Source organism: Pseudorasbora parva, chromosome 1 (genome assembly GCF_024679245.1).
Source record: "Pseudorasbora parva isolate DD20220531a chromosome 1, ASM2467924v1, whole genome shotgun sequence".
Lineage (NCBI taxonomy): Eukaryota > Metazoa > Chordata > Actinopteri > Cypriniformes > Gobionidae > Pseudorasbora > Pseudorasbora parva.
The window spans coordinates 41,256,115-41,307,794 of record NC_090172.1 but is presented as its reverse complement, the minus strand read 5'-3'; the positions used below and the strand labels follow the sequence as shown (position 1 = coordinate 41,307,794).

At 40.5% G+C, this 51,680-nt stretch overlaps 2 protein-coding genes across 3 annotated transcripts; both read left to right on the top strand.

The window, feature by feature from the left end:
- The first annotated feature begins 2,269 nt into the window (after nucleotides 1–2,269).
- Nucleotides 2,270–27,413, top strand: LOC137072820 (intelectin-like). Its single transcript, XM_067440779.1, has 8 exons — nucleotides 2,270–2,449; nucleotides 15,037–15,106; nucleotides 22,907–23,041; nucleotides 23,117–23,364; nucleotides 25,543–25,701; nucleotides 25,793–25,913; nucleotides 26,127–26,230; nucleotides 26,439–27,413. Exons 1-8 carry the CDS (start codon nucleotides 2,285–2,287, stop codon nucleotides 26,589–26,591), a joined length of 1,155 nt encoding a protein of 384 aa, XP_067296880.1. The 5' UTR covers nucleotides 2,270–2,284; the 3' UTR covers nucleotides 26,592–27,413.
- Nucleotides 27,414–29,487: 2,074 nt separating this feature from the next.
- On the top strand, nucleotides 29,488–49,520 carry LOC137072831 (intelectin-like). 2 transcript variants are annotated; one of them, XM_067440793.1, is made up of 8 exons: nucleotides 29,488–29,804; nucleotides 30,772–30,841; nucleotides 39,092–39,193; nucleotides 39,269–39,516; nucleotides 42,694–42,852; nucleotides 43,865–43,985; nucleotides 48,331–48,434; nucleotides 48,651–49,520. In XM_067440793.1, the coding sequence occupies exons 2-8, from the start codon at nucleotides 30,781–30,783 to the stop codon at nucleotides 48,801–48,803; spliced, it is 948 nt and encodes a 315-aa protein (XP_067296894.1). In that variant the 5' UTR covers nucleotides 29,488–29,804; nucleotides 30,772–30,780; the 3' UTR covers nucleotides 48,804–49,520. The 2 variants fall into 2 exon arrangements, with proteins under 2 accessions (XP_067296894.1, XP_067296886.1); XM_067440785.1 differs by having other exon boundaries at nucleotides 29,493–29,804; nucleotides 39,059–39,193.
- Nucleotides 49,521–51,680: the final 2,160 nt, after the last annotated feature.

Below are 51,680 nucleotides of genomic sequence, written 5' to 3'. Positions count from 1 at the left end.
TGAACACTATAGCGGAAGCTAGAGCCCCCTCGACGAGGCGGCTCTATACTCTGAAGTGGTCAGTGTTTTCTAACTGGTGTGCCGTCCGAAATATCGACGCACGCTCATGCGAAATAACAGAAGTGCTCGCTTTTCTCCAAGAGCTACTGGACGCGGGTCGTTCCCCCTCCACGCTCAAAGTTTATGTCGCCGCCATAGCAGCTAACCACGCTCAGGTCGCGGGACATTCACTAGGGAAAAGTGAGCTCATTGTACGTTTTCTTAAAGGGGCCAGGAGATTGAACCCCCCTCGCCCCCCTTCGGTCCCTATTTGGGACCTCGCGGTGGTTCTAGACGCTATGAAGGGTCCCCCCTTCGAGCCTCTCCAGACCGCGACCATAAAGCTTTTATCATTCAAAACTGCGTTTCTGCTGGCTCTGGCCTCGGTTAAACGTGTGAGTGACTTACACGCACTCTCAGTGAGTCCGTCCTGTCTCGAGTTCGGGCCCAACAACTCCAAAGTTGTTCTTAAACCGAGACATGGTTTTATACCCAAAGTGCTTTCTACCCCTTTTAGAGCACAGGTTATTACTCTGCTTCCTTTACCCGTATCTCAGGGTGAACAGGACGCGAATCTGCTCTGCCCGGTCAGAGCTCTGAGACTGTATCTGGAGCGCTCCTCCCCCTTCAGGCAGTCGGACCAGCTGTTTGTCTGCTTCGGCGGCCGCACTAAAGGTTGTGCTGTCACGAAGCAAAGACTCTCACACTGGATAGTGGACGCTATCTCGCTGGCATATGAGTCTAAAAACCTGACTTGCCCTATAGGCGTTAAAGCCCACTCCACTAGAGGCATGGCCTCATCTTGGGCTTGGTCGTGTGGCATTTCTTTGGAAGATATCTGTGCGGCGGCAGGCTGGGCCTCTCCGTCCACTTTTATCAGATTCTATAAATTGGAGGTTCCAGCTCTACAAGCAGGGCTTCTCTCCATTTAGGCTCTATCTTGACCCTGGTAAACAGATTGCCTTTAGTTTTGGCCTGTACACATCAGTCCTTAAGCACTTTCATTTATCATAAGATCCGACTATGTCCGATCAGCCGTTCAAATGAACCGACTCTTCCGGTTCTTCATCCCCCCTTATAGCCGCCTCTTCGGTGTCTCGGGGGTTATTTACATGTGCTTGGGTATACTGGGTCAGTCAGCACACACGGCGCTTTACATTGTGTTCCCATACGTAATACGAGGAACCTCTCTCGAAAGGGAACGTACTCGGTTACTTTCGTAACCTCGGTTCCCTGAGAGAGAGGAACGAGTATTACGTTCCGTGCCGTGTTTATGCTTCTCAGGTATCGCTTCAGTCGATCTAAAAACCTGACACCTATGGCGAAATCAGGGCTTTATATAGCCTCCTGTATGCAAATATAAGCACCTTTTTTCGGCGGGCTTCTGGAACGCCCCCCATTGGCTCGTTCCTCTCAGCCGCCTCACCATAGGTTCATGCAGTTGCCGTGGCCCGGCCAATCAGAGCGCTCCTCGCGCTGAGCTATGGCCGTTCAGCGGCACTGCGCTTTACATGGATACCTTTATTAAAGTTTTGCTTCATATTCTCGAGAAAAGGAGTTTTTCCCATACGTAATACTCGTTCCTCTCTCTCAGGGAACCGAGGTTACGAAAGTAACCGAGTACGTTTTAAATTGCAATAATATTTAACAATGTTACTGTTTTTGTTTGTATTTTTAATTAATTAAATACAGGCTTGGTGACTGGAAGTTTTAAAACATAAAAAATTGTTACTGACCCCAAACTTTTGAATGGTTATATATATATATATATATATATATATATATATATATATATATATATATATATATATATATATATATATATATAGGCCTATATATATATATAAAAAAATGTAATATAGGCCTGTGTATGTGTATCACTTTAGTTGTGGGTCTAATTCTCACTATTGACTTTTGCATCAAACTTTTAATTACTGTTCAGGTATAGGTTAAGATGTAGAATATGGTCACTCATAATAAGGCATTATGTGCTATATGAGTTCGTGACAGCTGCCGATGCCATCGGAAGTGGCGCCACAATAAACGGCTAATATAGTGATATACAAGCAAATAATTAACTGTGTTTTGCGCTCGTGCGAATTACTATTGCCATTTAACAGCTGACAAACAGCGACAATCTCCGAGAAAGACGGTGGCAACCGTTATATATTCTGGCAATACAGGCATCTGCCAGAAGAAGTCCGTGACCGCTGCCACAAACTCTGGCATCTGCCAGAAGAAGTCCATGGCAGCTGCCGATGCCACCGGAAGTGGCGCCACAAACTCTGGCATCTGCCAGAAGAAGTCCATGGCAGCTGCCGATGCCACCGGAAGTGGCGCTGCGACTGGGGATTGTGCGCGACACACACGCATTCGCTCCGTCTCCTCATTTCTCTTCCTGTTTTTACAGGTATTACTTTCTTTACAACAAAACTATATGCCCATGAGTCATTTAATTACTATGTGTATGCTGATGTTACAAAGGTATTGTGTATAAATGTCCTGATGTGTGAATATATTTAATGTGCGTAGAGCATCCGCCATTTTGTGAAATGCTCGCATGTGCTCGTGATATCTATTTAATTTACAGGCTCCAGTTACCAGGTTTATTAGTTCATTATTTCTTTAACCCTATTATATGTGTGTTTGGTTAGTCAGAGTTCATGTGTGGCACAAATGTCAATGCACTTCTTCAGTTAAATGTTTTAAACAGACATTTCTTTGCAAACGAATGTAATACAAATAGTTCCTGCTTAATGCAGAAGGGAAAACTAATGTTACAGTAGCATGGTAGCAGATGTGATTATCAAAATCAGTAACTCAGATGTTAAATGTGTATGGTTTATATACAGTTACTTACATTTTCAGTCATGTGATGATTGTTTATGCATAAAATGCCTCTTAAATTGTTTGAGTAGATTTAAAGAAGTAAAGTGAAAAGCTCAAAAGTATGTTTGTGGAAAAAAGAGGTAAAAAAAGGTAAATGTGAAATGTGCATTGTTTTGACAGAGGGAAAAATAATGACAGATGTACATTAAGGAAAAAAAGAAAATATTTTATTGATACAGTTTTATTGGTTTACAATGTAAAAAAACATTGAATAAACAATTGCTGGGGATTGTGCGCGACACACGCATTCGCTCCGTCTCCTCATTTCTCTTCCTGTTTTACAGGAATTTTCTAATCTGCAAACACGGCCCTCTGCACGGGGCCTGTAACACCATCACACTTCCCCTTACATTCAGCTTACCTAATTCCTTACCTGATCATCATCTGAGATGTAGTAGCAGCCGTAGTCGTTTAGTTCACGCTCATCTTTGGTTCTGTTCTCAGCATCTACAAGAAACAAAGACTATTACTATTCAGTTAAGTTCATCAGATCCATCTTCAAGATACTCACCTGTTCATTCACCAACTCTGCCACCTGCTTAAATAAACTTGAATTCTGTTACCTCTGTTGACTCTTGTCCACTGACAATATCCTTTATATTGATCTGTAATCTGAGAATAAATTACATTTGTTGAGTGGGAATTTTAGGTAATTTTAGGTGTTTGTGACTGATAAAAAAAAGTCATTTAATAATAATAGATTTTATTTATAATGCACTTTTCATTCCAAAGAATCTCAATTTGTTCGCTTCTAGTTTTTAAATCCCTTTCTATACTGTAAAACTCTTTGTTCATGTGTTTCTTTTTTGCTCATAATATTCAAAAGTGGAAACAAATATACTTTGAAATATTTAAAGAGTTCACATTTGATCATACGTAAAACCCTTTACAAAGCAGTGAGTCAATAAAAACTCAACATCCTACGATTATCAGCATAAAAGTAAAGAGGACGCTTCAAAGAAAAAACATGTCCTTTTTTTTGGACATCAGGCCATATGGATTGGCTGCAAAGAACAGGCAGATAAAAAGCAGCAAAGGAAGCACTTCATTTGGAAATTACAGAATGTAATGTATCAGCATCTGCTGTTCAACCCATATTGAATCTGTACATGTACAATAAATGGCAAATTATTAAGAAACTTTGTGAAACTGTGGTGAATACAGTACTAAATAAAATAATTAATTATTGAAAATAGAAATGACCAGGTTTTACGAGATGTCGAATTTTGTCATTTGTCATTCATATTTATTGAAAGGGAAGAGAAACTGGTTTTTGATTTGTGTAATAATTTCCTGTGTAAAACAGTTTAATAGAATGTCCATTTTTAAATGATAGTAGACTTTAAAAAAAAAAAAAAAAAAAAACAATTTAAAATGAAAAAAGCTAAACAACAACAAACTCAACAAGCCAAAAAAAAAAGTATTACTACTATTTCAAAATTAAATGTATTTAAATATTTAAAAAGAAGGAAAGTAGGTTTAACCCTTTCATGTAGGGCTGCACGATTTGGGGAAAATATATAATTGCGATTATTCTGGGTAATATTGCGATTGCGATTTAAAATGTGATTATTGTTGTTATTATTTTTTACAAATGAAAAGCGTGTGAATATAACATTTTATGTTTTTATATTAATGTGACTAATAATAATAATTATGATTATTATTACTGCTAAAAATATTTGTAAAAATAAGAAATATTACCATTACAATAAAAATGTCATAATTACAAATAAAAAAGAGTATGTCAGAATAAATATAACAATATAATACTAATTATTATTATTTTGTAATATTTTAAAGAACTTATTTTACACACAAAAAAAACTGCTGGGTTACCTATTAATATGGAGACAGCCTATGACTAAAAAACATTAGAAAGGTCTAAGCCTAAGGAGTTATTGTAATATATATATATATATATATATATTTTTTTTTATTTTTTATTATTGATTAGCCAAACGTTTTTAATTCATACTGAAAGCCAGAGGGCGCCCTCGAGCGGAAAACGCCACATTTGCGTCAGAGAAGTAATTGACGTTAGTTTTCAGGAAATCCCTGATGTGAAGCTAACGCTGTGTAAACAGAAGATAGAGATGCTTTGATTAAACATGACGACAATAAACACGACTGCAGCAAAATATGGAGTATTTGAGTTCTTCAAGCCGTCAAGGGTATTTTCATAATAATAAAGTGTATTATAATGCAGTGCTGATTGGCATAGAATACTATAAAAGAACGCATCGTCTGCCTTAGGGTGCTTTCACACCTACCTTGTTTGGTCCGGATTTTCGGACTTTTCAGTTTGGTACGAACCAAAATTACAGGTGTGAAACCTCCCTCGGACCATGGTCCGGACCAAACAGACGAAATTTGGTCCGACGTCAAGAGGTAGTCTCGGTCCGGACCAAACTGAACAAAGGTTCGGTTCGTTTCTTGTGTGAAAGCATTTTCTGTATAGTTCGGACTTTCAGACCATTTACAGCAAGTTCTGGTGTAGGATTAGTGAAAAAACACAGATTAAACTCACAGCACACGTGAGCAGCAGTGATCGCGCAGCATTTTAACCAGAACCGCTTGTGTACTCATGTCAGCTCGCGTGAACAGCGTGCTCTGCTTGACTATATGAGTTTCAGTTTAGTTATGAGACCGCTCCAGTTCATGTGCAACACAAATGATCACTCCGTCACGGGATGTCTGCTATATTATTTATTTAAGCTTATTTATTAAATTCAGGCAAATGATGAAACATTTATTAAAATTAAGATACAAAATAAAGCTTTCTACAAAACAAATCTAATGAAGTGGTCAACATTATTTCTGACTCGATGTCTTTGCACATCTGTGCACGTTTCATAATCAATATAGCCTAGATGAAATTTAAAAATAACATTATAATATTTAAACATAACTAGGCTATAAAATAAAATACATTGTTTGGTTAAAAAGCCTATCTTCTAGGAGCTCCTCCTTTCCTGTCGGCGCCGATAAAATGTTTGCACGAGGACGTTCATTTGGTGAATTTGCCTCGAGTATAGTTGGTGCTGCAGATAGTAATGCCATAACATTAACATTATTGGCAACGATGCTCCAGCAGAGCCTGGCGCTCCCTCTGGCAGCGGCAGGTCGCAGCGCCACTTCCGGTGGCATCGGCAGCTGCCATGGACTTCTTCTGGCAGATGCCAGAGTTTGTGGCGCCACTTCCGGTGGCATCGGCAGCTGTCACGGACTTCTTCTGGCAGATGCCAGAGTTTGTGGCAGCGGTCACGGACTTCTTCTGGCAGATGCCTGTATTGCCAGAATATATAATGATTGCCACGGTCTTTCTCGGAGATTGTCGCTGTTTGTCAGCTGTTAAATGGCAATAGTAATTCGCACGAGCGCAAAACACAGTTAATTATTTGCTTGTATATCACTATATTAGCCGTTTATTGTGGCGCCACTTCCGGTGGCATCGGCAGCTGTCACGAACTCATATAGCACATAATGCCTTGTTATGAGTGACCATATTCTACATCTTAACCTATACCTGAACAGTAATTAAAAGTTTGATGCAAAAGTCAATAGTGAGAATTAGACCCACAATTAAAGTGATACACATACACAGGCCTATATTAAAAAAATTATATATATATATACCCGTTCAAAAGTTTGGGGTCATTAAGAATGTTTAATGTTTTAAAAGAAGTATCTTCCAGTCACCAAGCCTGCATTTATTTAATTAAAAATACAAACAAAAACAGTAACATTGTGAAATATATTTCCAATTTAAAACAGCTTTTTTCTATGTCAATATACAGTAAATTGTAATTTTTTCCCGTGATCAAAGCTCAATTTTTTAGCATCATTACTTCAGTCTTCAGTGTCACATGATCCTTCAGAAATCAAATAAGTCTAATCAAGTTGGTGTTTTTATGTATTTTTACATTTATTCCAGATTAATAACAAAAGGCAGAAAAATTACAAACAATATGTACTGTTCTTTCCAGCGGGTGTCACTGTTGGACAAAGTTAATTTATGAATACTATTGTGACTTAAATGTTTCAATAAAAGTGTCTATTGCTGTTTTAACTCTAGAGGCATAATTCTAGAGTTAAAACATCAATGCGCCAACAGCGACACCCGCTGGAAACGTTAAAAAGAACAGTACATATTGTTTGTATTTTTTCTGCCTTTTGTTATTTATCTGGAACAAAATTAAAAATGCATAAAAACACTAACTTGATTAGACTTATTTGATTTCTGAAGGATCATGTGACACTGAAGACTGCACTTTACTGTATATTGACATAGAAAACTGCTGTTTTAAATTGGAATAATATTTCACAATGTTACTGTTTTTGTTTGTATTTTTAATTAAATAAATGCAGGCTTGGTGACTGGAAGATACTTCTTTTAAAACATAAAAAATTGTTACCTTATATATATATATCATTTTTTTAATATAGGCCTGTGTATGTGTATCACTTTAGTTGTGGGTCTAATTCTCACTATTGACTTTTGCATCAAACTTTTAATTACTGTTCAGGTATAGGTTAAGATGTAGAATATGGTCACTCATAACAAGGCATTATGTGCTATATGAGTTCGTGACAGCTGCCGATGCCACCGGAAGTGGCACCACAATAAACGGCTAATATAGTGATATACAAGCAAATAATTAACTGTGTTTTGCGCTCGTGCGAATTAATTGCCATTTAACAGCTGACAAACAGCGACAATCTCCGAGAAAGACCGTGGCAATCATTATATATTCTGGCAATACAGGCATCTGCCAGAAGAAGTCCGTGACCGCTGCCGATGCCACCGGAAGGGGCGCTGCGACCTGCCGCTGCCAGCATTTGCGCTTGCACTTGCTCCGATGCGTCTGTTCATTCATTCTTGTCAAAGTTTTTTTTTTTTTTTTTTTTATTTTTTTTTTTATTATGCTTGAACAACAGAACAACATACACTTTGAAGCCAGGGGAGCGAATGACACATACATAAAATAAAAGGAACGCACCAAAAATAATAATAATGAATAATAATAATAATAAATTATAATTAAAAAACACAAATATATTAAAAATAAAACATAACAATAAAAAAAAAAATTATAAAAAAAACAACAAAAAAAACAACAACAACAACAAAAAAACATTCACAGTGATACAAGACCTTTGTGTTATTCAAAGATTTTAAAGACAGTACACATATAAAAAAAATAAAACATTCACAGTGATACAAGACCTTTGAATTATTCAAAGATTTTAAAGACAGTACACATATGAACAGTCTTAATAGCTTTTTCATTTGCACTAGATTGAATAGTAGAGAAATAATTTTCAAATTCTTTAAAGGCTACTGAGAAATTGGGTTTCTTGCTAGAAAACTTACACTTATGAATGTGAAATTTTACTAATAGAATTACCAGATTAATTACAAAAGCTTGCTTATTCACACTGTTATCATACTTTAGATATCCAAAAATTACATTTTCAAAATGTAAATTAAAATTAAAGAGAACCTTTTGCTTAATAAACATTGACACGTCCCGCCATAACCTTTTCGTATGACTACAATGCCAAAAAATGTGGGAAACCGTTTCCACGTGCAAAGAGCAAAAAGAGCAACTAACATCAATGTCTTCCTTAAACTTTCTAAGAAAATGTTTGACAGGGTAGAATTTGTGTATTATCTTAAAAGAAATTTCTTTCACCTTGTTTGTGACAAAAAACTTATGAGGTAATAACCAAACACTTTCCCAATCAAGGTTATTAACAAATTTAGCCCAATAAGCAGTAGAACAAGAATTGGTGACAACCTCTTTTAGAAATAGCGAACGAATAGATTTGTTGTTGTTTTTCAACTGTAAAAAACAAATTTTACCACAAGTTGTATCAGTTGGGTTAATTATGGGCATATCTTCCAAAGGCAGTACCTCTCTACATAAAGAAATTATACCAGAATTAATAGCAGAAAATACAAGAGCAAATTCCCTGGGCATCACAGGAAAATTAAAGTGCTCAAGAAATTCGTCATATGTCATAAGGTATCCCTGAGAGTTAAACAAATGGCAAACTAAAACAATACCCTTATCAAACCAGCTTCTTAAAAAAAAACTTTTGTGCTTATATAAAATACAACGGTTATTCCAAATAAAATAACGATGTGGAGAGAAGTTGTGTTTGTAAATCAGTTTCCAAGCCAATAAAGCTTGAGCATGAAAGGCAGACAATTTCACTGGTAATTTGTTAATTGTATAGTCACACATTAGTAAGAAAGAAAGACCCCCAAGTTGGTCAAAAATAAAATTAGGAATAAAATTCCACAAAGAAGGTTTCTTCAAACAAAATTTTAACCAATTAATTTTGAGGGTATTATTTAAAGTGCCAAAATCAAGAAAATCAAGGCCACCACTTTTAAGCGAATTTATAACTACAGATTTACGAATGTAGTGCACACGATTCTTCCATAGAAAATTAAATAAAATTCGATCAATAGCTTTGACAGTATTATTGTCTACATGTATAGATGAAGCAGCATAGGTTAGTCTAGAAATTCCTTCAGCTTTTGAAAGAAGAACTCTACCTCTAAGGGACAAGTCCCTTAATAGCCAAAGATTAAATTTGTTTTTAATCTTTTCAAAAGCAGGATTAAAATTTAGAGAAACTCTGTCTTGTTCACTTTTTGAGATAACAACACCTAAATAATTAACAGCTTCTTTAACAGGAATGCCATCCACAGATACAAGAGAGGAGCTTTTCAAATCTAAAATTTCACATTTTTTAATATTAAGGTATAGACCTGAAGCATTTGAAAACAACTGAATAATTTTAATTGCCTGATTAACCTGACTCGAATTTTTTAAAAACAAGGCTGTGTCATCCGCTAGTTGACTAATTAAAATATTTCTACCTGCAATATGAATTCCTTCTATCTTACTATCCTTAATAAAATGACAGAAAACTTGAGCTACTATAAGAAAAAGATATACAGAGACTGGACAGCCTTGTCGTATTCCTTTTTCTAGAAAAAATCTCTGTGTTGTACCATGTCCTAATTTCACTGAGCTATTTCCCCCTGCATACAGAGTTTTCATAGCATTACATAAATATGGCCCAAAACCAAAACGCTCTAGACAAAAAAAGATGAAAGGATGCTCAATAGTGTCAAATGCCTTGAAAAAGTCCAAAAAAAGTATTAAACTATCATCCTGAATAAGGTTAGAATAGTCAATGAGGTCAAAAACAAGTCTAATATTATTAAATATATGGCGGCCTTTCATAAAACCTGATTGATTCTCATCAATAATGGAGTTCAGAATCGACTTGAAACGCTTTGAGAATATAAGGGCAAACAATTTATAGTCGTTATTAAGAAGGCTGATTGGTCTCCAATTGTCTAAGAGAAGAGTGTCCTTTTTAGGTTTAGGAATTAAACAAATGACACCTTGCTTCATACTAGCTGTAAGCTCAGAGCAGTTTAAACTCTCTGTATACACTTCGAGAAGGAAAGGGGACAGAAGCTCAGAGTAAAACTTATAGAATTCAGATGTTATTCCGTCATTACCAGGTGACTTGTTATTTTTTAAATGAGAAATTGCTTCCTTAATCTCATCAACAGTAATTGGTGAGTCACAAAAGCTTTTTTCATCCTGATTAATAGAATTAACATGACCAAGGTGCTTACAAAAAGTATCTAAATCTTCTAGACTAAAATTAGATTTATACAAATTTGAATAAAAGTTAAAACAAAAACTGGAAATTTCTTTAGGGTTTTCTGAGACAGTCCCACCAATATTTAATTGACAAATAGAATTGTATTTAGCCCTATTCTTCTCAAGTTTAAAAAAATAAGATGACATCTGTTCCCCATATTCTAGCCATCTTTGCCTTGACCTAATGAAAGCACCCTGAGCTTTTAATTTATACAAATCATCTAGCTTAAATTGCAAGGCAACTAAATGTGCTTTCTGACTATCTGTCAAGTTTTCAGGTAAGATTTTGGTAATAGAGGAGATTTCACTAACTACTTTTATTTCTTCAAGACGTTTTGATTTAGCCAGAACAGAACTGAATTTTCTTAAATATTTCCCTATTTCAAATTTTAATAATTCCCAATTGATGCCAAATGAATTTTCTCGTTTAGCTTTATTCCAATAAAAAACAATAAGTCTTTCCAGCTCGGACTTAACATCATTATGCTTAAGTAATGAGCTGTTCATCTTCCAATAAGAAGTGCCCCTGTTACTAGCTTCAGGAGTTAGCAAAATTTTAATGTAAACAGCCTTATGGTCTGTTAACGGTGTTGCCGAGATATCAACAAAAATATTATCCTTGTCAAGATTCCTAGAGATTAACCAAAAATCTATTTGTGAAAGTCTAGACGAATTTTTATTGCTCCATGTGTACACTCTATCATTTATATTTTTAGCCCTCCATATATCTATAAGCTCAAACCTATTCATAAATGCTTTCAAAGCCAAGTTTGAATTTGATTGTCTACCAGGTGGCCACCTATCAAAGGATTCATTTAGGACAACATTAAAGTCCCCACCGATCAATACAAGGGCATTTGGAAATTTTGATTGCCAATAAACAAGCTTATCTTCCACAAGAAATAGTAACTGATCATTTTCAGGTCTAGAATTATACCCATAATAATTAACAACAATAAGATGCACATTATAACACTTTAGAATTAATAAAATAAAGTGACCATGCTCATCACAGTATGTGTGCAAAACATCACCTACAAAGTTATTTTTTAAACAAGAAACCCCTGCCGAATGCTCCGAACCATGAGCAAACCATATTTCGCTACCCCACTGCGATTTCCAAAAATTCCTATCATCATCTTTAGAATGAGACTCTTGAAAAAATACAAAGTCAGAACCAAACTGTCTGGTAAACAAAAACAAAGCCTTGCGTTTAACAGCATCTCTTAGACCCCTGGCATTCAAGGACACAACAGAAAAAGACATTTAAAAGAACTCAAAAACACTATTAACCTGCTTTAATTATAATTAAAATAATAGAATGTTGAAAAAAGGTCGCACAATCGGAAAGTGCTGAAAAGGGTTAGACATACCAGCAGCACCTTTTACCTCAAAATGTGCAAAAAGAGCAAATACAAAACACCCAGTCTCTGAAAGCATGTCAACATCGGTGTCTGAAAAATATATCAGACACAATCAAACAGTCAAAGGAAAATGTGGCTACATCAGATATGAAGATGGGAACATCTTATGTAGAGAGAATTTCCCCCTGCCCTTGAATGAAAGCTCTTCCTCCGACGTAGTATGCCGTCTTCCCCTCTGCGCGCGCCTTTTGAATCTCTGGCCACAGCTTCCTTCTCCTTTCACGATCGCCAGCCGAAAAGTCCTCCATGAAACGTAGACCATTGTCCTTCAAATAAGAAGAATTCTTCGCGGCTTTCCAGACAGCGTCTCTGTAAGAGCGAACGGAAAACTGCATGATGGTCACCCTGGGTCTTTCCGCGCCACCTTGTTGAATCTTCCCGAGACGATGGACCACGTCAATAACTTCTGGAAGTTTATCCTTTGCACTAGGAAGAACATTTTGGCAGATTCTGACCACTTCAAGGCGAATGTTTTCGTTCACACTTTCTGGAATCCCGCCAATCCTCAGATTACGCCTCCTCGGATAAGTCTCCATGTCATCCATCCTTCGCTGCATCTGTGCAACGGGCAGTTCAACATCATCCATACGACGTTCAAGACTTGTTACCTTCTCAGCGACGGCCTTCAGTTCAGCGGACATGTCAGAGATCTTTTTTTCGATTCCATCTGAGCGGCAGTTAATCAGCTGTGTTATACCCAACAGCTGCGACGAGATGTCAGCGCGGACCTCATCACTTGCTCTTTTCTTTGTGCTCGGGGTGATAGGCAATGCAGGAAACTCTTCTTCAGCTAAACTGAACATATCTTCCTCGCTCACACCAGAAACAACATAATCATGACCACCGCTGGCTAGCAAGCATGTGTTAACATCTGTAGTCTTATCAGCAACCGAAGAGTAATTAGAAAGACCACGCTTACGTCCCATGGTAGCGCAATACAGAGGAACACTTAAAGTCAGAAACGTAACAAAGCTCCAAATAGAGTATTTAAACAACTAAAAAAAACCTTTTTGCACGGTCTAAGTACAGTTGGTGCAAGAGCTCGAACAAACACGTCTGATCAGGTAGCCATCTTGGACTCCCCCCTCTTGTCAAAGTTAGCCGCTGAATTGACAACACACTGACGTCAGACGCACGTCCGCTAACAAACCAATCAATGTTAAGATGCAGCCCACATAGATGATGACGACAGGACGCCAGTGCGTCATGTAAAGTTCTTTGGTGCGCTAACATAACTGCAATGTGAAAGCAAACCAAATAGAACCAAATGTCCAAACACAAACTTTGGTTCGGACCTTGGTGCGGACTTTCAGGTGTGAAAACGCCCTTACACTGATGAGAAGCCACATCAGCTCACACACACTCGACTGACGATATGAACTGAGGTAAAACATGTTATTAAACGTCTTTTGTTGAACAGGTTTATGAACGCTTCACTAGTTTGTGAAGATGTTTGACTCGTGTTGCTTTTTCAAACGCACGTTATAAGCGACTTTCAGACGGAGCAGCGTTTATCACAGAGCCGCTCTTCGCTAACACTGGGCATTTATTTATTTAATTAAAATCGCAGCCTTTGAGCTTTCATAATCGCACACAAGCCAAATCGCGATTGCGGTTCGATTTCGATTAATCGTGCAGCCCTACTTTCATGCACAAATTATGATAATGGATAACTTCAGTAAGGATTTTGTCTTATGTGTTTTTTTATGAAAAACAAGATTTGAAATGTAATTTTCTTGTCATATATTTTTCAAAGAGATTTTCAGATGTCCACTTGAGTGGACAGCATGCTTTTATGGTTTAAACTGAAGATATAATCTATTAAACATAACACAATAATAACACAGCAATATATGCAAGTCAATCAATAAGATTATATGAAATCATGTGAAGACTATAAAAATATATGCAAACAAATATATAAATGTGAAACTTGCAAACATTCTCTGACTCGCCCAGAAGTTTTAAGTCAAGTCTCGGCAGTGAGCTGTGGCAGTCTCGGCAGTGATCGCTAAATCAGAGAAGATAAACAGACAACAAACGTAAGAATTTTTGAACTAGGCCAAAATTACATTTAAGAAAATGCATGAAGTTAGCCGCGCAGATAATACTTGAATGTTTAATCTAGTTATGGATTTTAAATAAACTTAAAAGTGAATGTAAAAAAGCTGCGCGTGCACAGGCAGTATGACTGCTCCACCCAAATAGTTCTGCTAATCTAATCTGTTACAGTTTCTCGAATCATCGCGGACCTTAACATTTGAAAACCAGGGCTTTTATAGAAAAAAGATTCGTGAAAAAAGTATAAGCAATTGATAAAGTAGGAAACAGCAGATACTTGTACATAATAAACCGCATGAATGTAGGCCTACCACAGCATTGGTAAAGTTGTTCAAAAGAATTTGAATTATCCTTGTTTTTATTTTAATTCTTACACATGGTATTCGTATTTCTTATGCATATGTTATCACTATTTTAATTGATTTCTATAAAGCACTTTGAATTGCCAAAATGAACTTGCCTTGCTTTGCCTTGTTGAAAGCAGTTATTTTGAGTTAGATGCCAAATGTTCTCCTCCTATTCAAATTTGACATTGAAGGGGTGCATACAACATATTTGTCCACCGGCAAATTCAAATACGATTTTCAAGAAAAAGAAAAAGAAAATATCTGGGGAAAATAAATGCAGAACGTGCATTTATTGCAGCACGACTATAAGCATGAAACCATTAACAAAAATGTGGGCACAAATGTGTTAACTCATGATTATCTGTGCATTATAGTTAAGCATGAATTAATGCATATTAGTGCATTGTAAAGTATTAGCCTACCGAATCTAAAAAATAAAATAAAAAAACATACAAAGTGAATAAGAAAAATTATAAGCAGGGAAGAGAACATCAGTGATGTTGCTTGGACACAAACTGCTCAAAAAATGTTTTGCTTAATGTGTAATTGTGATATTTTTTCTCCTTTTGTATGCAGAGTACAATAATGTTTTGGGGGATCCTTCTCAGCCTCTCAGTCCATTTATGGTTGTCTGAGGTTACACCAAGTAAGTGTAATAATTAGTTTGGATTAAAATTTATTTTCTTAAAGTCTCCCTGTGGTCAATAAATAAATAAATAAATAAATAAATATTAATACAAGCCTCTATATTGCTCTATATTGTATTATAATTCAAAGTATGACATGCATTATCTCGGAAATATAGCAGTCAGTCGTTATCTGCCTGAATATGTTATGATGTGAGTATTTTATGTCCTTATAGAGCAACATCTATTTCAGACTCTTAAAGGGTTATTTCACCCAAAAATGAAAATTAGATGTTTATCTGCTTACTCCAGTGCATCCAACATGTAGGTCTGTTTGTTTCTTCAGTAGAACACAAATTATGATTTTTAACTCAACCGTTGCTGTGTGCCAGTCATAAAATCATATGAATGGGTAAGGTTCTATGAGAGCAAAACATACCAAAAAAAAAAAAAAACATGCTTAGGCAACGTGCACAAAAACCCTGCTGCTCCTGATGACACATTGATTTCTTAAGACACAAACCGATCGGTTTCTATGAGAAACCAAACAGTATTTATGTAATTTTTTTTTGCCTCATATCCCGACGAGTCTCTAAGTTTTCCCATCAGCTATTATATATATATATATATATATATATATATATATATATATATATATATATATATATATATATAGGTCATTCTCAAAAAAAATAGCATATTGTGATAAAGTTCATTATTTTCCATAATGTAATGATAAAAAATAAACGTTAAACATATATTTTAGATTCATTGCACTCCAACTGAAATATTTCAGGTCTTTTATTGTTTTAATACTGATGATTTTGGCATACAGATCATGAAAACCCAAAATTCCTATCTCAAAAAATTTGCATATCATGAAAAGGTTCTCTAAACGAGCTATTAACCTAATCATCTGAATCAACTAATTCACTCTAAACACCTGCAAAAGATTCCTGAGGCTTTTAAAAACTCCCAGCCTGGTTCATTACTCAAAACCGCAATCATGGGTAAGACTGCCGACCCGACTGCTGTCCAGAAGGCCATCATTGACACCCTCAAGTGAGAGGGTAAGACACAGAAATAAATTTCTGAACGAATAGGCTGTTCCCAGAGTGCTGTATCAAGACACCTCAGTGGGAAGTCAGTGGGGAGGAAAATGTGTGGCAAAAAACGCTGCACAACGAGAAGAGGTGACCGGACCCTGAGGAAGATTGTGGAGAAAGACTGATTCCAGACCTTGGGGGACCTGTGGAAGCAGTGGACTGAGTCTGGAGTAGAAACACCCAGAGCCACCGTGCACAGGCGTGTGCAGGAAATGGGCTACAGGTGCCACATTCCCCAGGTCAAGCCACTTTTGGGCTACAGAGAAGCAGCACTGGACTGTTGCTCAGTGGTCCAAAGTAATTTTTCCGAATGAAAGCAAATTTTGCATGTCATTCGGAAATCAAGGCACCAGAGTCTGGAGGAAGACTGGGGAGAAGGAAATGCCAAAATGCCTGAAGTCCAGTGTCAAGAACCCACAGTCAGTGATGGTCTGGGGTGCCATGTCAGCTGCTGGTGTTGGTCCACTGTGTTTTATCAAGGGCAGGGTCAATGCAGCTAGCTATCAGGAGATTTTGGAGCACTTCATGCTTCCATCTGCTGAAAAGCTTTATGGAGATGAAGATTTGGTTTTTCAGCACGACCTGGCACCTGCTCACAGTGCCAAAACCACTGGTAAAGGGTTTACTGACCATGGTATTACTGTGCTCAATTGGCCTGCCAACTCTCCTGACCTGAACCCCATAGAGAATCTGTGGGATATTGTGAAGAGAAAGTTGAGAGACGCAAGACCAAACACTCTGGATGAGCTTAAGGCCGCTATCGAAGCATCCTGGGCCTCCATAACACCTCAGCAGTGCCACAGGCTGATCGCCTCCATGCCACGCCACATTGAAGAAGTCATTTCTGCAAAAGGATTCCCGACCCAGTATTGAGTGCATAACTGATCATAATTATTTGAAGAAGCTTGACTTTTTTTGTATTAAAAACACTTTTCTTTTATTGGTCGGATGAAATATGCTAATTTTTTTAGATTTTGATTTTTTTAGGAATTTTTGGTTTTCATGAGCTGTATGCCAAAATCATCAGTATTAAAACAATAAAAGACCTGAAATATTCAGTTGGTGTGCAATGAATCTAAAATGTATGAAAGTTTAATTTTTATCATTTAATTATGGAAAATAATGACCTTTATCACAATATGCTAATTTTTTGAGAAGGACCTGTATATGATCGCATCAGTTTGACCTCACCAGACGGAAGTTACAGCCATTGGGAAAACTTGATGAGACTCGTCGGCATATGAGGTGAAAAAATTACATAAATACTGTTCGGTTTCTCATAGAAACCGATCGGTTAGTGTCTTAAGAAATCAATGTGTCATCAGGAGCAGCAGGGTTTTTGTGCACGGTGCCTTAGCATGTTTTTTTTTTGTTTTTTTGGTATGTTTTGCTCTCATAGAACCTTACCCATTCATATGATTTTATGGCTGACACACAGCAACGGTTGAAGTTAAAAAATCTTAATTTGTGTTCTACTGAAGAAACAAACAGACCTACATGTTGGATGCACTGGGGGTAAGCAGATAAACATCTAATTTTCATTTTTGGTTAAACTAACCCTTTAAAGACAGCACACATTTATGATGTTTAACTTACAGTTTCCTTTCATTCAGTCATGTTTGACGTTCGACGGACGTCACCGACGAATTAGGATCACTTCAGAGCCCCTTCAGCTTCGAGATATAGAGAACAGGCCAATAAACATTGGCGTGCGAGTTTTGCATATCGCACTCCGCCCCGCAGCTTGGGTATAAAACGGAAGTGATCGCAACCCACGTTGCCATTCACTTCGGAACCAAACGCCATTAATGAAGACCTAGACTCCATTCTTAGCGAGAGAGAGAGAGAGAGAGAGAGAGAGAGAGAGAGAGAGAGAGAGAGACTGCATGCTCACTGCTTCTGGTTAAAAGCGCAAACTTCTGTTATCAAAGCAAAAATAATTGGTTCATAAGGGCGTTTCACAAAAGTGGGTGCAAACACAGGCTGCACTATTCCCTGACTGTTGCCGTGGTCTTCCCTTTGCTTCAGCCCTTCCTGAAAGGCCGTTTCCTCACAAAACGAGCAACACAGGTGACGCTGCGTCTTTTTCAAGATGTCATTCCACTCGTGCGTTTTTGGATGCGGTCATTCCCTGTCGCCTGCTGATGGTAACAATCACTGTATCACGTGCCTAAGCTTGCAGCACGCTGAGGCAGTTTTTGTGGATAGTTCATGTTCCCACTGCGGGAAATTATTATCTCGGCGCTTAGGTCGAGACTCGCCTACCTTTGGGAGGGCGGAATCCCCCTAGCCATACCTCGATCAAGTGCTATTCCTGCCCAGCAGAATAGACCTACTTCGATGAATGGTCAGGGTGACCTGATGATCACGTTTAGGGCACACTTGCAGAGCGTTCCTCCGCCAGCCCCTAATCCCTTACAAGCGCCGCAGCCAGTTGAGTTTACAGAGGGACTCGCTGGACACCCATGGTCAGATAGTCCCTCTGGAAGCTCATCCGGCTGCCTTTGGAGCTTTGGCAGATGAGCAGATGTCGATCACTGCATCAAAGAGGGAGATCCAATCCTCAAAGGATGTAGATTTGGCTGTACTGCCTCCCTCTGGTAGAGTGGCAATGATCGAATCAGTCCCTGAGTTGACGGCTATGCTTTCCCAGGCTGCCGAAAAGGTCGGGCTTGAGCGGAAACCCTCCACCACGTCTTGAACCTTATAGGTTTGATGATTGGTTTTTTGAGGCAGGTTGCGCTGGCCCAGAGCTACGGACGGCTCCAGACGGCTTCGTACCTTGCCCTCAGGGCAATGAAAGTCACAAGCCATTCTATTGGCCAGGCGATGTCCACTCTTGTGGTCCAGGAGTGACATCACTGGCTCAACCTGGCTCCCCCGTTTCACCGGCCGGGTTGTTCGGCAACATGGTCGAGAGCTTTGCCCAGTTCTTGGCTGCCCAGAAGTAGATTGAGACCATTAGGCACATCCTGCCCCGATGACCAGCTGCTGCCTTCACACCGCCGCCAGCAGCAGTACCTCAGCCTGCTTGTCACCGAGGACGTCCGTCCGTTGCCACCCCGGCTCAAGCAGCAGCCTCCACCTGGGCATAGGCTTGGAGCCGGCTGTGGAAAGGAAGTCCAGCCTGCTCGGGCCACTGCCAAGCCAGGTGGCAAGCGTCGTGGTAAGAGACCCTGAGACAGGCCACCCAGAGGTGGAGGAGTATGCTCTTCAGGACATGGCCGCAGCAACACTCATTCTCCTGGAAGAGGATCGGGGGAGAATTTTGTGTTTCCATTCTGTTTCTGTCTCCAAATTTTCACAGAAAGAGCAGATTCCAAAATCTCTGGGTGCATAAAGAGCGTGCTTAGCGGTGTTCATCGTTCATATGCCTAGTCACTCTCAGACGCATCTCCAATCACCAGGAGGGGGACTGGGACGCTCACAAGCTTTGCATTCAATGGACGTTCCTCTGAGCAAGGACCTCCTGACCCAGAGACGGGGCACCCTCTGGCACCAGCATTCGGACCTCTGGAAACACCATGTCTGTTCCCTGGATGGGACACTGAGGTTCTAGGTGGCTTACCACAGGCTGATTATCTGGTTCCTGAGTGGGGGTGCGGAGACTGAATCTGCCTTGTTCTCCCTCTATATCCTTTTGGGACCTGTTTCTTGTGCTGACCGCACTGCAGAGATCTCCCTGTGAGCCTTTGCAGCTGAGCCGAGTTAAAAATTCTGTCTCTGAAGAAAGTACTCCTTATTGCATTGGCCTCCATCAAGAAGGTTGGGGACCTGCAGACATTTTCGGTCAATGAATCATGCCTGGAATTCAGGACAGGTAACCCCAGCCTGGATACATGCCCAAGGTTCCCACCACTCCCTTCTGGGACCAGGTGGTGAACCTGCAAGTGCTGCCTTCAGAGGAGGCAGACCCAGCCCTAGCTTTTCTCTGTCCCATTCATACCCTGCGGATCTACGTGGACAGAACGCAAAGCTTCAGGACCTCAGAGCAGCTCTTTATCTGTTATGGAGGCCAGCAGAAGGTAAAAGGCTGTCTCCAAGCAGAGGATGGCCCACTGCATAGTGGATACCATCATCTTGGCGTATGAATTGAAAGATCTGCCCTACCCGTTCGGGGTTAGAGCCCACTCCACTAGGGGTGTGGACTCTTCCTGGGTGTTGGCTCGTGGCACCTAACTGACAGATATTTGTAGAGCTGCTGGTTGGGCGACACCCAACACGTTCGCTATATTCTATAGCCTACGTGTAGAGCCGGATTTTCCTGTGTGCTCACTTTCCATAGTCAGTAACACCGAAGTGCCAGTTCTAAGTGTCGGCTTTCTGCGCCACTCCCTTACCCATGGAACGGATATGTGCGCTTATATGCTCCAGTCAAGTTACCTAGAATGGCGAACCCTAGAAGTCCTCTGCAACCCATGGCAGTTGGACATGGCGGTGCAGAGTCCGTGCAAAGTCAAGTCACATGACTTGACTCGAGTCAGACTCGCACATCTTAGGACTTGAGACTTGCTTGACAATTATTAATAAAAGACTCGACTTGATATTCATGAATTGAGACTTGACTCGGACTTGAGTTAAATGACTCAAAATAACTTGTTTTGGTAAATAAATATCTTTTTTTTATGCAGCGCAACCTAACCTCATGAAGCAGCAGGCAAGTAGAGAACGCTAACGGAGACAGTCGTGAATGAACATGGAGGGCGCTGCCTGTGCAAAGTTTCCATTGTAATCATCAGTTACTAACGGATCACACCGCACGCCCGTGCTTGCCTCGTATTCGTGTTGCCAGATCGGGTGGGTTCTGGGTCACGCTGTATCCATCATTTGATCCGAGTTCAAAATTGCAAAAAATAAAATAAATAAATAAATAAATAAATTTTATGCTGCTTGTTGTCATCTGTTGATGACCCGCACAGCAATGATCAACTTCTCTTACATTTTGCTTGGGAACTAATGTCGTCGGAACCAAAGTTTACAGGCCTGCGTTCTCTGGAGTTCGCTCAAGCAGAGCATTTCTACATTCTGACTGGTTGCCGTACTTTATTACCATAAAGTTGAGCTGCTTTCAACTCTCCTTGACGCCCAAGACGCGCCGCGTCGCCCGGCTCCCATTGAAAATGAATGACTTCCGGCCACCTTGCCGCTCTCGCCGCCAGCGGTCTGAACGCACAGTGAAGAAGGGAAGATGTGTTCTGAGTTTTGCTGACCGGATACGTCAAAATTTTAATCTGTCAACGAGCTCTGCTTCACCTTCGTTGCTCTGGTTGGTTGTAGCGATATCCAATTGCGTGCACGCCATTCAGAGAGAGTTTGAAAGACAACCGTTTATCCCGCCCCTCGGACTGAGCCCTGTCAATGGTGAGTTTCCAGACCAAACATTTTGATGTGGGTCTGGCTTGTCAGGCTAAGCCAACACTGCACACTTGTATTGTATTTACATGATTTGTACATTGTACATGTATTGAACATATATATATATATATATATTATAAAACATGATTTAAATGAGTAATATTAGCTACATTTTGTCTATTTTTTAGTTTAGTTTTCCAGCAAACTTCATTTAGGTTCAAAAAGACCCAGGTAGCTTACATAAACATTTAAGCCAATTGAGCAAAAATATAAATAAAATTCAAATAAAACCATGAGTTAGACACTGGTCAAAAACTGGTATAACACTTGACATTCTGTCCTCCCTTTTGAAATGATGGCTACGCCCCTGCCTAGAACGATTATAATATTCATAACTCCTGGCACATATTAAAACATTACGGTCACTATAAGACTTTGAGAATAAAACAGAGGTAAAAAAAAAAAAAAAAAAACTTTAGTCTTAGATCCTTTTAATGATTACTTACTAATGAGGTAATTACTTACATCTGATAATAATTTTGAGCTAATTTAAGCAAAGAGAGACGTCCACGTCCTCACGGACTATGGTTTTTCCTCCATAATAAATTGTGTTTTTCTTATTTGAAGTCAAAAAGTGCTTTGTCACTGCTACTTTTTTATATGTGCTAGATTATGGTGATCTTTTTTATATGAATGCTTCATCTTCATGTCTTCAAATGGTGGATTTGGTTTATCATGCTGCTCTGAGGTTCACTAACTAGAGCCATGACACATCAATGTAATTTGTACACACGTGTGCAATGGCCTTATCTGGCCACCAGAAGACAGGGACATTGGTACACTTTTATTTACAAGGCTCTGTTAGGATTATTGCCTCTGTACATCTGTGCTTTACTCACAGAGAAGTGTTGACTCTTACTCCCTGCGATCAGACGATCAGCGGTTGTTCTCTGTTCTTTTTGCCCGCACAGAGCTGGGGAAGAAAGCCTTTGTCCACTCGGCTCCTTTTGCTTAGAATATGTTGCAGAAAGCCTGGAAATTGACTGTGTTTATGTCTTTAAATGCTTTTAAAACCAAGCTTAAAACAGTAGAGACTGCCTCAATTGTTTGTGATTGTTTCTCATAAGCTGTTATTTTAATGTTGCATGTACGTTGTAACTGTTTTTAATTGTATAACTTTGCTGCCTCTTGGCCAGGACTCCCTTGAAAAAGAGGTTCTTAACCTCAATGGGTCTCTCTTGGTTAAATAAAGGTAACAATAATTGAAGGGATAAAATTATTGACTACAGGGAGACTTTAATACTTAGAAGAGCATTTTTTTTTATATATGCCCATTTATGTCTTTGTTTCACATTTTAGCAAATCAACAAGAAGCACTGTCTATTAATACCGGTGATACCAGCACCAACCCTGAGATTGCAAAACTTCTGGGTAGAATGAAATATGTTGCTCGAAGTTGCAAAGAAATTCGTGACAAGTATCAGGTTCATGATGGTATGCTTTTTTATGTCAATTTTCCATTTTAAACAACAACTGCATTTAGCTGACTCAATTCTTCTGTTCACGCAGATGGCCTTTACTATCTGATCTCATCAAGAGGGGTCCTTTACCAGACGTTCTGTGATATGACCACTGCGGGTGGTGGCTGGACGCTTGTGGCTAGTGTTCATGAAAACAACATGTATGGAAAGTGTACTGTTGGTGATCGCTGGTCTAGTGAGCAGGGCAGCAATGAAAACCGGCTTGATGGGGAAGGCACATGGGCGAACATAGTCACGTTTGGTACTGCAGACGCTGCTACAAGTGATGATTATAAGGTACTTTTGTATTACATTAATGTTTGCCTTTTGAGGGAAGATGACACTTTAGGGAAAGCCTCCAGTGCAGAGCCGGCGCTCCGCACACGCACATCACGCACTGCGCGTAGGGCACCAAGTGCTTGGGGGGGCACCAAAAAATCTGGGTGGTGAAAAAATCATCACAATAGGCTAGCCTACTAGTATAAATAACACATAAAATATTTCTAAAAGCATGTTAATATACAAATGCAATACAAAAGTAATATAGGCTGTTATGAAGGACTGTCATGTGTACATAATAATGTACTATGATTGTTTAAAATCATAGTTTACCGCGAACTGAAAGTATTAGTAGCATAGATCCTTATCTATCGCAATCGTGCATAGACAATTCTAATGGAGAACGAGTATTCCTCTGTACTATAATTATTATAAGACATGTTTACATATATTTACCATGAGTGCTATATTCTTTGTTGTACATTCGCGAGCTAAATGTGTATGCCGTAAATGCACCGTTGTGTTGTTTACATAAAGGCAGCCGGAATGGCGCTAATGACGTTACGGCCGGGAGTTCGAGCCCCGCTCAGAACAGGATTCAGAACAGGTGCTTAGGGCACCCAAATGGCTAGCACCGGCCCTGCTCCAGCGGGATAGAGCCTAAAGCAGGGAGTAGCCCAATCTTGAATGGTGTAACAATGACACAACATGGGCTGGTGTACATGGAAGCTACAAAGGAGAGCTGGCACACAACAGTGTTAGCCTCTGCTCTTCAGCAAGCATTCTGTGTTGCTCTTGTCTGTCTTATTTGGTGTTGTTTGTCTCAGTGAAAAACATTTCCTTTATAAAAAGAAAAGAAATAGAAAAGTAAGTATAAAACGGTGAGTGAGAGGTAATATAGGCAGTGTGTGTCTCACTGTCTTAGATATATCTCAGATGGGGACACACACTTGCTCTGTGTTGTGCCTGGGAGCAGAGTATGCAGGGGCCATGCTCAAGGGTGCTGTCTGTGCAAACTTTGAGTTGCTGCCACTGAGAATGCTCTGCTCTTGACCCTGTGGTTCGGGACCCATGTCTGCTGAAGCAGCACAACATTTACAATCATGGGGATCGCAAATGGAACTAGCTTATGGGTTTGAGATGGCCTCTGTCCTTTGTCAGTTCATAGCATGTGACAGAAGAACCAAATTAAATAGTTTTTTTTCAGTGTCTTCCTGTTGGGTTTTGCCTTTCCCCATAGACCTTTTCTCAGCTCAGCTTCTCTGCCTGGAGCAGAGAGACCGTCCACTAGAAACACACACTCTAGAATTTTTACATCTCGCGTGCCAGGCTCTGTTTTTTTTATCACGTCAGCCTGAGCAAGCGGTCAAAGGCACAAGTTCCAGCAGACAGTCCTAAGGAGGATTTCACCACATTCGTCACATGGAGTGAGAGGCCGATTGACAATCAGCCTCCTGCCCAGCCTCCCTCTCGGCCTCCTCATTCAGCCAGTTCCTCAGCCCCACCATCGTGGTTGACCTTCAGTCACTCTGCATCTCCCACATGCCTAGTGTCTTCAGAGTCAGACCACCAGCTCCGTCTCACACTGAGGATTCCCTGTCTCCACTCCGTGCCCTCTACTCCACCTCGGACTTGGCTCCTCCCTCCCTCGGCTCTACCAGAAACCATCAGCTCTACAGCTTCTCTGGGCTCTCTCATTCCTCCGGCTTCGACTTGGTCAGTTTTCGACCTGCCTGCACATTCGGCTTCGTCTGGCTCCACCTTCCAATCAGCTCTGCCTTTGTCCGACATGGCCGCTTGTCACTGCGGTTCCACCTTGGTCTCCAGGACCTTCAGCATTGCGTGGGCTCATCAGCTCTATCTAGATCTCCATCAGTGGCCGCATCTCCATCGCATCTTTTTTATTTTGCTCCACACCCTCCTCCAGAGCCCCTGCCCTCCCTCGTCAGATGTTCTAGTTATACGGGACTGAAGAGCTGGCTCGAAATGAGCTGGATAATTAAACTAGTGTCTTCCGTAGAGCTGCTTTATAACTGAATCAGATTTGTTTCATAGTTGATGAACTTAAATTAAAGTTGTTTCATAAATTCAGTTTTTCTACATTATCATTATTTTCCTTTTTATTAAAGCTTATTTGAAACTTACTGCATTTTGTAAAGCACTTTGTAAATAAATATGACTTGACTTTTTCTACAGAATCCTGGATACTTTGACATAACTGCACAGGATGTGTCTGTGTGGCACGTTCCTAATAATATGGAGTTGGAACATTGGACTACTGCCTCCATCCTGAGATACCACACTGAAAACCACTTCCTAACTCTACATGGAGGAAACCTTTTCCAATTATTTAAGGTCAGATAAACTTTAATGCCAGTTTTTAATTGTAAACATTCCCAAAAATATAGGCGACAAATCGTTTAAACTTTAATCTTAATTTTCCAAGAAATTCCCTGTGAGGTTTGGAATCGGGACATGCAACATTGACAATGGACCTGCTATTCAAATAGTGTATGATACCGGAAGTGCGGATTCTACTAAAAATCTGTATGGACCAGTCGTAAGAGGTACAGCATTACCTCTTTAACCGATCATTTTAAATTATTTTTAAAAGAAAGTAGATACATTGACTGACTGCGTATTATTCTGTGATGGTGTTATTTACAAAGCATCATCCATGTTGTGATCCAATCACTTCAATGAATGAAAGCCATGTCATTTTGTGCATGGACCTTTCATGACAGATCATTATCAGTTATTATATTCTGTGCTTTCTTTAGCACAATTTGAGCCTGGATTCATCACATTCAGAGTCTTCAATACTGAAAAGGCAGCCATGGCTATTTGTTCAGGTGTTAAACCAACCGGTTGTGACACTGAACATGTGAGTTAAATACATATTATTATATAACAATGTTTATGAACAGCATTTGTGACGTGCTGTTGATCACCACGGGCAATTATTCATGCTTCATTGTATAAATTCAAAGTAACGTGCTTAGAACAGAAATGAATCAACTTCACCAATGTTATATGAAGAAATACACAGATATGTTGTGTGTATGTTAATAATGTTCTCCATATTTTTGCAGTTCTGTATTGGTGGCGGTGGACACTTTCCTGAGAACACTCCTAAACAGTGTGGGGACTTCACAGCTTTCGACTGGAATGGCTATGGCACTAATGCAGGCGCCAGTGCTTCCAGAGAAATAACCGAAGCAGCTGTACTTCTATTTTATCGCTGACACTCTGAAACTAAAATCACCTGCTTCTTTTTCTTTTCTTTTAAGATATATAACATGAATTAACATCTGTTTATTACATGCACAGTTATGTATTTAAAGATATATCTCTCTCAGATGCAACACCATCGTTAACACCAGACCCGTCAACTCCACCCACTAATTCAGCCGCACCAGAATTGATACAAAAATCTATCAGATGAAGGTATCTCAGAAAACAGGAAGTGAACCAAACATTAGATTCGGACATTGCTTGCCTTCAAATGTGTCCTCCGAAGGCAGCATTTTCCAGGTTTCGGACGCAGCCAACATGTTGTAACTTTAGTTGTTGGGGCACATGACTATTGACTAACTTATTAAGTAATGTGTAATTGTGGTTATGGGTTTTGAATTAATTTTGAATTAGTTAATAGTCATGTGTCCCAAGTAAGTCATCACATAATGATACCTTTGTAAATCATTAGCTAATGATTAATTAAAGCAGACAACTGGAAGTTGAAATGCATGGCTTTAACCCCTTGTGGTAATCAACACACTAATTAAAATTATTAGTTAATATAATATGTTATTATGGAATTAATACACTGACACATTTAACTAATAACTATTTAATGATTACTTAATCTATTAATCATGTATAATCTTCATTAGTTGCTGAAGCAGTAATCATTAATAAATGGGTTAGTTGACCATTAGTAATTCATTAACTCATGATTATCTGTGCATTAGTTAAGCATGAATAATGCATAGTGCACCATTGAATTGTGTTACTGATCCATCTTCAAGATACTCACCAGTTTAAATAAACTAGTTTGAATTCTATTACCTCTGTTGACTCTTGTCCTTTATATTATTCTGTAGTCTTAGGATAAATTTGTTGAGTGTGAATTTTATGTGTTTGTGACTGGAAAAAAAAGTGTAATTTAATGAGCTACAGCTAGTTTTTAAATCACTCTTCATACTGTAAAACTCTGTGTTCAAGTATTTCTTTATATATATATATATATATATATATATATATATATATATATATATATATATATATATATATATATATATATATATATTCAAAAGTGGAAACAAAAAAATAAATCCATTTGATTTCCATAATTTGAAAGATTTACAAAAGTTCACATTTGATCATACATAAAACACTACAAGCAGTGAGTCAATGAATACTGGACATCCTACAATTATCAGCATAAAAGTAAAGAGGACGCTTTAAAGAAAAACACAACATGTCCTTTTTTTTGGACATCAGGCCATATGGATTGGCTACAAAGAACAGGCAGATAAAAAGCAGCAAAGGAAGCACTTCATTTGGAAATTACATGTAATGTAATGAAATGTACATGTAATGTAATGTGTCAGCATCTGATGTTCAACCCATATTGAATCTGTGCATGTACAATAAATGGCTAAACTTTGAATACAATACTAAATAAAATAATTAATTATTGAAAATAGAAATGACCAGGTTTTACGAGATGTCGAATTTTGTCAAACTCATTCATATTTATCGAAAGGGAAGAGAAACCAATTTTTGATTTGTGTAATAATTTCCTGTGTAAAACATACACTGTAAAAAGTATATGTTCAATAAGTTATGACAACATATGTTTTTACATTGTTTTAACTCATCAAACTAAGTTAAGCAATGTTAAAAAAAAATTATAAGTTACACAAGCTGTATCTCATTTTTAAAGTCAGTTTAGCATAATCTAAGTTGAAATAACTCAAAACATCCAAGTCGATTGTACTTAAAAATTTCAGGATGTGACTTTTGTTTACAGTGAAGTTTGATAGAATGTTAAATGATAGCTTTTCTTTCTTTCTTTTTTCTTTTTTTTTACAAAAATATTTACAATTTCAAATGAAAATCTAAACAACAACAACAACAACAAACTCAAGGAGCAAAAGAAAATATATATTATACTATTTCAAAATAAAATGTATTCAAACATTAAAAAATTAGGAAAGTAACCCTTTCATGCACAAATTTTGATAATTAATAACTTCAGTCAGGATTTTTTCTTATGTGTTTTCACATGAAAAACAAGATTTGAAATGTATTTTTTTTTTTCATATATTTTTCAAAGAGATTTGCAGATGTCCACTTGAGTGGATAGCATGATTTTATGGTTTAAACTGAAGATATACTCTATTAAAAATTACACAATAATAACAGTTATGCAAGTCAATCAATAAAATTATATGAAATCATGTGACAACAACTATAAAAAATAAATGCAAAAAATATAAATGTGAAATACTGCAAATACAATTGGACTTCATAAAAGCTGAACTTCACGTATCTTTGATATCAGAACATGAGGACATGTCAAAGATCTCTACAACCTGTCAAGGTACAACTAGAAACCCAACCCAGATGCTCCCTCCAGAGTACTGGAGTATGTTAATTTACTTTTATTAGCTGATAATTCATGTTCAAGATGGACACATTTGTACCATAGCTCTCCTCTGAGAAAGACTAGCGAGGTGTTTTCATTCTCATCTCAAATGAGCAATGTGCATTAAGTAAAAAAAGCAATCATTACTTATTGATGTAAAAAGTAAAATAACGCATTACAAGAATGTGCATTATGTAATCAGATCACTTCTTTGATGTTATGAGTAAAGTAATGCATTACAAGTCACATACATTCCGTAATCAGAATACTTTTTGATCTAACAAATGCATTACAATTTTCATTGTGTAGTCAGATTACTTTTTTATATTAATGTAAATGACATTCTAATAAACACAAATAGCCTACATGTGTTTACAGTCAAAAAGTTACTTCAGATGAAGTATTTTTAAATGCAACAGTCACAGTAATAGAATGAATTGTAGCTGAAATACAGCTGTTGATGCATGATGTCCACTGTAGGGGAGTGTACAGACGATTAATCAGAATTTTATGCCAATCAAAGAACAATACTTGGAAAATTTAAGTCTCCTGGGATGGAAGGAATGGACGGATATTCCAGAGCAACTTGGCATTTCTGACTGGCCATTGGCCATCTTGGTTTGGAGGAAAAAAATCGACATTGATGTGCAACTATACAATAAAACTCCATGCATATGCAAGAAAATCCCCTCTAGTAACCTCTATAAAGGGTTAACGGACACGCGCATTCTCTGACTCGCCCAGAAGTTTTAAGTCAAGTCTCGGCAGTGATCGCTAAATCAGAGAAGATAAACAGACAACAAACGTAAGAATTTTTGGAACTATGCCTAAATTACATTTAAGAAAATGCATGAAGTGAGCAAAGCAGATAATACTTGAATGTTTAATCTAGTTTTTAAATAAACTTAAAAGTGAAAGTAAAAAAGCTGCGCGTGCACAGGCAGTATGACTGCTCCACCCAAATAGTTCTGCTAATCTAATCTGTTACAGTTTCTCGAATCATCGCGGACCTTAACATTTGAAAACCAGGGCTTTTATAGAAAAAAGATTCGTTAAAAAAACAGTATAAGCAATTGATAAAGTAGGAAACAGCAGATACTTTTACATAATAAACCGCATGAATGTAGGCCTACCACAGCATTGGTAAAGTTGTTCAAAAGAATTTAAATTATCCTTGTTTATATTTTAATTCTTACACATGGTATTCTTATTTCTTATGCATACTGTATGTTATCACTATTTTAATTATTCTCTATGTAAAGCACTTTGAATTGCCATTGTGTAGGCTATGTGCTTTATAAATAAACTTGCCTTGTTGAAAGCAGTTATTTTGAGTTAGATGCCAAATGTTCTCCTGGGAAATTTCTGGGAAATTCTGGGAAAAATAAATGCAGAACATGTGCATCCTATTGCAGCACGACTAAAAGCATGAAACCATACAATATATTGGCACAAATGTGTTAACTCATGATTATCTGTGATTTATAGTTTAGCATGATTTAATTAATATTAGTGCATTGTAAAGTATTTCCGAATCTCTCTCTCTCTCTCTCTCTCTCTCTCTCTATAAATATATATATATATATATATATATATATATATATATATATATATATATATATATATATATATATATATATATATACAAAAGTTAATAAGAAAAACTATAAGGAGGGAAGAGAACAGCATTGATGTTGCTTTGACACAAACTGATTAAATACATTTTTTGCTTAATGTGTAATTGTGAACCATTTTTCTCCTTTTGTATGCAGAGTACAATAATGTTTTGGGGGATCCTTCTCAGCCTCTCAATCCATTTATGGTTGTCTGAGGCTACACCAAGTAAGTGTAGTAATTAGTTTGGATTAAAATGTATTTTCTTAAAGTCTTCCTGTGTTCAAAATCTTATATATATATATATATATATATATATATATATATATATATATATATATATATATATATATATATATATAGAACCCATATTTTTTTGTCTTTTTTCTTTTTTATAGCAATAAATCATGACAACTCACAGAGTGAATAGATTCAACCAGCATTTTATTAGCATTAGAGAATTGAATGTACATAGGCTTGATTTTGGCGGACGAGATCTGCTAGGCTGCTGCTGCTGCTACTGTTCCTGTGGTGTTGAGTCACTACAATTTCTGTTAATCCTATAATTTTATATTATAATTTTTTTAAAGTGAATAAATTGTAATGAAAATAAATAAAGTAAAATAGGCTATAGCTAAAGTAAATCGTAAGTGGAAGTGCATCTGTCAATTAATTGAATATTCAAAATATTATGTTAAAAATACACATTGGTTGGCCTATTCATGAGCATACATCAGCCATTAGCCTACACATTTAGGGGAATAGGGAATTTTTAATATACCATGTAAGGTGCTATGCTAGAAATGGGTAAACCACTCTCTGCCCGTCTGCCCATGGGGTGGGGCACCGCCATGCCAGGCAGTCCCACATTGTCCCTCAGAAACATACCCTTTGTCCCCCCTTGGGCTTATTAGCAGGTGGTCACCCTACATCTTTTCTATTCCCTACCAACAGAGGGCATCATTGACATACAGCCAAAACATTGACCTAAAATCACATGATTTGCAGCATATCAGTCTCACAGGATTTGTTTTCACCACATGTAAATTAATAGTTACTTCAGATGTTAATGGTTATGGTCTTTTCAGAGAGTATGATTCATATATTGAAATTGTTAATGTGGGTGTGTCTACTGGACACTACCGACACAGGAAACATAACTGAAATAACACAAACATGTATTTATTTATGCATTATGGAGAAAATATTAAACATTATCGTAATACAAGCCTCTATATTGCTCTATATTATATTAGAATTCAAAGTATGCCATGCATTATCTCAGAAATAAAAAGATGTGTGTATTTTGAGAGGGCTCCTCGCACCGTGAGGTGCAGAAGCAGAGCGTCGCTTCTCGTGCCCTCCTGAGGGAGCTTGGCAGAAGAAGCGACGCTCTCGCGGGAAGTCTTCAAAGCCGAAGACCGACCTGAGGGAGGTTATTCAGGCCAAGAAGGCTTCCAAGCGGTCCTAGCTGCGGCAGGACCGCTGAGAGCTGTCCCCCACGGGGCGGAGCGACCGAGGTCGTTCTCCCCCCGAGGCTCTCGGGAAATCGATGTTGTGCTCTCGCAGTCAAAAGGGCTCCGGACCACGTCGTTTCCCCATGTTCGCGCGCGGCTCTGGCCAGCACATATAAAATCTGCGGCAGAGCTGCGACTGCGTTCACACAGCAACCTCATCTCAACCTCAAAATCTACCTCGATTAGTCCCTGCCGGTTATCCGCTTCAGGGGGTCGAAGGAGAGGTTCGGTTGATACCCCAGACCAGCCTCGAGAGGCTGGTCCCCTTATCAGAGTATCTCGGCGCATGGTCATGCCTTCCGAATATCTCTGTGTGGGCCCTGTGCACTGTAGAACGGGGATACAGACTGCAGTTCAGAGTTCCCCCCCCCCCGAAATTTGGGGGGATAATCTGGACAGTGGTCGGTCCCGAGCAGGTGGGGGTAATGGGGCAGGAAGTACACTCTCTGCTGGAAAAAGGGGCGATAGAAAGGGTCCCCCCGCCAGAAAGGGAGGTCGGGTTCTACAGCCGGTACTTCATAGTCCCCAAGAAGGATGGGGGGTTGCGTCCAATATTAGATCTCAGGCTTCTGAATCGGTCTCTGAGGAGATACAGGTTCAGGATGCTAACCATTCCTGTTATCGTGAGTCAGATCCAGTTCGAGGACTGGTTCGTCACGATAGATCTAAAGGACGCTTACTTCCATATTTCCATCCTTCCCAGTCACAGGAAGTTCCTGAGGTTCGCTTTCGGGGGCGAAGCGTTCCAATATCGGGTCCTTCCCTTTGGCCTAGCCTTGTCACCTCGCACCTTCACAAAGTGCATGGATGCAGCCCTGGCTCCGCTAAGACTCCAGGGCATCCGGGTACTGAATTATATCGACGACTGGTTGATCATGGCCAGGTCGTACGATATGGCAGTTCAGCATCGAGATGCTGTTCTAGCACACATGAGGTGTTTGGGGTTGAGACTCAACGCGAAAAAGAGCGCGTTGATGCCCTCCCAGAGAATCACGTTCCTGGGAATAGTGTGGGACTCGGTAACGATGCGGGCACACATGTCACCCGCACGTATCGAGACCATACGGGCGGAAGTCTCCAGTATAAGGTTGGGCCACAGCATCACTGTCAAACAGTTCCAGAGACTGGTGGGTCTCATGGCAGCAGCGTCCAGTGTGATTCCGCTCGGCCTGCTCCACATGAGACCGCTACAGTGGTGGCTGAGAACCAAGGGGTTTTCTCCGAAGGGGAATCCCTTCCGTATGATCAGGGTAACGCGCAAATGCATTCGTTCCCTGGTTATATGGAAGAAACCTTGGTTTCTGTCCCTGGGGCTAGTATTGGGAGCATCGTGTTGCCGGAAAACCGTTTCAACAGATGCATCCCTTACTGGTTGGGGCGCGGTCATGGAAGGCCGAGGGGCGAGAGGTCCTTGGACAGCCCAGCATGCTTCATGGCACATCAACTGCCTAGAGATGCTGGCTGTCTGGAAAGCTCTGAGGAGTTTTCTCGAGGACCTTCGCGGCCACCATGTCCTGATACGATCCGACAACACTGCCGTGGTATCGTATCTAAATCATCAGGGGGGTCTGAGATCGCGCCCTCTGTACAGACTGGCGCATCAGGTCCTCCTGTGGTCCCACGGGAAACTGTCTTCTCTCAGGGCAGTTTACATCCAGGGGGACCAGAACCAGGGAGCAGACATCCTGTCAAGGCAGGGGCTAAGGCCCGGGGAGTGGCGTCTCCATCCAGAGGTGGTGGAGGCCATATGCGAGAGGTTTGGCCAAATGGAAGTGGATTTGTTTGCATCTCGAGAGACGACCCACTGTCCACTTTGGTTCTCCCTCAGGCATCCGGCTCCGTTGGGCCTGGATGCCATGTCACAGGCGTGGCCGAGGCTGCGTCTGTACGCATTTCCCCCGATTGCTCTGCTCCCGGGAGTTCTGGAGCGGGTTCGCCGGGAAGGCATTCGCCTGCTTCTGATAACACCCCGGTGGCCGACCAGGGTATGGTTCTCCGACATTATGGACCTGCTAGACGACCTTCCATGGCAGATTCCTCTGAGGAGGGATCTGTTGACTCAGGCGGGGGGCTCGATATTTCACCCCCAGCCAGAGTTATGGAACCTGTGGGCTTGGCCCCTGAGGGGGCAGAGCTCATAGAAGAAGGGCTGTCAGCAGGTGTCGTGGAGACTATACTCAGCTCCAGGGCTCCTTCCACCAGGAAGCTGTACAACTTGAAGTGGAGAGTGTTCTCCATATGGTGTAGAGACCGTGAAGTAGACCCAGTGAACTGCGCTGTGGCTTCAGTACTGGAATTTCTGCAAGATCGGTTTTCCGCCGGGCTTACCCCGTCCACACTTAAGGTGTATGTGGCAGCGATAGGAGCTTTCCACGCACCATTAGGTGAAGGACCTCTGGGGAGGCACCATCTGGTTGTACGGTTCCTCCGAGGAGCGCGGAGGATGAGACCTGTGGCTCGTTCCAGGATCCCTGCGTGGGATCTGGCAGTGGTGCTCGAAGGGTTGGTTGAGGCCCCCTTCGAACCGCTGGAGTTGGCTGAGGCCAAGAACCTCACGCTTAAGGTAGCTTTTCTCTTAGCCATCACCTCTCTGAGGAGGGTGGGGGACCTTCAGGCATTGGCAGTCACACCCAATTGCTTGGAGTTTGCCCCAGGCAACGTGAAAGCTATCTTGCGGCCGATCCCGGGATACGTCCCCAAGGTACCGTCTAATGCGGTACGGTCGGTGGTTCTCCAGGCTTTTCATCCCCCGCCTCATGTGATGGCAGATGAGGGCAGGCTTCACCTCCTCTGCCCGGTGCGGGCATTGAGGATTTATTTGGAGAGGTCTGCCCAGTGGAGGAAGTCAGACCAGTTGTTAGTGTGCTTTGGTCCACCTAGGAAAGGCCTGCCTGCAGCAAAACAGACAATTAGTAACTGGATTGTCCAGGCAATAGCCACGGCCTATCAGGTGCGCAACTTGCCTTCACCTATAGCCGTGAGGGCTCATTCTACCAGGGGCATGGCCTCCTCGGTAGCCCTCCTTTCCGGAGCTTCTTTGCAAGAGATTTGCGAGGCGGCTGGGTGGGCCACACCGCATACCTTCGTGAGGTATTATAGTCTGCACCTCCCGGCGACGCCAGGCGCTAGGGTGCTCGCCCCCTGATTATGCACTCCGGTTCATGTCATGGGGTGCAAGATAGGCGAGGACTAGTGGGTACTCGTTCCCCGATGTGTCATCTACGATATGGACTGCATTTATATAGCGCTTTCAACAGACCTTATGGCCATCCAAAGCGCTTTACATATCGCCTCACATTCACCCATTCATACACCGACGGCGATGTCAGCCATGTAAGGCACCATCCAGCTCGTCGGGAGCAGCTGGGGTTAGGTGTCTTGCTCAAGGACACCTCGACACTTGGTCAGATGGAACCGGGGATCGAACCACCAACCTTCTGGTTTGTAGACAATCTACATGAACCACTGAGCCACTGCCGCCCCATTCACCATTCCTGTCGCATCCAATATAGAAGGCACAACATTGTGTCTACAAATCCACGATGACGCAGTGCGAGTTCCCTCGATAAAGGGAACGTCTCGGGTTATGAATATAACCCATGTTCCCTGAGAGGGAACGAGACACTGCGTCTCGTAGCCCCGCCTATCTACAGAGCGACCCGCTTCATAGCAGTAAGCTGCGTTTGCTTGTGCCGGCGTCCCTTTATACCTCCGGGTATGCCGTCACTCGTTACGTCATCACGCAACACCAATCAAGATTGGACTTTTTTGATATGAACTCATTAGCGTCACGCCGTGGGCGTTCCCCGATGTGTCATCTACGATGACGCAGTGTCTCGTTCCCTCTCAGGGAACATGGGTTATATTCATAACCCGAGACGTTTTCTATATGAATCAGTGGTCAACATATTCTATACCAGAATAATAAGCATGTGTAATTCAGTAGCCCCACCAACCGACTCATCAGATCACGCTAGCCAGCAGCAATAAACACGTCAAAGAAGATAGCAAGACATTGTGGAAGAACAGTTGCTGCATACGCTTCCTTTGGATCCTAAAATTAGGAATGTGTGATACTTCATTTATTTTGAATCAAGTTCCAGCTCACGTGGGGAAAAACATTTGTGTGTTCATTTCATTTCATTGCGGAATCGCCTCAAGTGCTGGATTTGTAGACACAATGTTGTGCCTTCTATATTGGATCCGACAGGAATGGTGCAACAAACTTATGTGAGTAAAACATATTTTTTATATGTAATAGTATTCCTGGGGCTGTGTGTTTTCCAAACAGGCGTACATTTTCGGCAGAAATAATATTTTCTTGATCTGTGTCTGTGTGTGTGTTTGTTCATGCTTATATCCACAGATCTTGCGGGCCATGTAATACAGAAATAATATTCCAATCGATCGTGGGTGGATGAGAAATAAATCATTGTGTTTGTTTGATAAAGACGTTAACGAGCCCTGTGAGAGATTCATCCCGGTTGCCGCTTTCAAATCAATCCCTCCCTCATTTCAACTGAACTGAACAGGGGAGGAGAAGCTCATTAAATATGAAAATCTTATCCAATCCTAGCCGTGGGTATTTATTTCCAAGTCTTCAGTGTGGGATGCCCATCAAAACCAAGCGTTTTGGAGAGAGCCTCAAAACCAGTATAGAAAATAGCCTATTTCTTATTAGTTTTGATGTTTTTGAATGTAAAAACCACACAAACGTCATTAGTTGACCTCATACAACAGAATACAAGTTTTTCAATCCAGTTCATGACACCTTTAAGTATTTTCTCTTTAGAACTGCAGTGTACTAAAAATTGACATTTTTGATTGTCATCAAATTGTCATCACAAACAAAACTCGGTTACTGACATAACCTTGGTTCCCTGATAATAGTGGGAACAATTATTATGTCGCTAGATGCATTCTTTTTTTGTTTAAAATTCAGTGCAGCTGCACAGCCATCATAGTGCATAGCTCTGCACATACTAATTGGCTGGGCTGTGGGTTCTGCACAAACCTATGGCGATGCGGCGTATCTGCGCGAACCAATCATGGTGCGTCTGCCCGAATAGAGAGCAGAGCCTATATAAGCGACCGCTAGTTGTGAAGCACAATAGCATGACCGTCTACTCAATACTCGTTCCTGTTATTCTCAGAGAACCAAGGTTACGTCAGTAATCGTTCCCTTTCAAAAACAGTTCTCAGGTTGCTTCGCTAGACACATTGTGAGCACAATCCAATCATGCCGTGCTATTGCTAAGCAGAATAACAATGTTTTGAGACCTCAGCCTGAGGCACTGATAGGCCTGAGGGCATCAGGGCAGAACTTTGACTATTCCAATAGGGCCCGGACTAAGGGTCAGGGATAATCTATGCTTCGAGATTCGGAGCCCTTTGGTGTGGCCTCCGAAGCATTCAAACAGCTGCTCTGGCTGCCTAAACTGGACAGAGCACTCTGTATATACTCTTAGGGCTTTGACTGGGCAGAGTAAATGTAGTTCCCTTTCAGTCAGTCACTTCGCGTTACATCAGTGACTGACAGAATTGGGGTTTCACTTAGAAGCCAATCGCCTTCGAGATCTAGAAAATGAGCCAATGACAAGACAACTCCATCCTACCTCATAGGTATATAAGAAGCTGCGCGTTCTATCTCGCATTATGTTTCTGCTTTGGAGCCGAGTGTTCACATGCCACTCTGAGCTTTCTTCTCTTCAAGACGAACAACTCTCCAGAGTGTCGGTGCTACAGCGTGTTACAGTGAGTGTATTCTCCCTGGGCACGTCAGCATTTCTGCAGAGTAAAACTCCTCTCTAAAAGAGTTAAAAGAGGCACGTTTTGCCCTTGTGTTTCTGGGTGCAGTTGAATGGTTAGTCCGTCTGATGGGCATGATCACTGTCTTGTGTGCTTGGGCCTAGAACCGACAAATCTTTCTTGGTCCACACCCTCCTCTAGCACACTTGGTGTTGCCAGATGAGGTTGCTGGTTCGTTCCATGGGGAGCCCATTTGAGGGAACATCAAAACAGCTGACGGCAGTGCTAAGTCAGATCACGGCATGTGACTGAAAAGGAGGCTGCTGTCTACTGAACTGAGTTTGGCTTGTTCCACTGCTGGGCTTATTTTGACAGCAAGAAGGCTTTCTAGCAGGAGAATCAGCTGAAGGAGAATAAATAAGTATCCTATGCGAAACGAGCCGCTTATATGAGCAGAGGCTCTGTCCATTCTTGTGAGCTCTGCTCTCTATTCAGTGGGAGGTGCCTCTATTGTTTTTTTTTGCAGATACACCGTATTATCATGGATTCATGCAGTTCCCACAGCCAAGTCAATCAGCGTTTTAAACAAAAGACTAGCTGAAAAGTTGTTTTCCCAATGCGTCTAGCTACACAACAAGAGTGAACTGTTTTCGAAAGGGAACTACCTTGTAACCAATCCTGTCAACATGCCGGCGGGCTTTAGCATATTATTAACTATTCTTTGAAGCAGTGGAGTCTCAAGTGAAGCCAGGTTATCCCGGGATATTTTCTGTTGATATGAAAAATTGTATAGATTTAGCAATATAGCGGCTGAATTATGTATAAGATGTATATTATGATGTTATGATGAACTATATTCCTTATCAAATCGTTTCTACGGGTACTGAGTGATACTGAAGGCAGACTGAGATGGCAAACAGGAACATGGTTTGTGTAACATTAGCAACACATCAGCCGTTTCATTACATGTTAAATCAAAATGATAATCATATTATCATTATGTGTCTGACATTGTAAAGAGCACCAGTGTGCAGCATTTACCTCAGTAAGTTGGCAACTGTATTTCTGGGCTTGTGCATGTGGGGATTTTAAGGGATAAAATTATTGACTACAGGGAGACTTTAATACTTAGAAAATCATTTTTTTATATTTCCATTTATGTCTTTGTTTCACATTTTAGCAAATCAACAAGAAGCACTGTCTATTAATACAGGTGATACCAGCGCCAACCCTGAGATTGCAAAACTCCTGGGTAGAATGAAATATGTTGCTCGAAGTTGCAAAGAAGTTCGTGACAAGTATCAGGTTCATGATGGTATGCTTTTTTATGGTAATTTTCCATCTTAAACAACAACTGCATTTAGCCGACTCAATTCTTCTGTTCACGCAGATGGCCTTTACTATCTGATCTCATCAAGAGGGGTCCTTTACCAGACGTTCTGTGATATGACCACTGCGGGTGGTGGCTGGACGCTTGTGGCTAGTGTTCATGAAAACAACATGTATGGAAAGTGTACTGTTGGTGATCGCTGGTCTAGTGAGCAGGGCAGCAATGAAAACTGGCCTAATGGGGAAGGCACATGGGCGAACATAGTCACGTTTGGAACTGCAGACGCCGCTACAAGTGATGATTATAAGGCAAGTTTGTATTATGTGGCAGTACGAAGGGAGAGTTATAGATTTAATTCAGCGACTACGCCACCCTGGAAATTCACCATGAATGATACCAAGTAAATTCTCTTTTGTTAAGACACCACAGGTTCGTTATCTATATGGGTGGAGAGACACAAGGCGCATGTATGAAAAAATACCACTTTATTGTATCAATGTTGAATAAAAGAAGACAGACTCAAGCAGGATTCACCAATCTGCATCCAACACACACACTATGCAAATACAAAATGACCAGAAGCGGAGGTATCTGGAGGGTTGGGCCCACTGTCCAATTTAGAACGTTCCCATGGTACAATACACGCCCATACCACACGTGAAGATTGGATACAAGAAAACACAGCACTAGGTGTGAACACCACACTATGGCAGCAGGACGTTACCCTCCAAAAATTCCCAGCTCCTGTAACAAAAAAAAAAAAAAAAAAAAAAAACAACACGATGAAAGACAATCTCAACAGAAACCAAAAATAACAGCATACAAAATGAAACATTAAAAGTTGAAACTATCCTTAAAGTAAGTTAAAGACAAATTCACACTTAACATTCACTCAGACTTCTGGCATGTGTCAGAGTGAGGTGATATACGTTGACTGAATGCACACAGTATTGATATACTGTACAGCCACTAGAATCAAACAGGTGGCAATCGGCGGAAACAGATCAACCAGCAAGGCCGCTCAGACCTCAGAGGCGATAATCTCAGAAACAGTAACCATTAGGAGGATAAAACTAAACAGCACAATGATGAAACTGTGGCAACAGCAGACTTGCAGGAAAACTGAGTGGCAATAAAACAGTCTGACTTGTAATAGCAACAAAACAGCAGCGTGAGCTCAAACACGTTTCATGCAGGAGACAGTCACCGAGCATCCGTGAAGGAACTGATTCTCCTGCTAAAACAACAATTGATTAGCTCACTTAATTGAAACGTTAGTCAAAAAGGATAACCATATGTACCGAGTGATTGTCACGGAAACGCATAGCGCTACTCACAGCACAAATGGCCGCAGCTCACACGTATTTACATTAAAACCACTGGAATTAAATGAACGCAAGTTACCACAAACACCATATATGGACAAACAATAGAATTTAGCTTACCTAAACATAGCAACAGCCTCAGCACACATCACCACAGGGCTGCAGACCAAACATTCTCTCACTGAATGGTGGCGCGCCCTCTCCATGGGGGCGGAGCTTGAAATGACGCACCCTCAGGTAGGACACCGGGTTTTAAATAGACAGGCCTCAAATGCTTATAGGCCGTCACTCTAAATACAGGGGAGGGAACTTACTCACCCTGCTACAATCACATTAATGGTTGCCTTTTGAGGGAAGATGACACTTTGGGGAAAGCCTGCAGCATGATAGAACCTAAAGAACATGTGGGAGTAGTCCAATCTTGAATGGTGTAGCATAAGGATGCAACATGAGCTGGTGTACATGGAAGCTACAAAGGGGAGCTGGCACATAACAGTGTTAGCCTCTGCTCTTCAACAAGCATTCTGTGTTGCTCTTGACTGTCTTATTTGGTGTTATTTGTCCCAGTAAAAAGCAATTCCTTTATAATATATATATATATATATATATATATATATATATATATATATATATATATATATATATATATATATATATATATATATACACACACACTTGGAGTATGCAGGGGCCATGCTCAAGGGTGCTGTCTGTGCAAACTTTGAGTTGCTGCCACTGAGAATGCTCTGCTCTCGACTGGTTCTGTTTGAAGAGGCAGGCCAGGTTCATACACCCTGTGGTTCGGGACCCATGTCTGCTGAAGCAGCACAACATTTACAATCATGGAGATCGCAAATGGAACTAGCTGAAGAGTTTGAGATGGCCTCTGTCCTTTGTCAGTTTATTGCACGAGGCAGAAGAACTGACTGAAACAGGGTTTTTTTTTTGCAGCGTCTTTCTGTTAAGTTTTGCCTTTCCGCTTTCTCCTCTGCCTGGAGCAGGGAGACCGTCCACTAGAAACACACACTCTGGAATTTTTACATCTCACGTGCCATTTTCTGACCACTTTTTTAGTTTTTCATCACATCAGCCTGAGGGAGCGGTCAAAGGCAAAAGTTCCAGCAGACAGTCCTAAGGAGAATTTCACTACATTCGCCACATGGAGTGAGAGGCCGATTGACAATCAGCCTCACAGAGGATGATATCGTTTCCAGTCCCGCTTCACCGCCAGACACAGGCCAACCACCACCAGTGAGTGACTTGACCGAGATGTTGCATAAGCCCAGCACAGACCATGGAGACTGGCCACCCCCGAGAGACGAGCTCGTACCAAGGATAAAGATGGAGTGTTTCATTGCCTAAGAGCGCAATCTACCTACAGAGTCTGACCAAATGCGTGAGCCAGCAACATTGTATGTCGCTGAGGGAGTGATTGTGGAGCCTGAGGGCTGGGAGGAAAACCCTGCCCACAACACCACCACTGAGGTAGAGTTGACTGAAGTCACTGCAGTTATATTGAGAAACTAAAGATTGTGTTTGAGGTAAACTTAACTTTTTTGAGAGGTTTCTCCAGCTACCCCTGTTTCTCCAGTGACCCTTGTTTCTCCAGAGTCTCCAATTTCTTCAGTCTGCACATTTGGCTTCGTCTGGCTCCACCTTCCAATCAGCTCTGCCTTTGTCAAACATGGCCGCTTGTCACTGCGGTTCCACCTTGGTTTCCAGGACCTTCAGCATTGCGTGGGCTCATCAGCTCAATCTGGATCTCCATCAGTGGCCGCATCTCCATCGCATCTTTTTTATTTTGCTCCACACCCTCCTCCAGAGCCCCTGCCCTCCCTCCTCAGATGTTCTAGTTATACGGGACTGAAGAGCTGGCTCGAATTGAGCTGGATAATTAAACTAGTGTCTTCTGTAGAGCTGCTTTATAAATCAGATTTGTTTCATAGTTGATGAAATTTGCAACATCCAAACTGTGAACTGAATCAACATAAATTAATCTGAAAATGACCCAATTGTAGGGCTGCATTACTGCTGAAATTAAAGTTGTGTCATAAATTCAGTTTTGCTACATTATCTTTATTTTCCTTTTTATTAAAGCTTATTTGAAACGTTCTGCATTTTGTAAAGCATTATATAAATACGTATTACTTGACTTGACAGAATCCTGGATACTTTGACATAACTGCACAGGATGTGTCTGTGTGGCACGTTCCTAATAATATGGAGTTGGAACATTGGACTACTGCCTCCATCCTGAGATACCACACTGAAAACCACTTCCTAACTCTACATGGAGGAAACCTTTTCAAATTATTCAAGGTCAGATAAACTTTAATCTTAGTTTTAAAGGTGCCCTAGAATGGGAAACTGTATTTATCTTAGCATAGTTGAATAATAAGAGTTCTGTACATGAAACTAACATACCATGAGTCTCAAACACCATTGTTTCCTCCTTCATATGTAAAACAGGTTAATCCCAACATAACACAGACTGTGGCGCAACAGTCGGAATCATTACTATTTATGCCTCCCCAAATTTGCACATAACTAACCCATGTTTAAGACCAGGCAGTATCAACGTCGAGCTGCACTGAATCAACAGAAGTTCTGCAGGTATTATGAAGATGAGGACAATATTGAAAACGGCAGATACAAATGATATGTTCCAAGCTGTGCAGGGAATGTGAGCACTTTTCATCCTTCCCACAGAACAGAACTGTGTGTGTGTTGCCAGATTTCAGTCATTTAAATCCCCCAATCAGATATTTCCTGTTGAAAGAACACATATTCTATCAGGTGTTTATCTTTATCAAGTGCAATCTGGCAACCATGTGCACGTAAACTCTCTCTCGTGTGTGGATTATCTGAAAACTCCAATAAATAAGTAAACTGCATTTCAGCATCTCCATTTGAGATTTTCTGATTAAAGTGTCATTCAGTCAATCTGTGCATGTTCTGTCATGACTCACAAGCTACTTTTGCTGTTTGCAAGTGTGTTTGCTGAATAACTGCACTTGTGTGAGTTACTGAAATAGGCCAATCAGAGCAGAGCCTAACATTATTATTCATGACCCTTCCAAAAATCAAAAACAGACCATGTCATTCTAGGGACAATTTCTAGGGTTGTAAATGGACCTGTAAAACTGTTTCTGGACCATATTTGCCCTTAATACCCTCTATGTAGATATCAGAGAACAAATTAAAATATTGTTTCAACTCATTCTAGGGCACCTCTAAGTTTGAAATATTCACTGAAATATAGGAAAAGGCCATATATATATATATATACATATTTCTTTGTTTGTTTTTGTTGTTTGTTTGTTTTTACCAGAAATTCCCTGTGAGGTTTGGAATCGGGACATGCAACATTGATAATGGACCTGCTATTCCAATAGTGTATGATACCGGAAGTGTGGATTCTACCCAAAAACTGTATGGACCCAATTCAAGAGGTACAGCATTACCTTTTGAGACAATATTTTTCAAATATTTTTTTAAGAAAGTAGCTACATCAACTGACTGATTATTATTCAGTGAAATCTGAAATGCATTTAATATTGAAATGCACGTTTTTTGTTGTTATTTTCAACCAAAAAAGAGAGAAAAATAAGAAAATGGCTTGATTTTTTTTTGGTTTTTGTTTTTTTACATTTTGGGGTTGAAAACGAATAAACAGCTTAATTGTTCTCTATCAGTGGAATGAAATGCCCCTTTGCGCTGATTGGTTAAACCCAGAGCTGTTAAAAAACATCTGACTAAACTTCTGTAACAAAAACGACTATGTGAGTTTAATGTCTCTGGGATTAATTAACTCAAAAGGGATTTAATATTCAATATTCATGAATTTATGAATATAATTTACTAGTCGTTCATTACGTATTAAAATTTTCTGATAGGGAAAAATGTTTAATTAAATACAAGTAACCCTTTATGGAATTGCTTGAAATTATCCTACTAAGTTTGTCCTGCAAATTAGTTATAGACTTTCAAATCAATTCTCAATAAGGGATTACTGCTTTACGAGCGCATAAGAATCATTAACTTTACTGATCAGGACAAAGTCAATATTTCAAATGGACGTACAAGTTACTTTACTAAAATAGTAGCATAAGCAGTTAGGTAACGTTAGATCGTAAGTTTCATTGACTTTGTGTATGTGGAAGAATAACAGATTCAATTCATTAAATGTCTTTTGGAAGTTTAATAAACACAGACTAAAATTAATAACACTACGATTCACACAGAAAGTACACACTAAATATGCATCAAGAGAGTAGAAATATAGATAGTAAACGAAAGAATATGGTACATAAACGAGAATAATGAATAGACTAAAATTAGAGAGATAAAGAGAGATAGAGAGAGATAGAGAGGTAGGGATGAGAAACAGCTTCCCTTCAGTTCATCAAACACAGCCCTCACGGAGTTAACTTGTCCCAACGGGAAAATAACACAACCCTTTTAACAGCAGTTTGGATTTTAGAAATAAGAATACTTGCTTTAGTTTTGGCTTCTCGCGTGTGTGCGTGTGTTCCAAGTTCAAATGTCCTGCGTGTCCGGCGGTTCTTTCCGAGGTCGGGGTGGAGCGGCTGGTCGCTCTAGAAATGGGCTGCGTTCTCCCTGAAGAAATGCCCTCGGGGGCTAGTAAGTTGATGGATCGCCCTGAGGCTTTTCTGATGCGATGAGGAAGCGAGGAAAGAAGAGGAAGAGTGTTGGGGCCTGCTGGCAATGTGTGGGCCTCGGTTTCTGGTCCCACACAGCACATGGCTCTGTGTATGGAGGCCCTCCCTGCTTGGAGGGCCTGCATTGGTGGCCTGGCTCAAGGGCCAGCCACGATGACGTGTTGGTTCAGCCAGAGAGAGAAGAGAGAGAGGGAGGGCATCCGAGCACCTCCCTTTTTAAGGTCTGGGAGTAGTCCCACCCTCCTGGGTTAGACTTAACCAATGAGATTGTTGGGATTTCCAAGCGGGAAATTCCTCTGGAGATTTTATGGCTCTTTGTTTCAAGCTTGAATCAATGGGTCTCTGCCCATTCATACTCTAATTAATGCAACAAACACACACTGCATTCTCTGAATAAGTGACATACATGGAAGTGTAAGTCCTGAAGTGAGCATTAATTTGATAGGAGACATGACATATATGAGGTTACCTGAACTAGTAAATTGTTAAGACAAAGACAAAAAGATGCAAAATACCATACAGAAGAAACATTTTACAAGACAGTTATGTGTTTACATATAATGTCCTGGGGTGCATGTTCATTTATAGATGGTTTGTCTATAATTTGAGGCAAAAGCGTGTGTTTTACAAGCTTTGTGTCTTAAACTCTTTGTGTCTGAAACTTTTCATGTGGCCAAATTCTTTTGGGCCGTAAAACGTCTTATCAGATGGTTTCCAGGGTAACGGAGAATCTTTCTCTGTTGTGTTGGGGGAAGGTCTGTTACTAAGCACCAAGCATTCAAAACATATTTGTTAAATGTAACTGGCGATTGTGTGTTTGATTCGCCTGAGTCGCTACACTTCACATTAAATATTTTGTGGCGAGGTGGACGAGCGAGCGAGACTGGGGATGTGATTGCGAAAGAGCGTCACATGCGAGGCACACCGGTCTCGAGTCCTCTCATGAGGGAGTTCGGAGGCATATAAGGAGAGCGACAACAGTGAAGGAGAAGAAAGGACTAGGCATGGACTTTGTGTTATGGTTTTGTTTACGTTTTGTTATGTGTGTGCGGGCATTCATCCATGAGGGGCTGCCTGCTACTTTCGTTTTGTTTATGCTTAACAATTATGCTTAACATTGCTGCTTGAATTTTGTTTATTCAGCTGCCTGGCCTAACCCTGAAACGTCAGGTAAAGTACACAGGCTCGCAACTGGAGGAATACATATGCCTACAAATCAAATGCTTTGGTAAAGTCACACAAATTAAACATTGAAGTCCAGGTAGCACAAAAATAAACAATGAAGTTTATAATTACTATGTTGTTGTTGTTGTTGTTGTTGTTTACAGTGTGTCATAATATAGCATCATTGTCAGTGCGTTTTGTGGTGTTAGGAATTGTTTTTCTGCGCATTCACCAGCCCCTCTGCACGTGCCACACCCGTGGCGCAACATTTGTAACAACGCCTCTAGAAATATGCTCTTTTCTTTTTAAAGCTCTTAAAAAGGATACACCAAAGTGCACTCACTCGGATGCAGGTGGCTCATGGGCAAATCGCTGTCCAGGGAACTCCTCATTTATTCAACCGTTTCGTTCAATGCTGATTCATTTAGGGATAAATTCAAGTGGATGTCTATACTATTGGTTTGCTTTGGAAGTTACGTTGGCAGAGAAAATAAAACCGTTTTGTGTGACATCAATTAATACTTAATATTAATTAAAAAAACAGCATACTGTCTAAAACAAAAGGTAAGACTGCTGCATATTTGCACTTATACCCATACTGTTTTGTGCTTTATACAATGTAAATACGCTTTGCATGCATTGCATTGCACAGCTTCGCCACACAGAAAATAAATACAATATAAAACGGGCAGTGTGTCAAAGATATAGGGGGCAGTTGTGGGGAGATGCAAAGTAAATAAATATTTATGCGATAAGCTAACATTTCACGTGTATATTAATTAATTTATGCATGCAAAGAAAGGCCTGACTCCTCCCCAGTATAGAGTTTGTATAAAATCATTATTTAGTTTGGTTGTTTGATGAGAAAGAGATGTACTTGTGATAAACACTTAAAGGGTTACTTCAGCGATTAGCATATGGCTTTGTATCAGTAGAAACCCTGGAGTATATTCAAATGATTGTGCTTTCCCCCCTCATATCCCCCTGAGACAAGAGATTGATGCATTTTATTTCTGGAAAAATTCCTCCTATGATGCAAATTGACGATATTTGCTTCATAGGAGGAATGTTTAGCCGAAGGCTAAAGACTACAGCCAGCAGAGGGAGCCATTTCCACATGTTTTAAACCCGCGCATGGGGGATGGGAGATCACACTCAGAGCTCAGCTCGCAGCTGTAGGCGCTCCTTAAAACTGAGCTATGGTGAGCAAAGTAAGTCTTATAACTTCTCAAATTAATTTCTATGAAAGTTAAGCTTGCAAAGGCATGAACTGAAACGCGCCAGACTGAACTTGCGTTGTGAATGTATGCCGTGAGTGTAGTCACGATTACCTCAGCTCTCATCACGAGATCTCTTCAGCTCATTTATCTCACTCCTGCAGTTAGTGCTCAGTGCTGTGATACTCGCGCGGTGACTCACTCATTATATTGAACAGACACGTTCAGTTTTTAATTGTAGTGTCTTCTCCAACTCAGTCACAGTAATCCAGTAGGTTTGGGAATGGCCTCACAGGGCAGCGAAGCATTCTGGGAATTGTAGTCTTTCATCCCCATGAGACAAAAATACATTTTCTGTCTTTTCTCAGTCTAGAAGGCACCAAATTCAAAAATAATTTCACATTTCTACTTCATTGATGACCCAGTTTAAATACATATTCATCTTCCCAGCGCTGAAGTACCCCTTTAAAGAACCTGTACAGCTGTATGAGTGAAAGACTTTTATTCTGTGTAGATATAACCCACATGAATAGAGTAAATAATAAAGCTGATTATTTGTTTTCAACCCCAGAACTTAAAAACAAAAAATCAAGCCAAATTAATTGATTAACTTTTTTTTTATTAAATTTTTTTTATGATTTCAATGTCCAATCAAAAAAAAAAACGAATGATCGGAAGATACCTTGATTCGAAAGACATGTCATCATCAATTATATACTCTGTGCTTTCTTCAGGAATATTTGAGCCTGGATTCATCTCATTCAGAGTCTTCAATACTGAAAAGGGAGCCATGGCTATTTGTTCAGGTGTTAAACCAACCGGTTGTCACACTGAACATGTGAGTTAAATGATATTTACAACAGTGTATGAACAGCATTTGTGACTTGCTTTGATCACCACAGGCAATTATTCATGCTTCATTGTATAAATGAAGAGGAAACTAATTTACAGTAACATGTTTAAAATAGAAATAAAAAAAACTACACTAATATTAGTGTGAAGAACGGCATAGGTAGCTACTTGTGTTGTTATTAATGTACTCATATTTTTGCAGTTCTGTATTGGTGGCGGTGGACACTTTCCTGAGGCGGCTCCTAGACAGTGTGGGGACTTTACGAGTTTCGACTGGGATGGCTATGGCACTAATGCAGGATGGAGTGCCTCTAAAGAGATAACCGAAGCAGCTGTACTTCTTTTTTATCGCTAATATTCTTATCATTCTAAAATTACCAGAATTGTATTCTGCATCGATTCATATTCCACTCCAAAGTATATTTAAGAATGAGCACATCCCCAAAGTAGCTTAATTATCATAGAGAAGAAGAAAGTCAAGTTATATTTATTGTATAATTTGGGTTGATCCACATTCTGATCAAACTATCATCAATTACAATTAGTAATGGGAATGGGTGTGGGACACAGAACCATTTCAGACAATGATGTGTCACAACTTCATCAACATACAGACCACAGCTGCTACAACAGGAGCAACTTCATTTACATTAAGAATGGTAAACTGTAACAGGATAAAAGGTTTGAGATTTTGATGTTCTGGGTTCATTCTGACACCAGTGAACCCAATGTGCTACATGTATTTTGTATCATCTTCATCAAGATCTTCACCGACCATCATAATTTTTACTTTACTTTCCTTCTGTCAGAGATATACCACATTGAATAATACCCCGATGCACACAATTATTTGCTCAAATGTATTTTTTATAATATATATTTTATATTGGTCTATATTCTAAAAATGTGCATGGTCTTTGTAACTGATAAAGTTGTTGGCTTTTAGCCATTTATTGGTTGTCTTTTTTTAGTACATATCTAATCTACTTCTAACATCTAACTGTTCACAAATGGAAACATTTATCCTGTGTAATCTTGTCTTTTAATAATAAAACCCAGACATGACATTTGTCATGATGTTCAAAATGTTTTCTTATTTAAAGAGATATGGTGCTTTTCATCCATCCCTCTAGAACCTCCCATAACCCAAAAGGACGCAATAATAAAATGGAGTGTAAATTATTATATATATTAAACTTATTAATTGGAGGCCACCATAATGGGACAATAAAAGCCCTCCCTACACCTAACCCTACCCAATAAATGCTTTTGTTATTATTAAACATTTCATTAGGCACTTTATTTCCACTTTTAGAACAGTTTCTTATTTTTTATTGAAAGTAAATGTCTTTCTGATCTGATATGTGATGAGAAAAAGTCTGCAAAAGGCAGATTCGAACCTCGGTCGACCGCATCAAAACCAACATCCTTAAAGGAACACACCACATTTTTGGGACTGTGGACTGGGACTTCACCATACCCCATAGAGTTAGATAAGTGTCCGTACATACTTTTCTCATCTCCGTGCATTCATTATCTCTGTCTGAAACAGCTAGCCTACTGCTCAATTTCCTATTTCCTATTCCTATTTAGTCGGCATGTTCCTTTAAGCCTTACACTGATTGCGCCACTGAAGACGTTGAAATACAAGCGATTTTTCTTATCTTGGTTGTCCCAACAAGGCATTGTCGGGTGGAGCTAGTGCGAATAGCTTTTGCCAACAAGACAAGCTATTTGCGCTTGGTGTTAATAGACACTGGAACTTGTATTGCCTCGGAGACCATTATGGAACTCTCTGCCTGTTTTGACACGGCTCCAGAGGGCAACCCTAATCTCTCTGTGCTTTTTGTTCTATTTCCACCTGATCCGTCACCTGCCGGCTCCACCGTGGTGGTCCTCAGCTACACCTGGAAGGACTTTGGATCTGCTGTGGTGGTCTCTGCTACACCTCCATTCTGGGTTCTAGTGTGTGTTGTAGGAACATATGAGAGACGCTCCTTATAAGGGGGGCTATGTTACTACCAGAGAGCAGTCTTCCCATCTCCCTTGTTTTCCCATCATGAACTTCAATTCCCATAACCCATAGCCTGGACTCACTAGAGTTTGATCACTTTCACCTGTGTGTAATTTACCTCATTAACTCTGCTTTTATAAGCCCTGTGTTTTTAGTCATTGTGGCAAGGGGGGCGTGGTTCAGCGAGGTCTGCAGCGGGAGAGAGAGCCGCGGGACGAGCGGTAAGTGAGTGGGTTGGAAGCAGATTAATAACACCTGTCTCTTGTTCCAGTAATGGGCGCGGAGAGGGTATAAGACATCGGTGGAACCGGAGACCGAGGAGAGAGAGAGTCGGACTGTTGGTGCGAGAACACAGAGACTAAGTTGACCCGGAAGCCGGAAGTGCCGCGAACCGGAAGTTATTGTTGCTTATGAGTTTGACTGAAAACACAAGAAGAAGTGTGTTATTGACATTGCTAAAGAGAAAATAAAGAATACGCATCAACAGTCCAGCCGACCCCTGTGTCCTCTTCCTTCCTTACTATATCGAACTTGCTACACTGGTGCCGAAACCCGGGAAGGAAGTAGGACAGCTCCGCCGCCATGACAACGCCCTCTGCCTCGCCATTTGCGGACATCATCACCTCTCTCGCGGCCCTCCATCAGGAACAACATCAGTCCATGCTGGACCTGCGGGCAGACCAGGAGCGCCGCTTCGAGGCCATTGTCCGCGGCCAGCAAGAGGACCGCGAGAGGTTCCGGAGCTGGATCGACCGGGAGGTTCGCACCGAAGCTGCCGGGCTGGCCAGCGCACCGGTCCACGTGCCCCTACATAAGATGGGGCCACAAGATGATCCCGAGGCCTTTATAGACCTGTTTCAGAAGGCCGCGGAGGCCTGCGGGTGGCCCCGGGCACAGTGGCCGGTGCGCCTCATACCACTGCTTACTGGAGAAGCCCAGGCGGCCGCCCAACAACTGCCGGTGGCGAACCTCCTGGAGTATGAAGACCTCAAGAGGGCCATCATTCAGCGGGTCGGCCGGACCCCCGAGCAACATCGCCAGAGATTCCGCTCGCTGGAGTGGGGCGAGGCTGGCCGACCCTTCGCAATGGCCCAACAGCTCCGGGACGCGTGCCGCAAATGGCTATTGGTCGGTGGAAGCGACGTGGACCACATCGTCGATCTGGTGGTACTGGAGCAGTTTATCGCTCGGCTACCCAAGAAGACCGCCGAGTGGGTC

Coding starts and splice junctions, on each gene's coding strand:
- LOC137072831 (XM_067440785.1), top strand. CDS start 30,781: ATGTTTTGGGGGATCCTTCTCAGCCTCTCAATCCATTTATGGTTGTCT. Junction 30,842..39,058: donor GTTGTCTGAGGCTACACCAA/GTAAGTGTAGTA, acceptor TTCACATTTTAG/CAAATCAACAAGAAGCACTG. Junction 39,517..42,693: donor CTACAAGTGATGATTATAAG/GCAAGTTTGTAT, acceptor TTGACTTGACAG/AATCCTGGATACTTTGACAT.
- LOC137072820 (XM_067440779.1), top strand. CDS start 2,285: ATGGCAGCTGCCGATGCCACCGGAAGTGGCGCCACAAACTCTGGCATC. Junction 25,914..26,126: donor GTATGGACCAGTCGTAAGAG/GTACAGCATTAC, acceptor TGCTTTCTTTAG/CACAATTTGAGCCTGGATTC. Junction 26,231..26,438: donor CCGGTTGTGACACTGAACAT/GTGAGTTAAATA, acceptor ATATTTTTGCAG/TTCTGTATTGGTGGCGGTGG.